Source organism: Bidens hawaiensis, unplaced genomic scaffold, assembly GCF_021521415.1.
Source record: "Bidens hawaiensis isolate Kalapana, Puna unplaced genomic scaffold, B.hawaiensis_p1.1 tig00007048_1, whole genome shotgun sequence".
NCBI lineage: Eukaryota > Viridiplantae > Streptophyta > Magnoliopsida > Asterales > Asteraceae > Bidens > Bidens hawaiensis.
The window spans coordinates 226,202-298,290 of NW_027491484.1; the positions used below are offsets into that span (position 1 = coordinate 226,202).

At 37.3% G+C, this 72,089-nt stretch overlaps 3 protein-coding genes and 3 pseudogenes across 6 annotated transcripts; 1 reads left to right on the plus strand and 5 right to left on the minus strand.

Annotated features, from left to right (window-relative positions):
• The first annotated feature begins 10,836 nt into the window (after positions 1-10,836).
• LOC143634383 (putative methyltransferase TCM_000331) lies at positions 10,837-12,859 on the plus strand (annotated as a pseudogene). The gene is made up of 4 exons (XR_013153844.1): positions 10,837-10,854; positions 11,634-12,032; positions 12,114-12,368; positions 12,448-12,859. The product of XR_013153844.1 is annotated as a putative methyltransferase TCM_000331 (transcript).
• A 3,551-nt stretch (positions 12,860-16,410) lies between these two features.
• Positions 16,411-18,780, minus strand: LOC143634340 (bidirectional sugar transporter SWEET2-like). The gene is made up of 6 exons (XM_077102453.1): positions 18,432-18,780; positions 17,684-17,720; positions 17,393-17,609; positions 17,156-17,314; positions 16,775-16,894; positions 16,411-16,694 (listed from the first exon to the last, which is right to left on the minus strand). The coding sequence occupies exons 1-6, from the start codon at positions 18,496-18,498 to the stop codon at positions 16,581-16,583; spliced, it is 714 nt and encodes a 237-aa protein (XP_076958568.1). The 5' UTR covers positions 18,499-18,780; the 3' UTR covers positions 16,411-16,580.
• A 2,632-nt stretch (positions 18,781-21,412) lies between these two features.
• On the minus strand, positions 21,413-32,463 carry LOC143634365 (alpha,alpha-trehalose-phosphate synthase [UDP-forming] 1-like). Of its 2 annotated transcripts, none has more exons than XM_077102468.1 (17): positions 32,273-32,463; positions 26,090-26,478; positions 24,703-25,091; positions 24,514-24,628; positions 24,338-24,439; positions 24,123-24,273; positions 23,962-24,050; positions 23,822-23,870; positions 23,638-23,738; positions 23,366-23,553; positions 23,123-23,240; positions 22,835-23,014; positions 22,567-22,692; positions 22,391-22,478; positions 22,185-22,315; positions 21,971-22,069; positions 21,413-21,889 (listed from the first exon to the last, which is right to left on the minus strand). In XM_077102468.1, exons 2-17 carry the CDS (start codon positions 26,453-26,455, stop codon positions 21,494-21,496), a joined length of 2,688 nt encoding a protein of 895 aa, XP_076958583.1. In that variant the 5' UTR covers positions 26,456-26,478; positions 32,273-32,463; the 3' UTR covers positions 21,413-21,493. The 2 variants fall into 2 exon arrangements, with proteins under 2 accessions (XP_076958583.1, XP_076958582.1); XM_077102467.1 differs by lacking the exon at positions 32,273-32,463 and adding an exon at positions 27,389-27,551.
• A 10,259-nt stretch (positions 32,464-42,722) lies between these two features.
• LOC143634366 (zinc finger BED domain-containing protein RICESLEEPER 1-like) lies at positions 42,723-46,408 on the minus strand. Its single transcript, XM_077102469.1, has 4 exons — positions 46,254-46,408; positions 43,198-45,177; positions 43,018-43,088; positions 42,723-42,927 (listed from the first exon to the last, which is right to left on the minus strand). Exons 2-3 carry the CDS (start codon positions 45,155-45,157, stop codon positions 43,036-43,038), a joined length of 2,013 nt encoding a protein of 670 aa, XP_076958584.1. The 5' UTR covers positions 45,158-45,177; positions 46,254-46,408; the 3' UTR covers positions 42,723-42,927; positions 43,018-43,035.
• A 6,446-nt stretch (positions 46,409-52,854) lies between these two features.
• Positions 52,855-54,441, minus strand: LOC143634384 (protein ROOT INITIATION DEFECTIVE 3-like; annotated as a pseudogene).
• A 5,857-nt stretch (positions 54,442-60,298) lies between these two features.
• Positions 60,299-62,689, minus strand: LOC143634341 (protein trichome birefringence-like 41; annotated as a pseudogene). The gene is made up of 4 exons (XR_013153835.1): positions 62,434-62,689; positions 62,163-62,338; positions 61,604-61,762; positions 60,299-60,633 (listed from the first exon to the last, which is right to left on the minus strand). The product of XR_013153835.1 is annotated as a protein trichome birefringence-like 41 (transcript).
• Positions 62,690-72,089: the final 9,400 nt, after the last annotated feature.

Sequence of the window (72,089 nt, forward strand, 5' to 3'; positions counted from 1 at the left end):
CTGCAAACTGAGGCAGGCCGATTTCGACAGCCTTATCGCCTCTCAGGGTTTTCTCCCTGAGTATGGCTGCATCCTGCCTGCGTCCGGGCAAACGGCGGCGGACCCGCCTACCGGTTATATATCCCTGTACTGCCATTTTTTCACCCACTGCAACCTTCGTCTCCCGATGACAAGGTTTGTAGGTGCGGTGCTTAGGTTTTATGGGATTCATATATCCCAAGTCCATCCGTTTGGACTCGTGCGCATGACTCATTTTGAGTTCATGTGCAAATCTCAGCGCGAGGAGCCCACCCCTCGGCGCTTTCAGTTTTTTTATAAGCCCAAGATCCAAGATTCTTGGTTCTCCTTCATTCCTCGCAGTCAGAAGGTGAAGTGCTGCACTGTTTCATTCAAGAGCCTTCATGACTGGTCTGAGAGATTTTTCTATATAAGGGCTGGTGTGATCCCCATCCGTATGACCATGCGCGCGATCTCTTCTGCGCCTGCGGATGTGGGTGTCCTCAAGAACCCAACTGGCGCCTGGGTAAATAAGTTGACCGCTGAACCATCCCCCGCCAAGAACATTTGTGAGGAGGCGCTGGTGGGGGTTGGTATGAGCAGGAGGTGGGCGGACAGCGCGACTGAGCCCGTTATCCAAGTTGACGGCTTGTGTAAGTTAATCTAATTGCTTTACTTCTGCGCGAATATAATTCGTTTTGCTGATATCATTTGACTTGTTTTGTGCAGTCACCAAGGAGTATATCCACGCCGCCTATGATGAGCATATGGAGGGTGGCTCCGTCGCGCTGGGCGTTGGGGAGGTTGGCTTCCCCGATCGCTTTGATGACATGTTCATCCCTGTTAATCTGGGATTTCTCTTTTTTGCGATTTGCCTGTTTTGCCTTTTTACTAATGCTTATGCCTTTATAATACCAAATTTGGCTAACATTTCCGTTGCACGTATTGTAGATGCGCTCGAAAACTACGAGCTGGAGCTCGCGGAAGAGGAGGAGGAGGAGGAGGCGCCCCAACTAAAGCGTAAGGCTAAGGGGAAAATTGGCACAGGGGCCAGTAAGAAACAGAAGAAAGATGATGCCCCTGTTGTTCAGGATCCTCCTACTCAGGCGAAGGGACCTGAGAAAACCCAGGTGTTCACCACCAAGTTTTCCTTGTCTTCCCTGCCTCAAAAAGTGGGAAGACCTCCTGTCCACCTGAGGTATGGTGCCACTACCTCCTCCCTTCGCGCGGCGGAAAAGGGAAGCGGCGTTGCGCCTGCCGTTTCCTCTCCGACAGGTATACTTTGCTTATCCTTTATGGTTCTATGTGCGCGATTCTGATAGAATTACTAATGATTCCTTGCTCTCTTAAATGTTTGTAGAGCCGGCGACCTTGGTGGATCAACCTCAGGCGCAACAAGGTGCCGAGCCTGCGCCGGAGGTCGCTTCGAAGTCCCCCGTTTTACCCTCAAAAAAGGGGAGAATGGACTTCATGGCGATGTTTGCCTCGCGAACGGAGTTGCGCCAAGGTATGTATTGCCCTTTTATTTTCTGATTTTTTTCTTTTAGATCAAGTCATGAACCATTTCTTTTTGTTGATTTTTCATAGAGGTCATTGCTGGCGTACAAGCTGCTGGCGGCACTCCTGGCGCCGGTGCCAGCGCCGCTGGTTCTGCTCCTGCTCCTGCAAGCGCTGAATCTCCCCTCATCGGGATTACTAAGGAGCAGGAGGCCGTTTTACGCGCCGATCTGGCGGCGCCGAGACCTCCCTCACCTCCTCCTGCGCACAGCCCTCCTCGCGAGACTGACTTTGGTTCTAGGTCGCAGGAGAAGAGGCCTGTTTCAGAGGAGGATGAGGAGGTTCAAGTTGAAGGCTCCGACAGTGGCCGCGCCAGCCCTGCAGCGCCACGAGGTTTCATGGCGGAGTCTTCTCGTGGGCCTGGCGCTGACTTTTCTGCTTCATCCCCGCAGGTATAGATTCGTTTTTGCTCCGCTGCGCGGACTTCCATCTTAGTGTTTTGATGACTTAGATAATTACTTTGTGTTTGCAGGAAGCCGATCACATTTACCGCCCGAGATGGAATATTACTGAGGACAGCTCATTTCAATCCATGGGTGTGTGTGCGGAATTCTGGGCTCATTCTGTGCCTCCAGCTGAAAGGAGGTTTCAGGAGGGCCGCGCTCGCGATGACTTGCTCAACGATCATCTGTTTGCTGGGTCGGCTTTCTTTGCTGCCTCCCAAGAGCTTCGCTATGATTACGTAAAGGTACGTGATGCTCTTGCGGAAGCCAAGCAAGAGGCTAAAGTGTCTGCTTAGCATCTTTCTGATGCTCGAGAGAGAGCTGAGAAGCTCCAAGCAGAGCTCAGTGAGAACAGAGCAAGTGCTAACACCGCATTCGTGAAGCGCGGTCATGAGCTACAGGCTGCGAGGGAGAAGCTACAGGCGGCCGAGGCGGACGCTGCCAAGTACGCGCGTAGAGTGCGCGACTTGGAGCTGGACGCTGAGGCGCGTGACCAAGCTCTTGTCCAGTCTATAACTGACAAATCATCACTGGAGAGTGAGGTTGCCCGCCTGAAGAAGGAGCTGGCGGCCGCGCAGGCCGAAAAAGATGAAGCCTTGGCGACGGCAGCGTCTAGCCAGGAAGCACTTGACCTTGCGCGAGCGGAAAAAGAAGAAGCCTTGGCGGCAGCAGCTTCTGACAAAGAGGAGCTGAAACAAACTAAGGAAACTGTTGAATTGTTAAACTCTCAGATTCCTTCTCTTGAGACGTCTGTTGCTTCCCTCGCGCAGGATCGCCAATGGCTAGTCTCACAGGGTATGACTCGTTGCGCTTACGCGATGAAATACTCAGACGAGTTTCAGGCCCTTGTGATGGATTGCAACGCTGCCGCGCGCCTGGTGGGTCGAGCTGAAGGGTTCAAGGATGGCTATGAATATGGGATGCTGAAGAAGAACCCATCCGACTACCCTTATCAGAGCGACGTTGCCTGCGCGGACATGGCCGCGATGGGGGAGAAGTATTTGAATACTCCTATTCCCATCCTTGGGCAGGTATTTTATCCTTAATGATATTACCCTGACTTATTTTCCAAGTCTTTTTTGTACTTATATTTTTCCATATGATTTGCAGATATCCGCGCTTGCTGACCAGCCCGACCTCGGCGCGCTAAAGAAATTACTTGACGAGTGCGAAGGGGCTGGTGGCGGCGATGATGGCGCGGGGAATGCTGCTCCTGCTAGCGGCTCTGGCGTGGCCAAAGGATCCGCTCCTGACACTGTTGTGCTAGAAGACTCCATTCAGGATGAACAACTTGACTATGGTCAGTTTGGAGATGACGAGGAGCAGGCTGCGCCAGATGCTGAGGGCGGTGATGAGGATTATGAAGAGGCTGACGTCGACGTGGAGACTTGAGAAGCCCTTCATGTTTTTTATTTTTATTTGTAGTTTGTATCTCATCATCTTGTAAACTTGTAAATTTCAATGCTTTTGAAATGAAATTTTGTTTTTCCCTTCTTTGCATCTTGCGCATTCCCTGTTCATCTTTTTATATCGCATGTTTGCTTGTTGAAAATAAGATATGCTTGCACGTTGAAATAAGAACAAGGTTGTAAGGAAATTATTATACTTAATCCTTGTCATATTGTAAGTGATTTTGCCATATCTTGATTATGTTGACACGTGCCTTGCCTTTTTCATTATTCCTCTTTTGCGCGACGTTATCGTGCATTCATTATATGGAATTATGAGTTTTTTAGCCTTTACGTGTCAGTATGTGTTACTCAGATATCCATTACAATTTTATGCGCGACCCCGACCTGAGACCTTAACAACTATGTTTTGGCATTTGCTTTGCCTTAGTTGTGTTTAGGTATTTTTATGGTCAGGCTGCGCAGCATGTAGGATGGATGTTGTGAGTGATTTGAGCTAAGGCTCACATTATTGGGCTAAGGCCCTGAGCTAAGGCTCATATTATTGGGCTAAGGCCCTGACGTTTTAGAGTTAAGACTCATTAACGCGTTTGAGCTTGAAGCTCGCGCATGTATGTTTTACTTCGTTTTATTTCGTTTTGATGTCAATACAATGTTGTCATATTGCTCAAAATTAATAAAGGGAAGTGTGAAACATGTATGCAAAAGGTAATAGAATCCACATTAAGAGAAGATAGCGCGTATCATTATTCATAATGGCTTAGAAAGCCTTGATTACAAACTTGACAATTTTTACAAGAAACATTTTCTAAGCTGTGCCGCGTTCCATGTGCGCGGGATCTTCTTTCCATTCAAATCTTTTAAGGCGTATGCGCCTTTTCCCAATTCTTCCAAGACTTGATAAGGTCCCTCCCAATTGGGGGACATTTTTCCCGGGGGTATCGCGCGGCTAGCTTCATTGTTTCGAAGGACAAAATCATTTTTCTTGAAGTGGCATTCTTTCACGCGCTGATTGTAATATTTTTCCAGTTTTTTCTTGTACTTGGCTTCACTGATGATAGCCACCTCTCTGCGCCCTTCAAGTAAGTTGAGATCCAACCTTCTTTCGCGCTCGTTATCAATCTTGTTCATCATGAGCACTCTATGGGATGGGCATCCAATTTCCGCTGGAATCATTTCCTCCGTTCCATAGGTTAGGCTGAACGGGGATTCGCCATTGCTGGTTTTGCTTAATGTCCTGTGTGCCCACAGGACATTAGGTAGCTCTTCGACCCAAGAATGGGATTCTCCCTCCAACCTTTTCTTCAGCCCATTTAACAAGCTCTGGTTCGCGCGTTCCACTTGTCCATTCCCCTGAGGGTGATAAACTGAAGTGAAAATTTGGTTGATGCGCAATTCCTTGAGCCAGCTGGATATCTTCTTGTCAGTGAATTGCTTGCCATTATCGCTCACAATTTCCATGGGCAAGCCAAAACGGCATATGATGTGGCTCCAGATAAACTGCTTCATCACTTCGGCTGTGATTTTTGCTAGTGGCTTGGCTTCAACCCATTTTGTGAAATAGTCTACTGCCACTACTAAAAATTTTACTCGCCCTTGCGCTTGCGGAAGGGGACCCACAATGTCGATTGCCCATTTGTGGAAAGGCCATGCGGAGGTCACTGGAATCAAGTTGTTCTTTGGCCGCATGGTGTTTGGCGCATAGCTCTGACATGCTTTGCATTTTTTGATCTCTTTTAGAGCGTCCAAGTACATGCCTGGCCAATAGTAACATGCGCTCATTGCCTTGGCAACCACCATGCGTGGGCCAGCATGTATTGCACAGATTCCTTCGTGTATCTCTCTGATCACATAGCTTGCTTCCTCAGCATCTAGGCATTTCATGAGCGGCCCAAGATAAGAGCGTCGATATAATGTGCCATCAAGCAGTTCATAGTTCTGCGATTTGTGCCTTATCTTCCTCGCCAGTGCGCGATTGTCCGGTACCTTTCCCTCCTTCAAGAATTCCATTATTGGAGTTATCCATGATGAAGGGGTTGTATGAGTTACAAGGACAGACTTCGCTACCACCGACGGGTTGCTCATTACTTCTACCCTGACATCTTTGCCAAAGTGGTCGAAGCTGGTTGATGCCATCTTGCTCAGCGCGTCAGCAGATTTGTTTTCACTGCGCGGAATATGAATGATTCTGAAGCAGTCAAACTGCTCGATGAGCTTTTTCGCCTGCTCTAGATATAGAGGCATGGTGTTCTCCTTGGCATCATAAAGGTCATTGACCTGTGCTGCTACCAAGTATGAATCAACATGGGCCTCTAGCTTTTTAACTCCGAATTTTCGCGCGATGCGCAGGCCAGCCAGCAGGGCTTCATACTCAGCCTCATTGTTGGTGCTCTTGAAGTCCAACCTGATGGCGTAAGTATATTCATGATTCTCTGGGTCCACCAGTTTAAGGCCTGCGCCGAACCCTTCGTTGTTTGAAGCTCCGTCAGTGAACAATCTCCAAACATTTTCTTCATCATTGGCTCGCGGAGGGTCTACCTCGCGCTGAGCCTCTTCAATCTTTCCTTCTGGAATTTCCGCGATGAAATCTGCTAAAACTTGCCCCTTTATTGCTGGACGGGGCTTATAGGCGATGGTGTGTTCACCTAATTCCAGGGCCCATTTTGTCAGCCTTCCTGAGAGCGCGGGACGCCGCAAGACTTGCTGGATGTTGTAACCAGTCAGAACTTCAATGGGATGACCATTGAAATATCTATGTAGCTTGCGCGACGCGTGTGTTAGCGACAAAACTAACTTTTCCATGATGGAGTAGCGCGTCTCAGGATCTGTCAGCACCCGACTCACATAGTATATTGGCGTTTGGATTCCCTTGCGATCCACCAACAATACTGCGCCGATGGCGCGCTCTCCTGCTGATAGGTACAATGTCAAAGTTTCACCAGGAAGTGGAGCTGTGAGCGCGGGCAGATTTATCAAACATTCTTTAATCTCACTGAAAGCTTGCTCGGCCTCAGGAGTCCATTTGAATTGGCTTTTCTTTAAGCAATTCCTCAATGTGTTGACAAATGGAGTAGATTTGCTTGCATGGTTCGCTAGGAACCTGTTGATTGAAACCAATCTACCATTCAGCTTCTGGACTTCTTTCATGGTGGATGGCGAGGGCATGTCAAGGATGGCCTCCACCTTCTCAGGGTTCACCTTGAAACCATCCTTGGTGACCATTACACCTAGGAATTTTCCCTCTTGTACGCCGAAAGTGCATTTGCTCGGATTGAGCTTCATGTTAACTTCCTTTAGGCGCCCAAGGGTTTCTTCGATGTCTTTGAGCATTTGTCTTTCCTCCCTGCTTTTGATCACCAAATCATCCACATAGACTTCTAGGTTTCTTCCAATTTGCTCGCTGAAAACGGCATCCATAAGTCTTTGGTAGGTGGCGCCCGCATTCTTCAAACCAAAGGGCATTTTTGTGTAACAAAAAACACCCTTGTCGGTTCTGAAGGCGGTCTTGTCCTCATCTTGTGGTGCCATTTGAATCTGGTGATAGCCTTTGTAGGCATCCAGGAAACATTTTAGCTTGAATGGCGCCACGGAGTCCACCTTTGCGTCGATGTTTGGGAGGGGGTAACAATCTTTTGGGCACGCTTTGTTGAGGTCCTTGAAGTCAATGCACATCCTCCACGACCCGTTACTTTTCTTTACCATCACAGGATTGGCTACCCACGTCTGGTATCGTATCGGGCGGATGATGTTTGCGCGCAGTAAATCCTCAACCTGCTCATTCATGGCCCTCGCTTTCTCATCCCCCATGACTCTCTTCTTTTGAGCAATTGGCTCTACAGACTTGAACGTGTTGAGAGAATGTTGTGCCAGGTCTCGCAGAACCCCAGTCATATCAGAGTGTTGCCACGCGAAGACCGACATATATGCTGTGAGCAATCTTTTCATTCTCAACCTCGTGTCGTCTGATATCGTTGCGCCAATTGTGATTTTCTGCTCCGGGAATTTTGGGTTGAGAATCCATTCCTCTGGCGCGTTGTCTGCCATTGGAAGTTTCATTCTCCCTTCCCGCAGAGTATTTGTCACTGCACACAAATGATCTCGGTATACAAAAGTTACACCTGTTGGTGTTGGGAACCCCAATGCGCCGTGCGCTGGCGACGGTATGGCGTTAAATTGGGCAATCGTTCCTCTACCCAAGATCATATTGTGGCAAGAAGTGGTGGGCAGGACCAAGAAGTTGACAACTTCGGCTCGCTTGTGCTTCTCATCCCCCATAGTTAGCTCAAATTGTATTTGACCTAGGGGATGAATGATTTCATTTGAAACACCAGAGATTGGTGCATTCACAATTTCAAGCCTCGCTTGGTCTGCCGGATCCAGTTTTCTGAAACATTGCTCATACATGATGTCTGATTCGCTGCCACTGTCCACCAGGACTTTTGACACTTCGTAATGAGCAATGTGTGTAGTGATAACAAGAGGACTGCTGATAGAAGGGCCTCCCCTGATTCTTGGGAAAATTACTTGTTGCTCGCGCCAATCTCCTTGGATTTGCGCGCTTCTCTTTCTTGATGTTTGCCCTTGCCTTCCCCCCTCGGCTACACAGATTCTTTTGTACTTTTTGCTGGCAGAGGCTCCTTCTGGTTGTTCACTTTCTGGTCTTTGGTTTTTCACCAGGTGAGCCAGCTTGCCTGATTTCACATCTTTTTCAATTGCATCCTTCAAGTGATGGCATGCATCAGTGTTGTGTCCTGTGGACTTGTGAAACTCACAGTACTTGCCACTGTTTGATGGTCCCTTGTAGTGTAGTGGCTTGGGGGTTTTGAACTGGACATTCTCAGTGCTCAACACTTGCGAAGGTGTTTTAGTGAGGGGAGTCCATATTCTTGGCAGAGGTCTGCTAGGATCTCTGCCGCCTTCCCTCTTATCACCTTCCCCGCGATTACGAATGTCTTTTTGGGGCTGAGGTGAGCTTGGTTGCGCCTGTTTTTCTGCGGGAGAAAAACTGGTTGGTTGCAACCTGGACCATACAGTGGTCTGTTTGCCCCTTCTTTCGTTGCTGCGCGGTGTCTCAGCTTGATGCCCTCTTTCTCTTGCCCTATCTTGGGCAATTTGTTTTTCATTTCTCGCGAATACTCGCGATGCTTCCATTAGCTTGGCCCAAGTGGTGGGCATGCCATCTCTGCTTACGAGAGCTCGGCGGAGTTGATCACTGCGCGCGCCTTGTATGAAGGCCACGCGCAATAGTTGCTCAGTGATACCTCCGATTGCCAGAGACTCCTGATTGAAACGAGTTATGTAGTCTTCGATCGTTTCATCATTCCTGCGCACGCAGTGCATGATGTCATCAGGGTCGCGCGTGTGTCGTCGCTGTTGTACGAAGTGAGCTTGGAACTTTTCAAAAAGTTCCTCGAACCCATCGATTTGCCCAGTAGGCAAGCTCTCGAACCAGACACGAGCCGCGTCCGTTAGGCATCGAGCAAACATGTGACACCATGTTGGCATCGTCCAGCTTTCTAGGTTTCCCGTGTTGTAAAAACCTTGCAAGAAATCGTCTGGATCTGTTGTGCCGTCATATTTGCCCAAACCACTTGGCATCTTGGTTTTATGCTGAATGGGGGCCTTCGCGATGCGCTCAGTGAATTTTGAATGTTTCACTAAGATGGCTGGCCTGTATGGTTTGGTTACGTCCACTTGCCCTCTCACTGGTGGGCTGTACGGTGCGTGCAGATCCAGGTCGGCTCTGGCTCCAGGCGCCATGTTCACTTGCGCGCGGGGCTGTGAGCCTCCTGCATGAGTATCTCGCGTCCTCCTGACGCTGTGTACTTCTTCATCACTAAACTCAGCATGTTCAGTGTGAACAGAGTGATCCTCTTCCGGCGCGCGCCCCCTTCTTGTTCCATGAACAGTTTGCTTATCAAACGCTTGCCTTTGTGTTAAGTCGGCTAGCTTTTTCTGTTTGACCATCTCATTGTACTTGTCCATTAGACGTCGTTGCTCGTTTATGAGCCATTCTTTAGGGTCATTTGTTTCATCTTCTGGACCCATTGGTCCTTTTTGTTTCGCGCCGGCGAGATTTTGTAACGTGAGATCGTCTGGAGGAGTTTCAGTCTGGCCATGAGGAGTTGTGATGAAAGGACGGTTACTGGTGGTGCGCGTAGAATCACGCGGCACCCTCAGAAACTGCTGTCCCTCATTAACATCCTCATGTTCAATATCCTCCTGAACTTGATCGTCGTTACGAACACCAGAAACCATGGTGAAATTTTTTTTTTTTTTTATAGATCTGATGAGATCTTGTTGCCGTTGTAACAGTGGATGGCGCCAATGAAGAAACGTGGATCGACTCACTGGTAGACGATCTACTTTCCTCGGGTGTGATTATGCTATTTCACCGATGGTTCTCTGGGATCTGGGTTCTTCCACCTACAAAATGAACAGCACCGTAAACTTACCCCTCAGAAAGGGACAGAGGGGTCCTCTTTGGGGTAACCCTCCGGTGTGAGAATAAGTGTTTGTAGGAGAAGATAATAATATGAGAGTAAGGAAATCTGGAGAGTATTGCTTAATATTAGCTGAATACTGTGTGATTGAGTGTGTTACTGGATGTAATTGGATCCCCCTTCCTTGTGGAGTTGATGTGGTATTTATAGTGCTAGGGTTTCCACTGATTGGGCTCAGCCTTGTTGGCCTCCTCCAATTGATTTGCGCCACGTGTCCTTGGGGACACCTGGTGCTTTTTCATTGGTTATAATCACGTGGTAGCACATGGGTTATGCTGAGTTGTCCACCTTTCATTTGGCAGCTGTCAACATCAGCATATTCTTATTCCTTAAAAATATACCTTCTGGAAGGTTGTCTGACGTGCACAATCAAGGTTGCCCTAATCCTGATTTGGATAAGGACGAGGTTGATTATGTGAATGTGTGATACGCGCCTATCCTGAGGATGCGCGAGGTCTTCTCTTTATTCTCACGCGCAGATGTGATATGCACAAGCATGTGATATGCGCCACGCGCGGATGCGATATGCGTGAGCATATGTGATGCCTGAGCATATGTGATATGCGTGAGCATGTGATGCATGAGCATATGTGATATGCGTGAGCATATGTTATATGCGCCATGCGCATAGGTTTTGGCTTTGTGCCTTCATAATGTCTTGATTTCAAGACTCTTGTCTATATCTTGTGGGTTGACCCGCCTCGCTCGGTGTTGAGGCGGGTACATACCTCTTCAATAACATTATGACGTAGCATTGTGACATGTAACGATGGATATATTACGTATTTATATACGTGTAAAATATAATCCACTAGGTATCTCTATATTTTATCTTCATTTACTTCATTCATATCCGTTCAAAATGATGAGAGTTATCCACCAGACATTTTGTTCTTAATTGTAACAAGGTTTTGTACGCGCGCAAGCATGATTGCGTGTTTAAAGGTAGTTGACATACACTAATCGCAAAAAACATACCTAGATCTGATTGAGTCTTTGTCTCCCTACACCACATGTGAGCTGAAAAATAACATATCTATAACCATTTACCAATATAACACAATTTGTAATGTCATATTTAGGTGCACAATAGATATAAGTACACAACTTGTATGTACAAAAGTTAAAATGCAGCATCCCCAGCTTCATGCATAATAAGAAAGCTTGGTCATGCCATCAACTCCACCAGGAGGAATTTCCACATATATGAATAAATCTGTGTCATAACTTTCAAGCATCAAAAAGAAGAAATATAATTGAAAAAATGCGTCCAGAGCACGGAAGTTATTGTAACTTATTTGTGATATGATATATATATATATGGATATAATATAAGAGAGAAATATATATGTTGGTAGGTAGATAAGTATGTACCCGGTTTCTAGTTTGAAAGGGAGAGGACCAGGATAACGGGGTAAGGATTTAACGATGGTTTGAGAGGATACAAGGATGGTGGAAGAAGCCAAAACAAGGATAAAGAGGACACAAATGTTTTGTTTCTGCATCTTTGTAATGTTTTTATTATTCTTTTTTTCTTTTTGGTGAGTGGAAATGTATGGCTGGTTTGTTTTATAGGGAAGAAAAATGAGATCCATGAGGGGGTTAGGTATGGCTTAGGCCAAACTTTAAAATAATAATACTGGCTGCTGTGTTTTCCAAGGTCAAAAATGAAATGTTTATACCAAAGTAAAACGTGTTAGTTTTAAGTTGTATATTGTTTATAGCGACCCGAGTCCTATAAGTTTTTAAAGCCTTTAATCAAGAGTATAGCTAATGATAATGTCTTCAAAGATTGTATCACCGTTGCGGATTTAGGATGCTCGTCTAGCCCAAATCCGTTGTTGGTTGCGTCTAATATTATTACTACAGTGCATGAGGTATGTCAAGAAAATAACCGTAAAACACCACAGTTTCAAGTGTTTTTAAATGACCTCTATGGAAATGATTTCAATACTATTTTCAAGTTATTACCCGACTTTTATGACAAGCTTAAGAAGGATAAAGGGGAAAGTTTTGGCCCTTGTTTTGTTTCGGCCGTTCCAGGTTCCTTCTATGACAGACTTTTTCCGGACCAAAGTTTGCACCTTGTCCACTCCTCTACTAGTAATCATTGGCTTTCTAAGGTACGCATAATATGATTAATATCCAACTCCATTTATAGTTCTCATATGTGATATATATCAATAAAACTAAAATTGTGATAGATACCTCAAGGACTAGAAAATAATGTATCAAATGTATACATGGCGAAAACAAGTCCTCCAAATGTATACCAAGCATATGGAAAACAATTTCATACTGATTTCACAATATTTTTACAAATGCGCTCGGAGGAAGTAGTACATGGTGGAAGCATGATATTAACATTTCCTGGTCGAAGGATCGTTGATCCAACTTCGGAGGATGGTAGCACACTCTTCGAGCTACTTGGACAATCACTCGTAGACATGCTCAAAGAGGTATATATATGTTGTCAAAAAATCTAGTTATTCCACTTTGCTTACGTGACTAACCAATTAAGTTTAACCGATACTACAGGGTTTGGTTCGAGGATCAGATATTAACTCATTCAATTTACCATTTTATTTTCCATGTGAGGATGAAGTTAGGAACATTATTGAATATGAGGGATCGTTTTCCCTTGAAAACATGAATGTTTTTAAACTCAACTGGGATCCACATGACACGGATTACGCTAACACGAATGATTCATACGAGCTCAGCAAAATCCATGGGAAAAACACATCAAAAGTACTTAGGGGTGGCTCTTGAACCATTGCTGGTTTCACATTTTGGATCTTCGATTATTGACGTGCTATTTAAGAAGTTTGAGAAGCATGTGGCCGATTATCTAGCGAAAAAGAAAACAAGATACTCTTTTCTAACCATTTCATTAATGGTTCATGTGTTGAAAATAACTCTATTGGTAATTTTAAGTTTCATGCATTGATATATGCGTTCTTGTCATTGCACAAACAATATATATACCAAGGGTTGAAGGTTTGGCTATTTTGGTTAATCTAGACTTGCATGCACCACCAATATCTTGTTTAGTGGATTTAGCACCTACATATATCTTTTTGGTAATCAATACTGATTACACACGTTTGATTTCTTGACTACATATATGTAATAAATTAACATAATATATTATTTTAAAATTTCATAAAAATTAGTCATAAGTTTGAATAAAATATAAATGAAATTAATGTGTTAAATGTGATAATCAAGTAAAGTAATTATATATAGTAAAATAATTATGTAATTACATCATCAAATAATTACTCTATGATATAATTATCACTACTAGAAAACAAGTCATTTTTCCACAAAACTTTCCTACGACAAGTAGCTTCAACAGATTTCCAACAAAAAAATAAGCTTCAACTTTGCTACAACATAATCTAACAAACATTATGTTAAGTCAAAATAGTTTTTGTAGGAAAGTTATAGGAAGTTCACAACCACATGTTTTTGTAGCAATTTTGTTAGAAAAGTTGTTGGAAAACGGTTGAAAACGATTTTCAATCATGTGTTTTTCCAACATAACTTTTTGTTGGAAAATTATTAGAAACTGGATTTTTCAACAAATTTCCTACGAATTCAGTTGTAGAAAAACATCTTTTTTTCTAGTAGTGTACATAATTACTCTACTTGTATATATAATATAACAATTTGATCAGTTGATAATGGTTCTTAAACAAACGAATTTTAGAAAACCAAGCACATGCAATTAATATTATAAAAATAGCATGTACTTTAGACTATCTGTTGTGGGCCGGGCATCCGCATTACACCTCACCCAATACCAGGCGTTATCCCCTTAGCGCCCATCTAACACAAAGAAGAGGTGGGGTCCACTACCTTCCGACAATCACATGCATGCACGCACATACATTCGTTTATTTTTCCTTTTATTTACTTTTTAGTTAAACATAACGCGCTCTTAAACAGTAGATTAATTTAAGCTCATTACCTACGTTACAGTATGTGGTAAAACATTACGCACTTTTTAATTAAACCGGAATACATATCCTTATAAGCCTTGATAACAAGTAATGACAAAATCAAACATATGAAAGAGAATTATTTTCTCTTAGACCTTATTAAATGATCCACCGTAGCATCAGACACCCTCGTGACAACCTAATTAAATTCTCAACGGCTAATTTAATGAAAGAGACTGAACACCAACTTCAAGCCCAAACCAGGCCCAAAGTTGTCGGTCACACTCACAAGTCACAACCTCTACAAACATTATTAACATATAACAAACAACGTCTATTATTCCCATAATAATACTTTCATCAATGGAAGCACTTTGGAACCTAGAAGATAAATGGAGCCTTACAACCCAAGAAGCCATCATCTTTTGTGCCGGGACTGCCATTCTCGTTGTCGTGTTTATCGCACTTTGTGTCACCATGACATTTAGGAAGAGACATGCAAAAAATGTTGTCGCTGAGCCCGTGGCGGCAAAAGGGTCACATGGTCAATGGTTAAGGGTGAAGAAGGGTTTAACCGGTTCGGTTAGGTGGAGTAAAGCTAATAAGTGGGGTGAGAGTTTGAGTGCGAGTCGAAAAGAGCAGCCCATGCCGTTGCTTGCTAGAGGTGGCGGTGAGGTGGGGTGGCCGAGCCATAATGCGGGTTCCCCCGTGTGGCAGCGGCCCATATTGATGGGTGAGAAGTGTGAGTTTCTGCGGTTTAGTGGGCTTATTCTTTATGATGAAAGAGGAAAGCTGCTAGATCAAGGCAACTCCGCTGATGTCCAGGTATGTATTGGTTTATAAATATATACATTTTAACCAGTGACGGACCCTGAAAAATATTTCAATGGGAATTATCAGGAGGCTTAACCAATCTTTTATAGGGGTGATCAGAATGTTTTGCGAAAAAATAATACTAAATTTTTTTTTATGCTGCACCCCCCCCCCCCCCCCCAATTATACAAATTAAATTCAAATTATTAATTTTTAAATTTCGGATTTGTAAGTTTTGAATTGACAAGACCCGAAAATCTGAATTATACACTTTGAATTACGAATCTAGTATACAGTTTGAATTAACCTGAATCGAGTTAGGAATTTAAGTTTTTTAATTCAGGTTATTCGAACGACCCTGAATCTGAAATTTCAATAAGTTTTTCTGGTTCCATTTTATATCCAAATCCAATTTAATTTCATAAAAATCAAATTTGGGTTCATTTTGGAAAACCTCAATAATTAATGTGTCAAGTGTATTTATACCTATCAAAACATTATAACTAACATGTTCCCCTTTTAGCTAACATTTTTATTTGATCAAATATTTTTATTTGTACATTATATGTACAAAACATTTGAACTTGTACTTTTTTGTGTGATTGCAGGAACAACCCAATGCAAGAGCTACTTTGAGAGATCTTCTGTAGTTAATTATCAATTTTCGTTCTTGTTATGTGTATCAATATATGAGTGTAATTAATTATTACATCTTTTACTTTGAAATTTAGTAATACTTCATGCAGCAAGACCAAGAACTCGAAAACGATTTTTTTTGGCAATTTCATTTGTACTATTATGAGCCGAGCCTCTAGTGAGCTATTTAAGAATGGCCGTTTAAAAACTCGAATCAAATAGAGAGCTTAAACGAGTCTTAGCTCAAATTGGAGCTAGTTTAACAAATGAGCTCGAACGTGAGCTTCAAATACATAGTTTAAGTAGCCTAAACGAGCCTATCGTTAATAAAAATAGGCTTATTGAATATAATAATTCCAACAAAATGTCATTGGCCAGTAACAATCTCAAATGAGTTCATTCCCACTTGTGATCCCAGATTTTAGAAAATATACCCTTATTGGACATCCGTTAAAATAAACTTAACGGCGTTAAGTATTTTTTTCAATTCCAAACTGATGTTTTAGGACTTGTGATCTGAAGAAAGGTACGAGCGATTGATGTAAACTTGGCTCAAAACGGTGATCTAAGGCTTAATATTGTGCTAATTGGACGTTCAAACAGCTAAATTCACTATCTCATTGTTTGGATAACCGTTTCGAGCTAAGTTTTACATCAATCAGCTCGTATACTCCTTCCGATCAAAAGCCCTAAAACAACAGTCTCTGAAATTCGGAAAAAGGGTAGATATTCTAAAATTTGAGACCATCAGTGGGAATAAATTCAGTTGAGATTATTATTGGCCAATGATATTTAGTTGGGATTATTAAAATCCAATAGACCACAAAAATATAATAAATTTATAATTTTGTATGTTATGTCATACATAGCAAGTATATCATACATAATCATGAAAATATAACTCATAAATCCGACGAGATGTTAAAAAAGCTGAGCTCGAGCTTAGGCTAGTTGGGACTCTGCTCAGCTCGTTTACACCCCTAACCACTTATCAATGCATCAAAAATCAATACTTATAAATTCACAAATTTGGCATACATGGCAACATGTAAAACATACACATAACATATATTACACACACTTCATATTCATCTTCACAAACAAATGCGCAATTGGACTACAAAACTCATATTGACACAAATATGATGATCAACAATTCAACACCCATTCTTTAATAATAATCAAAGATCAAACTCAACAACCAATCAAGTGCACACAAGAAAATACCGATGCGGGTTTGATTAATTACCTGTAAAGACTAGAACTTGAAGCTCTTCATGCCAACGATCCTATTAACGGTTCTTTCGTTCCTTGTTTTAATTTATCATTGTAGTAGAAATACAAGCCCAATTGTCCAATTCCTAGAATGGTTCCTATACCATTTGGAACCTAAAATCCAAAACATAAAAATATAAATAGTAAATAAAAGTTTTAAAAACTTAAAACTTTGCTTGATAAAAGAAGCTTACATAAATGAATGGATCAATATTGAATATTCCATATAACAAAAATGATGTGCTCATCAAGAAAGTAGATAGTGAGAGGTAAAATGGCATGAATTCAACACTCTTGGTATGGATCACTAGATTCTGAAATTAAAAAATATACATATATATTTAAAGTTATTAAATATCTATATATGGGTGAGCTTCTGAAAACTGCTTATTTGTTTACTTGCTTTTTGAAAAGCAAAATCAGTTTGGAAAAGCTGCATTTTGAAGCTTTTCAACGCACGTCAATTTCTGTTTACCAAACAGCTTTTGCTTTTTAAAAATCAAATAAGCAGTTTTCAAAAGCTTACCCAAACGGCAAACACCCCCTAACACGGGGTCCACATGCGAAGAACATACCATTACAGACAGTGGGGAAGCAAACATTGATATCAAGGTAGCACAGCTTAAATACCCTATAAGTAAATGCCTAATTTTAAAATCCGTAACGAGCAAACTCGCAAATGCAATAATAGCAAATAACCCGAAAATCGCCAACAGTAATGCGGACATCTTGAACTGTGAATATGAACATATGGAATATTTAGATAATTTGAATAATGTTTTGATATGTTTATGTAAATATAGGATTCTAACCTTTTTGTGTTTATCAGCATGTGTTATAAAGATTAAAATGTAGGATAACTGGAAGACCGCACCGATGGAATTAACTGTTGTAACCAACAAGTTATCGTATGATATTAACGGGCAGCCGTACCAGGCGCATATTAAGCAGTTCAAGAGGGAGTAAATGTATGGGATTCCTGAGAATTGTTCTGTTGATTGGTTTCTGATGATTCTTTTAAAAGTTGGTCTGAAATGGAAATATATATATTGTTAAAAGTTAGTTTTTTTAATTAAAGTATTTAGGAAATTGCTAAAACTTACATTGGTGACACAAAGAGCCCAAAAGCAAATATGTTACCTGCAAAAGTTGATAACAATTTGCATAATTAGACATATGGAACACAACAGATTTAGGTGAATATTAAGCAGTGTTAAATGTAAACTAATTACACAATGAGCCTAAAAGACTAAAATGAACCTAAATATGAACGATACACTTTGAATCGTTGATCTCTTTCAATCCTTTTTGTTCTTCTTGTTAAGGCTGTAAGCGAACCAAACGTTCAACAAACTATCCGGTGGGAAGTTTGTTTATGTTCGTTCACTTAATAAATGAATGAACATGAACAAAGAATTTCGTTAGATGAACAAAATGAACAAATGCGAACAGAGTTCATGTTCATTCAATCGTGTTCTGGGACGTTCGATAACATGAATATGAACGTCTCAAGAAAAACACCAATACAGACTTGGCAACTGGACCAATCCGTTGACTTTGACCATTCTCAGCCAAGCAAATCAAATAAAACATTGTTTTTTTTTCATTTGTGTTCGTGAACCGTTCACAGACAAGTTTATTTTCTTAATTTCTTAATGAATAAACACGGACAAGAAATTCCATTCGGTTAGATGTTAGTGAACCGAACCGTTCTCTTGTCCGATAAAAGCTTAATGAATTAACAAACATGAACAAGACTTGTTCCGTTTGGTTTGTTTACAGCCCTACAAGTAATATCTCGATACTTGCATTTCATCAAACACAAAGATAAGGGAATCAAGAATTACGAACCAGCTATCCCGGCAGCCTGCTTGTAAGCATCAAACGTTTGCGGTGAAACTAAACCAGCCATTTGCATATAGATTCAAACTGTTCTTCCTCAACTCCTAAATATCTTCTTTCATAAACATTAACCGCGTATATTCACCCGATGATCTTCGTGTATTTAGTCTTTTTTTGCTGAATGCTACAAATGGCAAGCCAAATCAAAGATGAACTTTAAGAACTATAGTATGAGTATATCCCATGGCCTAGTAATTGCGCATGCCCCTAGTCAAATGAATACCATGTGTTGTTAACCATATTAACGGTAATAGACTTCAACTTTTGGTTAACTTTAAATCAGTCCTTGTACTTTAAGTACTCGGCATTCTTGCCACTCAAATTATTCGTCCCGGCTGGTAGTATATATATGTAATGTATATTACGGTTTTTTGACTGACCTTGAGATTTACTTATATAATATCAGTCTATGCATGTTGCATAATAATTAAAATAAATTAGGGTCGAATTCAATTTAGTACTTCAGTTCTTATTTCTAAATGGTTATTATTATCTCAAAGAACCTGATTGTGAGTTTTAGTTTTGGTCGTTGTTACGACAAGTTATGTTATTTTTGTGGTCCTATCAAAACCGGAAATTCAGACATTGAATTTAATTAATTTTTATCAGGTTATTCGAGTTTGATTATCCAATATTAAAAAAATTGAAAAATATGTTTTCGAATACGATTCGAAAAATGGATTCTAATATGTTTATACGAATAACCCGAACAAGCTAATATATTACAAAAATATATTAAAAATAAATTGAAGTTAATAAAAGCATATATATTATTTGAACCGACCCGGGTTTCGGAAACCACACTTTTTAATTCGATTCGATCCAAATTTCAAGTTTTTTCGGTTCAAATAATGACACAATATCATCTTCTCTTGCCACTACTATATATGTTATATTTCATTTGAATAGTAACAATATTGAAAAAGAAGTTAGAACAAATTGTAATATTTTCAAGTTATACACTTCTAGGAATGTAATACCAACCTTTCAAAGTTAGTTGTTAAGAAATATTAGAATGGATAATAATATAGATTTTTCACAACCAGAATAATTGTTGGTGTTAGGTGAACATTTTTATTAAAACTTGTTTTTATTATGTGGTGGATTCGGTGGTGTAAGCCGACAACAGGATATTGTCATTTGGGTCCGATTATGATGGTAAAAACTTGGACCCACGAATAATTTTGTGTAACAAAGAGCCAAACTTTAGAGCATTCATTTTATTTTTTGTGTAGCGTTTTTATAATGTAGGTAATAGTTTACAGTGTTTTGGGTAAATGAGAAAGAAAAAATAAGTATATTTCAAAAATAATAATAATTTTGTACATTTAAAAAAAAATATTTTTTTAAAGTGGTTGTGAGAAAATAGATAACAATAAAATAAATAACAATATAATAAATGTATAAAAAATTATTATTTAATTCAACATGAGACAAAAGAAATTTTAGTGATTTTTAATGTAATTTTATTTTTATAGATAGAAGAATGAATGAGAATGCTCTTATTTCTGAAAAGGAAAAAACAAATTTTCCAGTTGCACGAATCAGTTCGTAAACATTAGCTAGTCCATCATCATCAACAAGGATTCTATAATCCTCAATCTAAGGTTGTCATCATTGAGGTCGAAAGCATTTCTATGAGTGTCGGAGCAAATGTGGTATATAGCCGATGACATCCCAAAACCAAACGTATATTAGAAAATATGAACTACTAAGACAACGTCTCTAATGGGGTGTGCGGGTTTTTCAAGAAATGGGGATGAAGTTTAGGCGAGGTGGAGACGAGAGTGGGTGAAGAATCCATAACTATTGGCTTAAGTGCACATATTTGAGGAGAGGGCAAATGTTGTATGACCGTGGGTATTAAATATTTAAATGAATAAAGAGAAAGAGGATAAAAAGAGTAAGGGGTGATTGTTTATATCTGCACGAAACCATTAAGATGGGGACATCTAATTCGATCAAAATTCAAAACGTTTGGTTCCAAAGGATAAAAAACATCTTACTGAGGCAAAATTGGTTCAGAATCAGTCAGCTTCTATTTGATGTTGAATGGGAAAGTGAGTTAATCAAATTTGAATCGGGCAGATCCGATTGAAAGAAACATGTGGCAAAAAAAAATATATAATTCTCATCTCTCGTTGGAGATGGCCTAAGTTCTTTATCCAATCGTTTGACCCATTTACAAAATTTATATTACAAAGTTTACTAGCTTGTTTCACTTTAAAAACTTTGATCTAACCATTCATTGTGTTGGAATCAAAATTAGTTAAACAAGTTCATTAAAACCCCATGTTTTGTCATTTAAATAAATGTTGACAAAACATTACATTTTTCAAAATGTTGTAACTAATGGCTTATTACATGTTTGGTGGGATTCTTTGATACCAATCATAATGGGTCAATAGGTCATGGTTCAACTTCTTTCATGCGAGACTCTTGTTCTCACTAAATATACTACTCGCCCACGCTAAAGACCGATAATGATAATAGATGAAGACTTGAGAGCTTAAACATGTCTCGTGTTTGTCATTAAATCAGGGGCTATTGAAAGATCGGTCAAAAACGTGACAAACGGGTCATGTAACCACTTATTAAACATGTTCATGTTGCATTTTAGTGTTGTATTAACAATAGTAGACATGCATCGGATTTAGAATAAAAAATTCAGGGCTATCCCCCAAAAAAAAAAAATTGGACCTGGAGTATCATAATATTTGCTTAGTAGTACCCGGATACATAAAGTGAACAGAAAAAAATTTGCCGTGATTTTGTACTACACCGTAAAAGTTCAGAGTATCCTGAGCATCCCCTCAAACCCCCTAGGTCCGCCCCTGGTCACATACCACAGGATGTGAAAATAAAACCGAAACTAAAACTAACCGAAAAAGTCGGAAAAACCAACCAATTGGATTTTTTAACATATTACTTATCCCAAATCCAAATCTAAATCTACATAGCATGATCATATAAACCTATTTATTACACAAATCTATTCCTCTATTACATTTTCATGATGCTGTCGAAAGATCAGTTAAAAACGAGACAACCTCCTCAACCGATAGGAGTAAATACCGAGCGCTAGTGCGTAAGCGTCCAACCGCACACGAAAAATAATTATCTCCTTTTAGATCAAGTACATTCCACGTTATTTTATCCGGGGATGACGATGATCTTCTCCCACCATTCCCAACACCGTTACTGTTACCGTTACAGTTACCATTACCGTTACCATTTCTTTTATTGTCAGTGTGGCGTTGGTGAGATTGTTTTTGAGGCGTCTTTGACCCGCATTTTCCAGACCTTCTGTCTGCATGTGGCTTTGTTGCGTCACTTAACCTTGGTCTCGTGATGCCAATGTTGTCCACTGGAAGCTCTGGCTCAAAAAATGTGTATAAATCTTCGTCCTGAAAAAATGATAATATTATTATAAGAGGAAGATATATATCTAAAATGATATGATACTAAAATGATATTATTGTGCATACCTTCCCAAGTGAATGACCGATGCATAAGACATAATCTATTGGTGCCGAAATCGATTTACTATGAACAATCTCTCCTAATATGCGAACAATCGTCACACCCTGATTTCACCAAAAAAAATAAAAATAAATAAATAAATAAATAAATAATAATAATAATAGTTAATTATCAACGAACTAGCGCTGACGTGGCAACCACAAAAAATGAAATAAACACCTTTGTAACACCAACGGCTCGAACCTCAACAGACCGGCTTCCTTGTACAACATCGACTGATGCATTAGATATCGGGCCAGTCCAAAGGTGCTGCAACATGTCTCGGGCTTGCAGCCTCCCAAACTCCACATCTGCAGTCACACAAACATATATAATCACTCACACGTATGCACACAAACAATGGTCATATATACATACATACATACCTGCATACTTGTAGTTCCAAACGAGTGATGTCTCACGAAGCTCGAAATGTGAACGAGGCGTACGCTCGGTGAAATACTCAAAAACATGCTGTGGAAAGTTTATAAAAATAAAAGTAAAGAAACCGCAAAGGACAAACATTAAATCTTTTAAGAGGAGAATAATATGTGATGTTTACCTTTACGCTATCGACCCACTCCATATTCGAATGTTCAGGCATCGTCGTCATCCAGTCACCGTTTGTCGAACGTAAAAACATTCCGTTTTCAGCCGCCAACCACATGTTTTCGTACTCTCCAAAGTTCTGAGAAAACCAATATTCAAGAGAAGTGGATCGTTACAACTCGTTTTAACGATGGCCCCACATAAAAGTACCGGTTTTGACACGAACCCATTTTGGCCCGTTACCTAATCAACCCGTTTTGCCACCAAGAAAGATGACATACCTCGTCCAATACAGTTCGGTTACTTCCACTTAGGATAACAATGGTTGTTTTCGGATCACTACAAAGCTTTTTCAAAGGTTCTTTCAAATCAGGGTGTAATTTAAGATCCATTTCTCTTATTTGATCACCGCCACGTCTATCAGGCGTATCAACTGGTTCGGTCAATGTAGCATTGAATCCCTGTCGTTGAAAAACGATTATTCGATATGCCAAAGGTTTTACTTGAATTAAATATTAAACTAGTGTCATGATATAATACTACTAAATTGTTTCGTTTCGTTTACTTGCCAGTATAAGAAGTCTGTTACTTGACTGCATATAACGTTCGATAGCCTCTTCAACCGGAAGAGGTGGTGGAGCTTGTCTAATCCTTTGTTGCGCTTCAACTACTGTATCGTTCAGTTCACTACACGAAGTTCAAAAACGTTAAAACGTTATTTGTTTTTAAATTCAATTTTTTAAAACTAAATTTACTTTTTATTGTTTCTAGAATCTCTGTTAAAAATGTATAAATAAATAGGTTAAAAATACCTTACAAAAGTTTCGGCCCATTCTTGAGCGGTGTGAGTCGTGACATGTGAAAAGTTATGCAAATGCCGTTTTTCTCGTTCTTCAGGTGACATATTCAAAGCTTGGCCTATGGAAGCTGCAACTTCGGTTATATTCCACGGGTTAACAAGAATGGCCCCTGCACCTAGCGACTGCGCAGCACCCGCAAACTACAAGTGTAAAAAGCCTTAGATTAATTTATATTCTGAATATTTTTTTAAATTATAGATTAATGACAACGAATAAGTATTTACTTCACTTAAAATGAGCACTCCTCTTTTATCGTCTTGGCATGCAACAAACTCGTAACTAACAAGATTCATTCCGTCTCGTAAAGATGTGACCAGTGCTATATCTGGCAACACAAGCACAAAATATTATAAGTTTGGACATTAATATATACATTTTAAATATTATAAGTTACAAATAAATAAGTACCGGTGACAGCATATAGTGCGCATAAAGCATAAAAATCAAGAGAGCGATCCTGCAAATATCACAAAACCAATTTTTTTATTTTTATTCATTATTTATAAAACCGTGTTTTCTAATCATTAACTAAAACATGAAAATCTAACCAGATGGTGAATCGGGACAGTAGTCAATGACCCAAATCGACCATTAATCCGCCCCACAATTTCATGGACTTGACTTGTGAGTTTTTGATCTGCAAAGTGAATAACATACATTAGCATGGATTCATGTTTAAACTAAAATATAAAATACTGTGAACACATACATTCAGGAACATCGGTTCTTGTTGGTACTGCAATCTGTAACAAAACAACTTTATCGCGCCAATACGGATTTTCTTCTAGAAACTTCTCGAACGCTAGTATCTTTTGCGGTATCCCTTTAATCATATCAAGCCGATCAACGCCTAACATCACCTATCACAAGAAAGATAAAAAGTCAAAAGAGGTTCGACATCAAAAGTCAAAAAGTCAACACTACCTTTCTCCCAGAAAACCGTTCCTTTAATTCTATAATATGTTTTTTTACGTCAGGAGTTTCGAGAGCACGAATAAAACGGTCTGAATCTATACCGATTGGGAACTGTGTAAACATAAAAAAAACATCAGAAATAATCAAGTCAACGGTTGACTTGACAAAAGTCAACATTGCCTTACTGCAGCCACACGAGTCAACCTTCCATGATCCTCTACTCCTTCCGGTGTACCCTCGAGCCCCATTATACGAGTACACGCACTCACAAAGTGTCTTGCATAATCATAAGTATGAAACCTATATAACAAAAGTCAACATTAATATATATGACCGAATTTAAGTCAACGAAAATGAGAAAATGACAAACTTACCCCACCAAATCAGCAGCAAGAACCGCACGTAAAATCTCGGAACGAGAAGGTAACGTTCTATGGATTTCAGAAGACGGAAATGGTGTATGGAGAAACCAGCCGACTTTCATGTTGGCGTTACGTTCTTTAAGACATTTTGGAAGAAACATAAGATGGTAATCATGGCACCAAACAACATCACCTTCTTGATAATGTTCGTTTACTACGTCTGCAAACATTTGATTCGCTTTTTTGTACGCTGCAAACTGAGACTGGAAGCTTCGGGTCGTTGCCAAACGGTCTTCTTGTGGAAGACCAATATAATGGAAAAGAGGCCATAATATGTTGTTGCAGTAACCGTTGTAATATTGATGTACAATGTCTTCGTCAAGAAACACGGGTATGCACCTCTGCATCACGATATACAAACAGGTCAAATGGGTTGAGTTGACCAAAGTATGTTTTAACGCATACAACCTCTTAAATAGCTTCATTTAAAGATTTAATCTAACACTAAAATATCATCATTTTTATAATGGAAAAGCTACAAAACTGCCGCCGACGAGTTTGATTTAAACAACCTTGACTTTTTTTTCTTTTACAAAAGTATCATTTGACCATTCGTGATTTTAGTTAAGAAATTGTTTCAGCCAACCAGAAGCTTCCACATGACACGCTCTGTTGCGTCAACGAAAGAAAATTTTGACATGATGCGGCAGATTTCTATCTGGCACAAGAGAAGGATATGCTACGCCAGGTGGAAATCTGTTGTGCCAAACATGAAATCCGACACACCAAGATTAAAATATGATGCACCAATGGACACTTGTCATCTAAACTTTATAAACTCTATAAACTTCACAATCCTTAATAATCTAAACTTTATAAAGATTAAATAATCCTGTTTTTTTTAAATTATTTATTTACAAAAGTATCACTAGACTTTTCTTGTTTTTAGTTAAGAAATTGTTTCACGCTACCAGAAGCTTCCACATGGCACACCCTGTTGCGTCAACGAAACAAATTTTGAAAAGACGCGACATATTTCCATCTGGCGTAAGAGAAGAATCCGCTACGCCAGATGGAAATCTGTTGCGCCAAACTTGAAATTTGATACGCCAAGGTTAAAATCTGACGCGCCAATGGACACTTGTCAAACACCGGTTGATTAAAATTTATTAACAGGCAAAGGTATTTTGACAAACTTATCGGTCAAAATTCCTCCTTTTTATAATCATATTAAACACATTCACTACTTATAAAATATAAAAAAGATAGTTGAAAAAATGTTAGGGGGTCCGGTCAACCCAACTTGAAAGTTGACATATTTAACCCAAACGGCCAAACCCATTTTAACCCGTTTCCCATCTCACATTACCATTTAAACTTTACAAAACCCCAAATTTACCTTCTCAGCAAGCGCTTTCGTCAACGCCCGTTGCCCAGGCTCATCGGGCACATTCACACCGGCCCACCCGATCCACTTGGCCTCAACTTCCTTCACACCTAACAAAGCACTAACAAGCCCACCACCACTAACTTCAAGTGACCAACTTTCCTCACCTCTTCTAACCGCAGACACCGGTAGTCGGTTAGCAACAACCAACAACCGTTGCGTAAACAACCCGCCATCCGGCCTCTCCCAACCCTCGCGTGCAGCCGATGCTCCTTCCAAAAACTGTTCCACATAACTATTCTTTCTCAACTCTCTTTCTCTTAACTGTCTTTGAATTCGATTCGCTGATGAATTGCCATTGTAATGATTTGCAGGCATAACTATTTATGCAAATATGCAATCTACAAAATTATTTTTTTAAATCATTAAATTTGTTATAAGTTATAATAAGATGAACAAATGAGATTCACATAAATGATGTAACTATCATCGTACAAGTACATGGGGTCTACAATTTGGACAAGTTTACTTCTTTTGGTCCCAGATTTATAAAACCCACGTTTCTACTTTAGTTAAACCTCGTTATCGTACCGACAATTAGGGTACATATGTTTGCATAGGGTGTAAAGCGTAAATGAGCCGAGCCAAGCCTGAGCCTGAGCTGGTTTAAACTCCAACTCATCTCGTTGGCTCGTGAATTATTTATTAGTTATTTAATTTTTTAGTTATATATTTTTGTAATTATTTACATTTTTTTGTTTTGAACGGCAAATTTTATTAAAAAAATATTGGGAAACTAGCAAAAACCCGAAGACACAAACAACCAACGAAATAAAAACGAGACAGACTAAACACCATAATAAATTCCTACAAAACTAAAAAAGGAATGCCCGAAAAAACCATCAAAGCTAAGTGAAATATATTTGTAATTATTACAATTATAATTTTTATATTGATACAATATATATTAGTTAATTACTTTCATTATATTTTTATATATAATTATAAAAGTTGTTATATAAATATATTAAATAAAAGTTCTATATATAGTAAAACTTGTTTAGGCTCGAGAGTTGGCTCAAGATCAATATGTAAATCTCGGGCTAAAGCTCATTTATTAAATGAGCCTTAATAAAAACCCGAGCCCGTTTAAGCTCGGATCAATTCGAGTTTTTAACGAGCCGATCTCGAGTGACTGACTAGCAATAAAAAAATCCAAACAAAGATGTTGACGTATTAAGAAATTGATGAAATTGAGAAACTAAGAAAACCCTATTAAAAAGATTGTTAAAATATTAAATACTGACTCACCAAAACTGAGTTTGAATGTGAAGATGGTTGCCGGAAATTTAGCCGGAGAATATGGTGGCCGGAGGGTTAGATGGTGGAGGAATGAAAGGAGACAAAGTAGACACACTTGTAAGCTTTATAGGGTGTGAATTTGGGTGTGTCCTACAGCCATGCAGATGAAACAAACCTAGGGGGGGTTATCACTGATCACACACCCCACCCAATTAAATGGTGTCACATCACCAATCCTAAATCCATCACATGTAATGGTTTTTTACTAGGGTGGTGGTGTGGTATGTGGTGTGTGATGGATATGATGAAATAATACACCCAACGGCTCCATTTCTTGGTTTTCACCACATCACACGCGTGATGGCCATCACGCAAATCTCATCACTCAAGCTTGACAAGGCACTGACAGCAGTGGCAAAAGCCCATCACGCGTGATGGAGCACCCTTCACGCGGTGCCCGATACTTGTGATGATGAAGTTTCAGTTTATTTATTTGACTAAAAAGTTACATTTAATGATTGCTTATGTCATAAGTGGTTGAATTGAAGGTTTGTTGAAATTGAGAGTTTCTTGAGAATTGTAATTCTTATATTATTTTTTTTATTATTATTATTATTTTTTTTTGTGAACGATATTTGAAACTACTTCTAATAGTATTTCTGATACGGGATGTCAATCATCTATATTAATTTTTAACTAGAAACATCATTAAAAAGGAAATCCATTATTATGGAAAAGCTCATTAAATCGTATTTCAAACCTAAGAGTTTAAAGATTTCAAGTCTCAACCGTCTACTCCATACTATTAGACCTGAGGAGTGAAGGCCAACAGTTTTTTTAGGTTATTCTAAAATGCAGATGAAAATGGAATTATCCCATACAACATATATACATTTTTTTGTAAAGTGTTATATATTTTTAATGGCAAAATTATGATGATACTATATATTATAAATATATAAGAAAATAGAAAAATATGTTAATAAAAGCTACTCCTACCCTTTTTTGGTGTAATTAGTAAATTCGTTGGTGTAAATACTAGGATTTCTTTTTTTAAAAGCCACTATTTTTAGAGTTTTTTTTTTCTTTTTTTTCTTTTTTTTTTGGGGGGTTTGTTGTTGAAAAGTTATTGCTACAACAGTTGGTTTAAAATAGTTACTATTGCTAGAATAGTTTGAATCTAAAAATAGGAGGCACTTACTAGCTCCTTGCTATTTTTGTGTTTTAGATAATTTCTTCCTGCTATTTGAAATAACTAAAATTAGTAGGTTTAAAAATATTTGTCAAACAAATTGTTGAATAGTTATTACTAAAAATCCCCAAGAATATTCTGGTGGTAATATGTGTCATATCTATAAAATATATATGTGGTTACTAGGTTTAAATCCTATAAAATACAGGTTTATATATGGTTAACAGGAGTAGATTAGGAGTTAAAAACTTTTATTAATTACTAGAAAATATTTATTATAATATTCAGCTTTGTCATTATATTATTAACTAAACGCTATTAATTATTATAACAATGTCTTAATTGCAAAAATAACATTTATATTCTCTTTAATTTAGTTAATAGTATATATCTCAAAAAAGGTGTATTTGTTTCATTTTTTATTTAACAACTAACGAATAAAGTCTGGCTACCCGAGGTAACCCAATGACAAAAGGCGACTCCAAATATACGTCCGTGATTACATAAAGCACTTGGTAATCTAAGCTTATAATCTCCTATTATGAGAAAAACTTGTCCCCCAAAGGCCAACCACGATAAACCCGATTGAGATAGGATTCACACTTGAGACCTTAAGTATTTGTTTCTAGACGCAGATTTTGAATAGTAACTTGTCATTTTTGTTGTCACATTAATCAATAATAATTATAATTTTGTTTTTTTAACAGTAAATATTCTTACTTTTACTCAACACCAATATTACATGCATTTACCTATGTTTAAACAAGTGGGTTAGCCCAACATTAACAATAATAGTTATTGTAAGTACTTTATATTATATTGTTATTAAACTCTAATAATTATGAAAGGTCTTACAAGAAAATAATAATAAACCTTTTTGGTCAAACTTATAGTAACTCAAGAGAACAAACCAATGGTGTTAGGAAAATAAAAAACTTTTAAACACTTTGAATTTAGAATGAGAAGATCTTGGGTTTAAATCAAATGATAAAAACTAAACTGAAATTCGTGGTTTAGAAAAAATAAACTTTAGAAAACATTATGATTATAGATTGCATCTTCTTGCTCTTTACAGATATAGGCAACATTAAAAATTGAAAATCTAATGAAATTAATTTTTTTTAACAACAAATAATATTACATGTAAATCTATTTTTCAGGGTGATGTCTAAGCTTACATTGTCGTTTCTTTCACTAGTAATTGGATCCTTGAACTGAATGAGTTTTATCTCACTGTGATGTCATGCCTTCTGGCAAGTGTTCACGGGCGTTGGCCTTAGGTGAGAGCTTTTCCCGAAACGAAAGACGAATGTATCCTGATACGGTAATTTAGCCAGTACCCAATTTGGAGGATTAATTGGTCGTTCAAAAAAAATGTATTAATGGTTTCAATAGACAATTTTACCCTTTAAAAGGTTAATATTACTTACACTGTGTTCCTAATCTCAATGACAGATGAAAAAGAAAAGAAATGAATGGAAATGATGTGTTCTCAAAATTTCATAGTTTCATTAATGAAAAGAAAAAGGTAGAAACAAAGAATAAAGTCTGTGAAAAACTTTCTTTTCAAAATATAAAGAATTGAGAAAGAAATGAAAAGAACAGGAAAAAGGAGATGAAAGGGAAAAGAAAGAAAAAGAAAACTTTTTTTCTTTTCTTTTCTCTCGTTAAGTAAACTTGGAAACAACTCAACGTGAATGCATTAAATATTGGATAATATGAATAAAAACTTGTAAAACACTTAAAATTTAAAAAAAAATAACTTGAACTTTCTAAATGTATTATATTATATTATATTATATTATATTATATAAGTATATAGATATGATATTCTTACCTTTACTTTCAACATGAGAGGTCTAATGTTATGACATTGAGAGAATATGTGTTTTTTAGTGTTAAACTTTTATTTTATTAACTTATACTCTCTTCGTTCCATTAAAAGTATCATAGTTTGAAAAATATAAAGTTCAAGGTACATTGAATAATTTATTTATTTTTTATTACCAAATGACAATAATACACTTGGAAATTGGATCCATCAATATTATTTATTAATTTTAGTTGTTTGTGTTTAAAGGTAAACTTGAAAATTTGTTAATAAATATTAAATGTGAACATTTATAATAAAACAAACATAAAAGAAAATATAAACACTTTTAATAGAACGGAGAGAGTACTTTATAAGCCTAAAGAATAAACTTAAAAATATGCTTAATTCACTTAATAACATATAGATGACTTGGAATTCTCTAATTCTTATTATTTACCTCTGATTTTGTCATGTATTACTTTGTTGTTTGGTTGATATTTAGGCACATCAGTTAAGCATGCCAATCATTTCTCTTTTACTTTATGTTAAGAAAGTATTAAACATGTTTGATTATTGTGTTGAAAAGTACTAGTAACAAAGAACATAATGTATGCTTTCAAACCGCTAATTCGGTTTCACATGTTTAGGTTGTAAGTGCTTTATAGACGAAGGAAACGTGATATATAACGTTCACGTTATAGTTAACAACCAACCCAATCATTATTTTAAAAATTATCCTATAAGTTATTAAGTTTTTTTTAATAATATAATCAACACATGTATAATGTTGAATATCTACTATATTATGATATACATATTTTTATCTTTTATTATTTTGATTGTAGAGAAAATATCTAGTAAGTTATGATGAAAAATATTGTGAGAATCAAAGAGACAGGAAGAATGGTTGCAAGTGGGGTACTTAGACAGGGGCAGGTCGGAAGTAACATGATGGGTGGTCTATAGAATTTGCCATCAAATTGAAAATAAATAATAACTATCATGTACTTATATAAATATAAATGCTTATAACATGGTTAATTACTTACAAATCTAATAAGCTCAAACAGTTAAACTACAAGCTTTGACAATGAAATGAGAACAATAAAAGGGTTGAAAGATTATCACATTAAATAAGAAATTAACTTTAGATTTAAATTTGCATGTAGTTTTTAAATTTTTGCAGTGATGAATTATGTTTTTATATATGTAACTTAATTTATTACCATGATTATATTTTGGGAATGAACTAAGCTTGAATTGCTACCGATAAAGAGAGATATATACCAAAAAGAAAATGATAATAATAAATATTATGACCGAAGAGTGCAACTGTGAGTGTTTATCCTTATATATTCATCAAATGTAATTATCATTGTATAATAAATCTTATTGTTCTTTTTATCAAAGATTGTATAACCAGATTTTTATTTAAAATACTATCTTGCCCATTTATGAGTATTTAAGATTATTTTGAGTGCATGGGTTATTTTCTAGAGTTTTTCAAAAGTCTAATGGAGTCAGGTTTGTTTATTCAAATTAATACAACTCTTTAGGATTCACGAAGTGAATGTATCAAGTAATTTTACGTGTAAAAGTCAAAAGTTTGGCATAAATATTAGAGTTGTATAAGCTTACCATAAAATTATCCGTACAAAAAAGTTATATAATAACAAAGTTAAATGATTTGAACCGAAATGTTCTAATCAAATTTAATCTTTCATGTCTACAACCTTTATATTTGAAAAACGATGTAACGAAATCATGACGTCATCCATTTTCGAGTGATTTCTTAAGGAAATATGGTATTTGGAGTCAGCGTTATGACAATGAATTTAGAGTTGATAGATTTCAACAATAATCCACAATTAAGTCATGAAAAACTAACCTTAATTGATCACACGACGAAACTCCACCACCACGCACCTCCACCGTTGATTATGTTCCACAACCTGGAAATGGAATGAAAGTTTGAGATGAGGAGAACAAGTGTGATCTTTGTCACAACGGTAAAGGAGGCATAAAAGCAAAAGAAATAAAGTTTTGTTTAAAGCTGTTTTTGGTGCCGAACATTTGGATGTGACGATGGTTTTTATTTTATTCTTGTAGTGTCTACACATATAACTTTAAAAAATTGTTTTATTTGCTAGAGAAAATATATTTTACACATGTGTACATTAAATAAGTTTTTAATGGTAATGATTTTTTTCTCTTTTTAACAGCAAAATTTTCTACATGTACCTTGCATATACAAGGATTTATCTGCAACTTAAGTTAATATCTTTTATTTCATTTTTGTTTCTATCATATCTATAGTTTATTTTTTATGGTTTATCTTTTCCGTTAAGTTTATCATTTATTTGTTTTTTCTGCCAAATTAGATTTTAATAATCTCAACGTAATGCAGTTGACCGATAATAATCTAAACTTAAAAAATAGTTAGTCATTGGTCTCAACTTTCACACCATTTGTTTTCAATGTACATCCGTTAACAAAAACTTAACGTCGTTAAGTTTTTTTCAAATTTCAAATTGATATTTTAGAGCTTTTGATTGGAATGAGGAAACGAGCTGATTGATGTAAAATTTACCTCAAAATGGCAGTCCAAACGACTAAAGGATGCTTCATATCCGGTGTTTAAACTTTTAATTAACAAAAATCAAGTTGTTTGAAGCACCATTTCGACTTAAGTTTTACATCAATCGAATCGTATTCTTATTCCGATCAAAAGTCCTAAAACATCAATTTGAAATTTGGAAAAAAACTTAACGTCGTAACTTAACGTCGTTAAGTTATTTTAAACAGAGGTCCAATGAAAACAAATAGTGTGAAAGTTGTGACCGGTGACATTTATTTTATAAGTTGTGATTATTATCGCTCAACTTCATTAAATTGGATTAAAATCCAATTTGCCTTGTTTTTTTTTGGTTTTTGAACCCTTTAAATATAACGTATGGAATGGAATAGATGTTTTGAGTTTGATTATTATTAATTATGAACTTCTAATTTCCATCAATAATCTTTGAGGTTAATCAATCGAGTTTGAGTCATTTGATCACTTCTATTTTCGCATTAGTAAGACTTGATATTTTATTTATAATATGATTAAGGATAGCTTAACTAAATCTTACGGTTTTTTTCTCATTCTAATAATAGATATTTTTTTTAAACACATAAATTGCACCATTTTATATTTTATCCTCCACACATATCCAACACGAAGTTCACGTGGTTATATGAATCTTATATTTAATGCATAATATTACGTATCAAAATATTAAAATTATCTAGTCAAGTAACATAAACGAGTTTTTCTTTTTAATATATATGGTCTAGGGTTATCAGCTAAAAAAGGAAGCCCCCGTAAACTTCCTTACAGACCCCTCGAAAGGGAGATCCACTCTACAACCGGCAGATTTGCTCGTCTTTGGTTGGGCCGGGGGAAAACACGCTTGTGTTGACCTCACAGGGGTATCTCCCTTAGTTGGTTTGAGGGATAATGAGTTTGTAGCTGGGCAAGCAATGAAAATGGCTGAAACGAAGAAGGTGGAGAAACATGTTAAAGCCTGCGAAGAGAACCAACATGTTTTTGTCCCTCTGGCTTTTGATACATTTGGCTCCTTGGCACCGGAAGCTATCTGTTTCCTAACTAGGGTCCAACAGGTTGTGCATAGCAATGTGTCGACTCCAAAGGGGCAGGGGTATGTCTTTAGCAGGTTAGGGTTTGCAATTCAGAAATGGGTGGCGGCCAGCTTGTTGCCCGCCTACCTGCTATATTGATGTAATATCTATGTTTCTATAATATATATATATATATATATATATATATATATATATATATATATATATATATATATATATATGGCATATTTACTTGTATATGAAATTTATCTTTACTAATGTTGTTTAGTTACAAATAAAAATTTAGGGCTAATTTGTGGTTGAGGTGACATATTCAAATATTTTATTTTTATTTTAACTTTTTTAGTAAAAATGAAGGGAGTGATACGTTTAATAAAAATAAAGGGGAGAAGAGTACGTTTAGTAGCACCCTAATGTATATGACTGTTAAAAAAAGTAAAAAAAATGCTAGTTTAACAAAAATAAAGGGGAGAAGAGTACGTTTAGTAGCACCCTAATTAATATGACTGTTAAAAAAAGTAAAAAAAATGCTAGATCTGTAAAAGAAATTAATTAGTTTCCTTTTTAGTTGGCTCTAGCATGGTAGAGATGCCTTTGTTTTAATATATCCCCTGCCATACCAAAAAAGAATAAAACAAATATAAAATTTTTACTTTTTATATGTTTTATAGCATCAAATTTGCTTTTGAATTTGAGAAGAACTAAATCTAACTTGAAAAATAAAATAATCAAATAAATGTTTGTTTGCTTTATAAATTAAAGGAAACAAAAGTTTGTTCAGCTAGAATATTCTTATTAGAAACCAGTGGGCCTCCAAGTCCAAGGCATGCTCTTTGATTTAATATTATGATTTTTAATTTAACAAAACTCTGGTCATAAACTGATATAGTAACAATAAAATAGTATATAAAAACACTTCAATTTATTATATAAATTTGGTCAGACTTTGGGTCACTTTCTATGTTCGATTTTTTTTTTGAACGAAATATTTGGATCATTCACGGAGGAGTATCATCGTGTCACCAACAGAACCACGCGATCAATTCAGAAGGCAATAATGCCTAACCACCAATTCAGAAGGAAACCCAATAAATCTTGGAAAAAACCCCTTGTGGGATTCGAACCCAGGACATCACTAAGTCTTATCAGAATTATAATAATCTCATGCAACAAATTCAATTCCTCCTGCTTCGATTTTCTATAAACCCTACGTCTTAAGTGAAGTAGCTTTTTTTATGTCTCCACTTGTGGATTAAATGTGAACCTTTTATCATTTTTCAGTTTCTTTGTGTAAATAGTTAGCCTTCTCCCTGTCTCTAGGTGAACTGGTGAATGACTTGTGTGATGCAACTTTCTTTACATGAGTCTAAATGACCATTTTATTTTAATTATGCTATGATCACTTTAGCACATTTGTTATATTTGTATATGACAACTTCTATGGAAACAAATGAATTTTTAGTGGTCACTTTATGTGTACTAACGTCTGAGATGGGTTCATATGCTATTCTTTCATGCAACCACTCTTGTTTATGCTGCAGATTTTTGAATTAGATGGGTGTGTGTGTTATATGACTTGGGGCTAACTTTGAACATTTAGCAAAAATTGTAAAATCTGCAAAAACTCATTAATGGGTAACTTCATTTGGTAAATTTGGCTGATCTTTGTCATCTTGATTTGGTATAAAGTTTTCTTGACTTTAAGTGCCACCACTGGTAATGCCTCATTTAATTATTTTGCTTTGGATATGTATAAATCTAGGGGCTCATCTCTTCCACACGTGACAGTGGAACGGTACTATCTTTACTTGATTATGATTAAAACTTTGAATTATATTTTCTGAACCTTTCGTAATTAGATTAAATCATGATCATTTGTGGTTTTTAGGCTCTTCGGGTTGCTGTATTTAATGAAGGAAATGCTGCTGACGAGGCTAGAGATGCAAGAGCCGATTTGGTAGGTGGTGAAGGCCTTATTGAAGAAATGGTAACAAATCAGTCTCAAGGTATATTTTTAATCTCATATTAAAATTAGAAGATTTTTATGCTCTTTTTAGTTTAGATTAGAGTTTGGGGTCATTTGTTCTACTTTTACTTGGCCGAACAAACTTTTTTGGTGATGTCAAGAAGGTTTTAATGAACCGCATTAAGATTAGTTAGCTCTTATGTTAGTTGATAATGCTCATAATAGTATCAATAAATACCACTTTCAAGATACATCATAGTATCAATAAATACCACTTTCAAGATACATCATGACAAGTCAACTTATTCTTTCAATCAAATCATATAAAGTTTGGTTAGTCCATTAATTCATTTGACCATTACCTTTTGTCGTGGTTTGGTTGTATTCAGAGTTCTTGGAATACAAGAAAACCAAAGTTGCCTTATAACTGTAAGTTAAACCTCGTTTTATAGTCACATAAAATAGCTTCAATGATCTTGGTTTAAAAAGCGAGAAGAGCACAAAAGCGGCTGGTTTAAAACCAAAGCGTGAATTGCAACATAAAATAAGCTTTATGTATGATGCATAAAAACACTTGGTATATAAAAGGTGCGCGGCCAACTCGTGCTATTTTCCAGTTCGCCTCGTGCATTGCTTTTTTTCTTAGATAGGGTGTGCCTTATCTAGGTGCTCAAAAGCGATGGGCATTGCGCCTTACTGGGATACCTGCATTATTATTAAATAAAAATTTATGTGATATGTTTTACTTTATAATATGTTAGTGTCATATTTATGTTCGAATTATTTAATCAATTATTTAATATGTGATTCGTTTGATTCGGATGTGAATTTTTAGGTATCATTTAATTAACTATGTGAATGTCCTATCTTATAGTACAAGAAGATCAGTTAGTGTTATTTAGGATCCCAAATTCATATGGTTTGTTGTTTCGGAATAGGCCTATCTTATGCATATCTAAAATGATTTAACAGTCACTGTCTCTGCTACAACGCTCCGTAATGTCAATCCTTCAAGTTTATTTATAATTAATAAGTTTTAAACCATACTGATTTTCATTTCTAAAACCCTTTACTCCAATTTAAAATCGCTAATGTATCTTTGTTTAGTTTTAAAATGTTAATGGTAATAATGATGGTATTTTAAACTTTAGTATTCATATGTACCTCTACTTTTAATTACTTTAGACATTCATTGTATGTAGACAAAAGTCGTGTCGCACCGTACAAGTAATGTGGGCACCATAAAATACCAAAACGCTATCGACCGAGTTTTCGTTGCCTCCCCGCCGCAACACGCGGGCTCTACTACTGGTTAACATTTATTATCAAATAATATGAAACTTTTGGTTTCTTTAATAAAAAAACTTTTGAAAAGCAAAAACCACTATAATAAAATTACTTCATTTTTATATAATTATATATACTTACACGCATAATGTAACACTTAAAATTAAGATCCTAACACTTTTTATCTGGTTTAATATTCATTAAAAAAATCATTAAACCAAAACTTGAACCGAATCAAAACTATTTAAAATGAAATGAATTACATTCTCGGTTTTGGGAAAATCAATTAGGTTATAAGAAGCCGAATCTAAATATTGTGCTACCGAATTTTCTATTTGTACAACCCATTATAAAGCCGAGGAAACCCATCTTGTTGCAACTATGATTTTCGAGTTAAAACCGAAATCGAGCTGAATTTCGGCTCGGTTTTCACAATTTTGAATGCGGTTAGGTTTGGTTATCTGTTTGATCAAAAAAATGATTGAAACCGAGGAACTTGAATGGATAGACTCTAGTAAAATTTGTTAAATACAAATCTTTTCAATTCTCCATATATAAACGTACTTGTGTGATATTCAATTCTTCATGTTTACATTACTATCAACTATTAAGGGGGTGTTTGGGATTGCTTATTTTGTGAGAGAACAAGTTAATAAGTCAGTATATTCTGAATTATTAACTATTGACAAAAAGTTATAAGTAAATAAGGAATCCTGTACACCCCTTAATAAACGAAGTTTTCTTAATTATTTATATACACTAATAAAAATGTGATGATTCCACAAAATAATTCCTTATCAACAAAATAATTCCTTATCGACACCCAGTTATTTTACTATGGTCTATGGGGTACTATGGTCTATTGATAATATAACCTTAAACACATAAGATCGAAATGGATGCATGGGTTGATCTGAATCTTGATGTTTGGTGTCTGGGAGCTTACATCAAATGCTTAAGTATTGTTTGTCTCTTTTATAAAATATCTTTTATTGTAGTCGATAGGTGTGACCATACAAAGAGAAAACTGCAAGTTGTAAACTATATGGCATTTGGCACATACAATGTGAGTGCCATAATGCCATGGATTAATCAGGGGAGTGACCCCAACTCCCGATCAATGAGGCAATGAGAGATGCAAGCACTTCTAGCACATACCTTTACATAATCGTTGAGGCACTCCTAAATTATATGCATATTTGACTAGGAAACCTCCGTCATGTCAGACTTATCTGGGAAGTGGCCACAGCCGAGAACAGTGGGGCACCGTGAAGTGAAATCACCTCTAGCATATGCATAATTGACCAGGAAACCTTAACATAATATAATTTGTTTTTGTATTTTTCTCTTGTAATCTTTATTTATCCATTATAATTATCTTTACTTAGAGAATGTTAGCTTTAAACAATCGTATATGCATTAAATAAGTCTTACAACCAATCAAAGCGAGTTATTATTTAATTGTGATTGTGACTATATGAGTGTTTCTATGTTCTTTAGTTTGAGTTAAACATTGATCTTGATTAATCAAGGAGTTAACCCTCCTTAGCAGTTGGACTCTGTACAATAGACATAGGGTTATGGTTAAGACATTGAATCTTGAGGTATTGAATTCAAAACCTGACTCAAGTGGAGGTTTCACCATAGTGGTGACTGGTGAGTTTTCTCCTTAATGGTGTTCCTGATGAGTTTAACATGAAGTGTCGAAATCAGTATAGACCGTTGACATCACGTCTCAGGAAGACTCACTCAAATATTGGGGTGGTTTCAAATGTTGTTTAAAAAAATAATTAAAAAAAACTTTATTCAAACTAATTAATTTAAAATTCAAAAATCTTACATTTGAATGTTTTATAACATTGGTCGTGGCTTACTTTCTATACTCTATTATTATTATGCCTTTGGCCTTTGGTTGAAAGTGTCTTTCAATATTGGCCACGTGAGTGTCAGGAATTACAATCTTTGGTACATCGCACTATTATTTTCGTCCTCTTTTATTAAACTATAGTCATTGAAAAGAAACTTTAGTATTTTCCCTAAAATATAACTTTTGAAAAGCAACAATCCCATGATAAACAACTCATATCTGCATATTCTATTAATATATTAACCATAAAAAGGGTGTATAATTGAGAACGTACGTGAACAATGATGGAACTTAAACATTCAAATCAGGGAACCGGAAATATTAGAAATTAAAATTATAGTTCTTAAACATAAATTATTCAAAATAAATGGGTTATATTTATACTTTTAACCGAAAAACACAGGCTAGGCCGTCATCCCCTCCTCGCCCCTTAGATGTTATGCCCATGTTTGTGAAGAAAAATAAGTCATAGCAATTTCAGTTAAGTTATTGCACATAACTCATTAACGTCTACAATCACTTGTTTATGACCTAAAATGACTTATTGTGACCCAAAATAACTGTTCACAAAAAATGGTTAATTAGATAAAGTATTTCATCAAACATAACTCTATAGTCAGAATATATAACTTTGTTGTTACATGATATGACTTAATATAACTCGTTAACACGTAATGAAATTGGTAATGTTTCATACGATATCTTATCATATATCACCAAACATGTCTATGTTACTATTGAGGTGTGTTATCGATGGGTTAGGGCGAAATTTAATCAAACTTAGTTAGTCATAGTAAATCATGATTAATTAAACATAATATATTTGTATCAAATGGTAGTCCATTTTGGCAAGCCTTACTAACAAATGGTGAACCAGAGTCAAAACATGGAAATACATGACCCATAAGACAACTTGATGTGGGCTCAAGTATTGAAGACCGGGTTATTATGTATTTGGAGGCCCAAGATCACGCTATAAAAGGTGGCCCACGAAAACGAGCATAACTTGGCCCACAAAGCTCCGTTTCAGGCCTATTACCAGTAAAATCGAAGCTAGACACCCTGTCCGAAGCCCAAAAACGTATTCTAAATAAAGTTTTGGGCCTTTTTATGTTTTTTCAGCACTTTTTATGTTTTTATTTTTGGGTTTGTGTTCGGCCCATAGACCTTTTTGGGCCATTTTGTATTAGACTCTTTATTTATATGCTGCTTATGTAATATGAATGGACAGACTTGAATTTTAATAATTATCAATTTTCTTTTCATTTTCCCTAAACCTTTGGGTGGGATTTGGGAGTTTTGAAGCTCATCACGGGTATTCTCTGAATCAACGTGATTCGATCTTCATTCTTGTTATACCGCTGCATCACAACTTATGGGTTGTTATAGCTTAAAGTCATCCGTTCTTACATGTGTGATAAAATACGATATTTTAGATCAACCACAACATACTAGTTATAAATAGTAAATGTAGCTCAATAAGGTTAATCTAGGTTAATAAAAGTTAAACAAACAGTCAACATATCCAATGTAAGTCGAATAACGTCATGCTTGGTATATCATCATCGAATGAGGTGATCGTGATCAAACATGGACATGCATGGGCCAATTGTGACTTATAATAACATGTTACGAATTATAATGACTCCTTATAATTCAATATAACATGTCTGATAGATTATGACACATTCGGCCAAGCATATTAAATATAGGCCGGTGTTTGTCAAATGATGGTCAATTTAGGTCAGATAGGTCAACAAACAATCAAACATAGTTCTTAGTTGGTTACGCATTATTTATCACTTTCTCTCTTATATCGGAGTTTCTATACTCTTCAAGCCTTAGTTCAACATTAACATATGCCCATTGCGTCAACAACCTCCTAAAGCCCTTCATCGAAACGTGACAACTACCTAACAAACTCGACAAAAGTGACATAAATCTCTCGGGTCCTCGACAAATAAAATCCAATATCACTAAATGAAAAATATCATATCTTTTGATGGTATTGATCACAGAAGTGGGGTTGATGACTCTTTTGTTCCGAATCTTTGCAACATATCTTTTTATATTCGTCAACTTTGTATGTCCTTCCAAAATTCATGACTATCACTTTTAGTAGTAAAACCAAATTTCGTGTTTATTTTTGAACTCTAAATTGTTCCTTTGTTGTAGTGAATATGACTCAAAACTATTGTGTTTGTTTCTCAAACACATTAAATCGTAAAATAAATAAATATAAAAAGACTTTATTAACGCAATACAATACATATACATAAACTAGATATTCCAATACAAAATGATAATATAGAAAACATAACAGTTAGATCCAAGTTTCGAACCGTCACTCATACTGTTAAACTCGTAAAGTGAATCATTAAACTAGTCGATTTGATTTGGTTGAATGGTTTATGAACTCCTTTAATTATCGTTTAGGTAACTAGTGTATTTTCTTTGGTAAAGAACATCTTATCGATTGCTAGTCGAGTATTGGCATAGCTGTTGGTTTATAAAAATGTAAAGATTTCAAACATACCTCTTTTTTCTCTTATCATTCTAATTTTTATATAGTTTTAATGTTATATCAAACGAAAGATATTAAGAATATAATAATCTCATACATATTATCAATATTATCAATGACTTTAAATCCTAACCCCATAGGCCCATACCCGTTGGATTTTGGGTATACCCATCCCATATTGGGCTCAGGCTTTTCTACCATCCCTAATTATCATCACAAAAATGATAAGAAAAAAATATATGCTTAAAAATACGTTTTATTTGATATTAAAGTAAAACTATAAAATTTTGAATGATAAAAAAATATGCTTGAATTTTAACAATAATCCAATACCTGAATACACGTTCCATATGTTTCGGGTTACAAAATTCGAGTCAGGTTCGGTTAATTTTTCATCGCTAATCACAAGCAACACCCAAGCAACAAGGCTCTTAATTTGTCATCACAAGTAAAGACTTAAAAGATCATTACTTTGCAGACCAAATCAACAAAACAATTTGCTAAAAAATTGAGGACTTGATAATTGATATATTGCAAGCCAACAAATGGATCAACTGAGTTACATCATGAACCGAGTTCAAAACCAATTATAAGCCCTCATTAGAGTAAACAAATCCCCATGTGTGATGGATATTTTCTATGTTTGTTTCCTCATGTCACATGCTTTTATTAAACTAAAAATTCGGGCATGTTTTGGATTGTGCTTGAAAACAACTTATTGATTTATTGGTTTTTCCAAATGTCAAGAAGTTAGTGTATTTGGCAATCACAAAAATCCTTTTTGTTTTAGCTTATTGAAAATATTATAAAGTTGGTTTCTAAAAGTCGTAAATCCTGACTTTTTAGAATGATTTTTGACTTTTTGACTACCCATCCTTTACCCTAACACTCCAACAAAAGCTAATCCAAACACGTATTAGAAAACAACTTATTGACTTATTTGTTTTTTCCTTCACAAAAGTTAATCCAAACACTTTTTTAAAGCTCATTTTAAAAAAAAAGTCACAAGTCAATAAGCATTTTTACATTTTTTATGTTTTGTCTAACTGTATGTAATCAATACACTTAACTGCATAAAATCAAACCCATCATGGCCAATTCTCAAATTAGAAGTTTTACATAATAAAAATCTTAGTTGAAAACCAAGAAACAAAGTTTTATGCAGTAGCTCTAATTACCATTTTACCCTTACTTCTGCAATGAAGACTCATCCAAGAAGCATATCAAGCAAACTATACCTTATCAAATCCTATCAACCTTGCATCATAACAAATCATATAAACAACAAAATTAGCAAAAAAAATATTAAAAATACAATTTAAAACCAAGTTCAGAAACACATCATACCTATATAGGCAAGGGCAATTATGTCAATTCAACAGCAAGGGGAACCACAGAGAGGCTCGAGCCATTCGTATCTGATACAAACCCGAAAAACGTGTCAGTTTGAAGATAAACAAATTATTTAACTAAAATTAACAAACTGGGCCGGGTCAAAACTCAAAACCGACCCGTTGAACATTTTACCTTCAGGCTCTATCCGCAACCAATCTTGCCCGCAAAACAAAGCTTGACGGATATCCGAGTCAACGGATCTCAAACGATTATCAACCACTCTGCCACCTGTACTAAACGCCAGGTCAGCGGTAATATTGGACACGCGAACACCCAAAATATCACGCGCCATCACGGACAGAATCGGGTACCTCGGCGTATGCACTTTCCACCAATTCAAAATACTAAAATCATAATTTCTGGGAAACACGGACTCGTCTAAATACTTTTCGAGATCCGAACCCGAACTTTGTTGGTTTGAAGTGTCATTAAGAAACTTATCAAAACCTCTCAACCGATCCCGTGTGGCGTTACTTGTGCTGCCAGCCTGGCCCGCCATGTCATCACCTGAACCTAGCTGTACAGAATACTCATTAAAGAGGTCACGTATACCCTCAGAAACCTCACATATACGCTCCGAAGCTTCGGTATCGTATATTTGTTTATAATAATATTCCACCAGCTTCATTTTAAATCTCGGGTCCAAAATTGCGGCAATTGCTAACGCTAACCCGCTTTTCTCCCAATATTCATCAAATTTGACTTTCATTTTCGTTGCAAGAGAACTTATAAACGCATCCGGATTCTTGCAGTAGTCGATTAGTTGAATATGAACATCGCATAATTCTGCGAAAAACACGTTTGAAGTCGAGTGTTTGCTTTGTGACTGTGAAAAGACGTTTATAACCTCAATAAGAAGTTTTACAAAAGATGTAACGGTCCCTACCCGTTCCCATTCTTCATCCGATAAGCACGTTGTGTAGATCGGTTCGTGTTCTTGAAGTAAAATAAACACGTTTTTGTATTCTAGAACACTTTCAAGCATAAGATATGTAGAATTCCATTGCATTTGGTTATCAAGAAATAAACGTTTTTCGGTATTAATCCCGGACTGTTGAGCAAACTCGTCGAATTTATCATGAGTTGTTAATGAAAGTTTAGCGAACCGAACACTTTCTCGAAGCTTTTCGGTCACGCTCTTAATCGATTCCAATGAATCTTGAACAAGGGTTTTCATTAAATGTGAAGCGCATCGTATATCGAATAACTCACTGTTTTTCAAAACGGGTCGGTTTTCCACAAGCCAGTTTTTGACTCTCGATGCTAAATTGTCGTACCCGAAACAATCATCGAGAGTCAACGAGAATAGCTTTTGGTCAACATCCCAATCGATTAAACACTTTATAAGCAAGTCAGATAACGCGTCTTCGTTTTGAGATAAATCCAAAGTAAAAAAATTCAATATTTTCCTCTGAACTTTCCAGTTTTCGTCGATGTAGTTTGCGGTCAAACTTAAAAAGTCAACGTTATCAGCTGAAGACCAAAAACCAACAGCAAGACTAATTCTGCAATGTAGGTTTTTTATAACATCAAACACTTTTTGTCTTTCTTTTGCGTATATGGTCAAACAGTCGGACTCGATTACACTCGTGGTCAAAAAGTCAAACATCGGTTGAAGATTCTTGACAAAGACTTTGAACCCGACATGTTCAACCATAGATGGTGGATATTCATGTAACATGATCATACGGGCCAAGTCAAGCCGACTCCTTTCTTGGTCAAACTTAATACTTACAAAGTTGACTGGTTCATCAATCTTTGACTCGTCAAACTTCTGGTAAGATATTGGAACAGGAGTTTCGTTATTTCTTTGAACGTCATCATACCCGACACTCGCAATCGTGACGGGCTCGTCTTTTCTTTTTCGTTTTGCAAGTATTTGAGACACATCAAAATTTGATCTTTTTAAACATCTCATTAAATGATTTCGTAAATGAGTCGTCCCACTGTTGCTTGATCCACTCAGCCTCTTTTGACAATGAACACATACTGCATAACACGCTTCCGGTTTTCTAACCCGTTCAAAGTGATTCCACACCACTGATGTCAATCTTTTCGGTTTTTTGGCGGGAATTTCAGCTTGCAATTCCATCACATAAAGTTTACAGAAACCTACTTGAGCATCAAAACTGTTAGAATTCACATAACTAAAGAAAGGACACTAATTCATCCGTTTTTAAATTGAATTACAGTTCAAATTAACAAGGTATTATATTAATATGTAGTTGCAGTCAAATAATAATAATAATAATACGTATGAATCATGGTTGCCGAAGTTGCTAGGCGCTGCTAGGTCGGTCAACAGAGTACTCGGACATGGTAAATTAAAAAAAAATATTTTGGGAAAACTACATATGCCAAATATTATAAGTTTACATATATTTATAACATAATACGTGAATATTAATATAAATCTAAAGGCTACATGTAACCAATATTCATTATTTATCATTGCATGCATAGTAATCATTTACCCTCTTCTTCCAAGTTATCTCATCGAAAATAGGAAAAATCGATGAAAATACGTGAAAAACAGCAAAAATCGGTGAATAAAAAGTGAGAACCAGAGAAAATCAGTGTAAAAAAATGAAGCTCGGTGAAAAACAGCTAAAAGTAGTATAGCACAACGAAAATCAGTGATAACATTGAAAATCGGTGAAAAGTACGTAAAAAAACAGCGAAAATCGGTGAAAGATACATGAAAAAACCATGAAAATTGATGATAAAAACGTGAAAACATGAAAATCGGTGATAACAGCGATAAGTTTAGAAAAACAGCGAAAATGCGACTTGACCGAGTTGGACCGACTAGCTCCTATTTTGAGTCACTACTCCGAGTTTGACCGATGGCCGAGTTGAAGACACTCGCCTCGGCACCCTACCGCCTACAAGTACCCGACCGCCTAGACCGATTTTTACAACACTGATATAATATATTAACATGTATCCAATTTTCAAAATTGAAAACTCAATTTGTGTATATACTTGTATGAAAAAATTGGTACTTTTGAAATTAAACGGCAATTCTGTACGATCGAGTTGCATAAGTAAATGTATAGTATATGAAATTAACATATCAATTACAGTATCAGCATAATAATAATAATAATAAAGAAATTAAAGATGTAAATTGTAATAAACAATGTGGAATGTGGAAATAATAATAATAAAGAGTGATTAATTGGAACCTTATTTGCAGCGGGTGGTTTGATTTGTATGTCAGAATCCGATTGGAAGATCCGAGAAGATTATTTAAAGAATTAGGGTTCCGAATTGGGTCAGGATTTGGGTTGGGTTTGGTTATTAGGGTTTGTTTGCCGAATCATTTGGGGGTGGGTTTATGCTTGCCGGATCCTATTGCGTTTTATTTTTATTATTATAATTTTTTTTATTTTGTTTGAATGTTTAACGAATCAGACTTTTATCGGGATACATACGTCTTTTGATCCGGAGAAAGCCCTCCTCTCATCTAAGGTCAACACACGTGAACATTTGTCCGAAGACACGATAGTGCGATGAGATAAAATTGTTCGGTTCAAGGATCCAACTAGTGAATGTCGCATACTCGCCTAGTCTCTCATCTTCACCTTGGTGTCGCTGAAACTAAATGTTGGGCGTATGAGTTGAAATTGAGTCAAATGGAACAACAAGTAGGGGTGTTCATAGTCGGATCCGGACTTTTCGGACAGTGTATTTTACTATCAGAATATGAAATTTCGGATATCCGATCGGACTGTGAATCAGATATTCGATAAAATAATAATTATAGAAAAAAAATTAAAGAACTACTTTTTAAAATATTTTGAATATCCAAAAACTTATCAAAGTATCCGAAATATATTGAAAATTTTTTCAAATATTTAGGATATGGATTCGGATTTTTTTGAACACCCGTAACAACATGTCTCTTCCAAACCACTCCACATATCTTATTCCTAACTCCTTATTTCCTTTCTTTTTTCTTTCATTTATTTATTTATTTGTTTGTTCTTTTACTTGTTTATCTAAATCATGTTTTAGGATTTATTTTCATTGTCAATGAGCTTGTGGTGGAGTGGTAAGGGAGATACTTGGTGTTTCATATGACCCATGTTTAAATTCTGCCCCCGTCATTTAGTTTATGTGGCACCAGGTGATGATAAGAGACTAGACGAATATGTGGTGTGCACTAGTGGGATAATAGAACTGAACGAGGTTTTATCTTACCACATTGTCGTACATCTGGGCGAGTGTTCACGGACGTTGGCTTGAGGTGAGGGTTTTTCCCGGATTGAAAGGCGTGTGCATGTATTTAACAAGTAGCCCATTTTAAGGATTCGTTGGCTGTTTAAAGAAAATGTAAATTATTTTTAGGATTTTATGTATCAATGAAATTGAGCGAAGGATGGATGTTAATTGTTGAGCAACGAGTGTTATATGCATATAGTGAATATGTGTGATTAGTTAGTTACTCTGATGGCCTTTTATACACATGTGTAGTGTTTGATACTTGTTGGAATGTTATGTGTTTGCACAAGAAAATTATGTGTTCTTGAATTGATATTTTCAATTGTGTGAGGTTAAAAAACTTGAAGCATGAAAGTGACAAAAATAGTATGCATTGTAACGTATATTGCGCTTATAGAAAACGATGGATTTACCATAACTAGTTAGTCAGGTGGTGACGGTAATGATGAGGAGGCTCCATCAAATTAGGTATGAGGAGCCACAAAGAAATTTGAACAATACCTAAAAAGGTTCCATGATCTACATGATTAGTAAGATCATCAACTTCGACATGATTTGTTAATTTATGTGTTGTTTGATTATGTTATTGTCATATTACGTAATTAATCAATGCATTTTATAAATTTATATACACATATTTTCTGATCACTTAATTAAATATACCAATATGACAATATGAAGATACGAAGATGGTTGAAATATTTTTTTGAAATATTATAAAAAGGGAGAAGACATGGAACTATTTTGTTGAAATATTTTTTTTATTTATTTTTCAGCTAAAAAAGTAATCACATTGAATTCAAGATGTGAGGTGGACCAAGACCCGAGAGGCCCAAGAAAGAAATTAATCACATTGGGCTTAGATTGAAACAATGACCCAGACAAAAAGGCAATACAAATTACAAAGCCACGAAGGCATAAACTTCAGAATTTTGTTTTTATTTTGTCTATATATTTATAAATCACTAGATTTTAGCCCACGTGTTACGTTGGTTAGTTTTAGCCTTTTCATTTTTTATATTATTATGAAATATATATTTTTGTTGTATGATGTGTTTAGATGTTAGTTGAAGTTAAACTTTAATTTTTTTGTTTTATTTACGTTTATATGGACTTGTTAGGGTTGTTTGGTGATGCGGACGTATATGTATTATTTAATGAATGAACTCAAGTGAGCTCTCATATGCATCTATATATAATGTAGCTCAACTATAACACCCTGGGTGAATCCCACATCGGCCGTTGACATGAGAGATTTTTGGTTCGTAAGTAAATAATCTGCCACATAAATCTCAACGCATTTTGGGTTTAATTCTAGTGGATGAGAGCAAAACTCCACAGTTAAGCATGCTCATGTGGGAGTAGTAGCAATATGGGTGACCACTTGGTAAGTCTTCACCTTCGCAACCAAAAACAAATTTGTGAGCTCTTCGTGGGCAAAGCAGATAATATTGGTGGTACGATGGGCCATATTGTACAAAACCAGTCCTGGTTTATTCAGGATGGTAGGGCAAACCTCATCAAGGATGGCGAGTCCCCGAGGATGTTGAGAGGTACATCTTAGGTGAATCCCGCATCCTGGATTGGATGGTGAGGCAAACCTCATCGAAGACGATAAATCTAACGGGGTGTTTGTAAGACCTTAGGCAAATCCCACATTGGGTGTATATATGAGAGATTAGTGGTTTATAATTAAATGTCTCACTATAGTCTTCTTTTACTCGTTGAGGTTTCCATTTGTTGGTTTGGGCCTTCATTTGCTCGTTTGAAAAATGTCACTTCGGATATCAATAAACGGGGCTAGTAGTGACTGATGGAAATTTTTTATACTAAACAAGGCTATCAAGGACTCGTGGGATGAACAAAATGGCGATTCCCACATTTCGGTCTTTTTTTCACTCATTGTGGTTTTCATGTGTTCGTTTGGGCCGTCATTTGTTGTTTGAAAAGCGTCGCTTGTGTTTTCAATAAGCGGGTCTAGCAATGACTGTTAGGCTTTTGTTTTCACTAAACTAGAATATCTGAGACTCGTGGGATGATTATGGTGGTGAGACAATGGCACAACTTGAACAACTGATTTGGGGGGGGGGGGGGTAATTTATAATTAAAAGCTACAATTTTTACACATTATATTGGATGTATATGAAGAAATAAACGTAATACTTATTAGAACTTAAAAACAAATTTATGCAAATCACCTCTACAAAAATATGTTATGGGCCTACATTTAGAAGTTGAATACACATAAATTAAAAATAACTTTCTTTTTAATTCCCAAGTCTCAATGCAAACTTCATCTTCTTCCCTAATCACTCTCTTTCTATTTCACCTTCAAAATTATGAAACTTGCAACTCTCATATAATTATTTCCTCATAAAATACATAAGCTATAGACTTCTAAGGATAAAAATAGGGGGGCCACGACCCCTCCCGGTCCACAATAAGGTCTGCCCATGGGTGGAGACTCTTTCATTCTAGTCGTGGTTTCCATTTGTTTGTTTGGGTTTCATTTTGTTCGTTTGAAAAGCGTTTTTTTTAATACTGATAAGGGCTAGCAACGATTGGTGGTTTTTTTTTTCACAGATGCAGTCAATGACTTGAGGGATGTTAAAAAGGTGATTCTCTCATTCTAGTATTCTTTTACACGTTGTGGTTTCCATTTGTTCGTTTAAAAAGTGTCACTTCTATTATATATAAACGGGGCTAGCAGCGAATGACGGACTCTTGTTTTCATTTAACGGGGCTAGAAGGGACTCATGGTATGATTAAAAAGTCGTTTCTCTATATTTTTGGGCTCATTTACTCGTTGTTTCCAATTTTTTGTTTGGCCTATATTTGTTCGTTAGAAAAGTGTCGTTTCTGAAAAAAAATAAATGGGGCTGGCAGTGACTTAAGAGCTTTCATTTTCACCGAACGAGGATATCAGAGACTCCTTGAATGATAAGAAGGGGGTGCAATATTCTAGACTTCTTATACTAGTTGTGGTTTCCATTTGTTCGTTTGAAAAGTGAGGCTTCTGTTGTCAATAAGTGCGGCTAGTAGCGACTATTGGACTTTTGTTTTCACTCGACGAGGTCTTCAAGGCCTCAAAGGATGATTAAAAAGGTGATTCTCTCATTCTAGTTTTCTTTTACTCGTCGTGGTTTCAATTTGTTCTTTTGGTCATCCATTTGTTCGGTTGATAAGTGTCATTTTTATTATTAATAAATGGGGCAAGCAGCGACTGATGGTCTTTTTTTTCACTAAATGGGACTCATGGGTGATTAAAAAGGTGATTTCCACATTCTAGACTTCTTTTACTCGTTTTGGTTTCTATTTGTTTGTTTTGGCCGCCATTTGTTCTTTTGAAAGGGTCAGTTATGTTTTCAATAAACGCGGCTAGTAGCGACTGTTTGGCATTTTTTTTCATTAAACGTAGATATCAGAAACTCATGGGATGATTAAAAATGTGATTCCCACATTCTAGTATTCTTTTACTCATTGTGGTTTTCATTTGTTCGTATGAAAAGTGTCGCTTCAGTTTCCATTAAACAAGTACTAGTTGGATGATTAAGGAAGTGGGTCCCTCATTCTAGTCTTCGCTTAGTTGTTGTAGTTTTCATTTGTTCGTTTGAAAGTGTCGTTTCTGTTTTCATGGAATGAGGCTAGCAGTGACCGTGGGCCTTTTTTTTTCACTGAACGTGGATATCAAGGACCCGTGGGATGATAAACGAGGAAAGTTTACCATTCTATTCTTATTTTACTTGTGGTTTCCATTCGTTCGTTTGGGTTTCATTTGCTCGTTTAAAAAATGTCACTTCTGTTTTCACTGAACGGAGCTAGCAGCGAGAGGTCGGTTTTTATATTCACTGAACAAGGCTATCAAGGACTCGTTAGATGACTAAAATGGTTATTCCCACATTATAGTCTTCTTCGACATGGTTTTCATTTGTTTGTTTGGACCTCTATTCGTTCATTTGAAAAGTGCCGCTTCTGTTTTCAACAAATGGGGCTAGTAGCGGCTGCTGGGATTTTACTTTCACTGAAAGGGGATGTCAGAGACTCGTGGGATGATTAAGATGGGGAGTCCAATATTCTAGTTTTTGTTGTGCTTTCCGTTTGTTCGTTTGAGTTTCCATTTGTTCGTTTGAAAAGTGTTGCTCCTGTTTTCGCTGAATGAGGCTAGCAGCGTCTTACGAACTTTTGTTTTCTCTGAACTGGGATATTAGAGAGTCGTGGATAATTAAGGAGGTGAGTCCCTCATTATAGTCTTCTTTTACTCTTTGTGGTTTTCATTTGTTCGTTCGGTTTCCATTTGTTCATTTGAAAAGTGCCGCTTATGTTTTCATTGAATGGGGCTAGCAGTGACCGGTGGGCTTTGTTTTCACTAAACGGGGCTATTAGGGGCTCTTGGGGTGATTAAGGAGGGATTCAATTATTATGGTATTCTTTTACTTGTGGTTTCCATTTGTTTGTTTAGGCTTCATTTTTACGTTTAAAAAGTGTCACTTCCATTATCAATAAGCTAGGCTAGCAACGACTGGTGAGCTTTTGTTTTTGCAGAACGAAGCTATCAGGGACTCGTAAAATTATTAAAAAGGTGATTCCCACATTCTAGTTTTTTTACTCGTTGCGGTTTCAATTTGCTCTTTTGGGCCTCCATTTGATCATTTGAATAGTGTCGCTTATGTTTTCAATAATTGAGGCTAGCAACGATTGTTGGCTTTTGTTTTCACTAAACGGAGATATTAGAGACTCGTGGGATGATTAAAGAGGCGAGTCCCTTATTGTAATCTTCTTTTACTCTTTGTGGTTTCCATTTGTTCGTTTGAGCTTTCATTTGTTTTTTACCTATAAAATGTCACGGACCTTACCACCTATCTCCGTCTATCGTACATTCAGTGTCCATCTCCTTTACGAATCGTCCATGTACATGGGCCTTGGTCTTGGTAGTCAGTGACCTATCTTCCATGTTTGTCTTTCCACCACCTCAGTGTAATTGGGATTGACAAACCATATTTGGATACTCTTCTTGAGCATAAGTAGGCTCTGCGGCACACCATTATCTTTGAAATAGTCACTCTCCACACAAAATAATGTCTCATGTTCAATTGATCACTACACCAAACATGTGTTCAACTAAAGCTTTTAATCTTAATAGTTTGTCATTTATCGTATTTAATCTTAATAGTTTGTCATTTATCGTAGGTTCTACGATAAATGATATCCAACAATGACACTTTAATGAGAATTTTGGGCTTACAATGGCAACAAAAATCATAACCATTTGAACAATGTCTCATCTAAGGATATACATTAGCATTTTCCAATTGTATTACAATATATAATTACTGGAGGTTGCAAGATAGACGGACCAAAAACGTTGAGACATTTTTTAGTGTGGACTTGGTCAGGATATATTAGACTGGTATATATTTTCATTTATGTTTGTTTTATATTTAAGTATGTTTGATTCCAAAATATCATTATTACAATAACAATATAAATCATTAAATAAAAACTTTTGTAAATTTTTAACGTTCAAAAAGATTGTTTAGGTAACCACTTCTTTAGGTTTGGTTGTTATTTTATGGTTTCTAATTTAGAAATTGCATCAGCTTCTTCAAGCATGAGATTAAGCAATTTTTCATTAATCTCAATTGCCAATTCAAGGTCGTTAATCGCCCTTCCTCGTTCTTCCGCCACCGCTCTCACCGCCTCTTCCATTTCCACCACCTTGTTCACCACCTTCTCCACATGTGCCCCACTGCAATAACCACCAATCTCCCCATTTCCACCACCGCTCTCACAATTGCACGGTCGTGCACCCCTCCCCACACGGCCGTATCTCCACCCCGTGCAACCTCTTTTCTTGTCTCTACTTTAAGCTTCCTTTTATATATCATCCCATCTGTCCCACCCGTATACAACTCAGTCTCAGACGGGTCCAACACCATGGACCCTATCTCACCTGGAAACATCACTGTTTCCAGGTGGGCCCCAGTCACGACACTCCACACTTTGCATGTCCTGTTCAATGAGCTGGATATAATAATCCCATCAGATCTCCCTGACCCGGTGGCTAATCCAGTCACGGGCAATTCATGTCCGACGAATCTTTTAAACTTGTAACCTTTTGATTTCGTATCGATAGAACAATCGAGAAGCAAGAGTGTTGGGGTAACCGCGATTGTTCCATCCTCACTACTAGAAATAATCAACGATCCATCACAATTGGTAATGATACAAGATATAGGTTTCCGATGAGCAGAATAGGACCGAATTAGGTTACCAGAAGGTAGCATTACCGAGTGTATTCGACCGGAAACTCCACCTGAAAATATGTATGATCCATCTGCAGTAGCAGCTAGTGGAGCTACTGGTTCTGGCATAGGAATATTCTGTGTGAACGACGATGACCACCAATAATAAAGATGAATAGAACCAGCACCTGTCTCTGGTGAGACATGTGAACTTGCGAATTGATTGTCTCCGATTATGGTAATGCCGTTACGAGGGCATTGACTGCCATTGTATCGAGCTAAGACGGTTGCAGTGTATGGATCATAGACGGTGATCGGGCCGTTAGGGGTGGCTTTTAGGATTGTTTCCGGTAATGGTGGTGGTGATGACATTGAAGTAAGTCATGGGATGGTTAGGGTAACAAAATGTAATAAATATGCATTTGAAAACGACATTATTGTAACAAAGGTTTGAGTGTTTTTAGCTTTTGTTGTTTTGAGTTCCCACTTTTTGGGACATAGATCAAGAAAAGGTGGAAGGTTGTAAATGTTTCATTGTATGATTCATGTGAATCCTTTGATATGTTCCTGCTAAACAAACACTAACACACAATCCTGTTTCATCGTATGACACACCGAAAATGGTCAAAAGTGGTCACGTGACATATTGTGCGTGCCATAATGTTTATACGTGTTGTATGAGTGGTGTGCGTTCACATCTTACAGCTCATATAGCGAGTTATACCGACACAACAATAACTGATGTGACTACACACGATCTATATGACTAGTTTTCTCCGATAGGAAACTTTAGATGGTTTACCTATAGTAACACAAAATCCACACATAGTATGACATATATAGTCAAACATGGTCGTGACGCGTGTGACATATTATACATGCTATAATGTTTATACAGGTTGTATGGGTGGTGTTTGTTTAAATCGTACAGATGATATAACGAGTCATATAGATACAACAATGACTTATGTCTACACACAATCTCTATGACTATTTTTCACCGGTAGGATACCCTTTGATCCTTAAGAACTTAAGATGTAGGACAAAGAATAATAAAAGTATAAATTTCATTTCTTTAAATCAAGAATTGAAAATGTGTGAACTTTTTGCCATTTATTTCCATGGCAACGGTTTCTATATTTAAATTACAATGATAACCCCCCCATCTCAACAACTTCTCACTACTAGTATAGTGATATATCACTTATTATCTTCTATATTTTTTTTAAAAATTGACTTTCATTAAAAACAAACACAACCAACGACTATCATCAATACGGAGAAAGACGCCGAAAGCAAAAAACCAAAAACAACAATCACGTTACATCAAATAAACACCATCTTTTCCAATCCACTACCCCTATCTTAGATCTATTTTTGTACCAAAGAAAACCCAAAGATTTTGTATCCGCAACCATTTCTACCACCTTAGTGTTCTTGCCCGAAAAAATCTTTTCATTCCTAGCCCGCCAAATCCTCCAACAAGTAATGATGACAATGTCATGAATAATCAATCTCTTGTTCCCCGTCGCACCACTAACCTTATGCACTTCCACCAAATCATTGACATGGAAAACAAAAGATCTAGGGATGTTGCACCATGAACCAATCGCATTCCAAACGGCCATAGAAATGAAACACCCGGTTAACAAGTGCTCGAGCGATTCCTCATTACTCTCACATAAAGCGCAACTATGATCATCACAATGCAAATGACGTCTAGCTAAAGCCTCCTTGGTTGGAAGACGATCCAGAACGGCCCTCCACATAAAAATATTACATTTTTTCGGGACCCAATCGCTCCATTGAAAACCGAAACTCCCAGCATCCACAACGGACCGCACCATCCATCTTTTAATCGACGAAACCTCGAACTCTTTGCAGCTACCAACCGCCCAAGACCATGAATCTTCACGGTCAACCATCACCACCCCTTGAAGGAGATCTTCCAACTCTTGCTTCTCGATCACCTCCTGTTGGGAGCAAGGAGCTCTAAGCCAATCCCACACAATGCGACGAGAGGATCCAGTGACCACCAACCGATCTGCTAACAAGACATTTTTATGTTTTTCTACCGCATATAAGGACGGATACTTGTCCATAATCGGCGCCGAACCCAACCACAAATCCATCCAAAACCGAACTTGGCGACCATTCCCAACTGTGGCCCGAATCACTCTATTAAAACCCACACCATCAACCTTAAATTTGTTCCAAAACATAACACAATTCTTCCAAACCCCGGGAACCCCATTATTAACCGGAGCAAGCCCCCAACAGCGCGAGGACCCGTGAATAGACAACACTACTCTTCTCCACATCGCGTGATGATCGTTTAGAAATCTCCCAAGCCATTTAGTAATCAGCGCTTTATTATCAACCTCTAAACGAGCGATACCTAAACCCCCTTCTTTTATAGGTTTGGTGACTACCTCCCAAGCCACCCATGACATCTTCCTCACTTCATCTGAACCACCCCATAAGAACCTTCTCATCAAAGCTTCTAAATCATTGATAACCTTCTTGGGTGCCTTAAAAAGCGAAAAATAATAAGTGGGAAGACTATCCAGCACCGATTTAATAAGGGTTAACCGACCGGCAATAGATAACGAATTAACTTTCCATTTAGAAAGCCTCTTCTTGAACTTGGACACAACCGGTTCCCAATTAACCACCCTATTCATGTTAGCGACAACCATAATCCCTAGATAAGAAAACGGGATTCTACCCGGCTTACAACCCATGAAACCAGCTTGGATATCGATCTCACCATCTTCTACACCTACTCCAAATAACACTGATTTATGGAGATTAATCTTTAGCCCCGAACACAAGTAAAATATGCGAAGAATACGTTTCAAGTTATCAAAATTAAAAGAAGACCACTCTCCCATAATCATAGCATCATCAGCATAAAAAAGATGGGATAAAGTAGCACCTTCATTAGGAAGAGTAATACCATGAAACGCACCTATATCACAGGCTTGTTTCAACATACCTGAAAAAGCCTCCATCAGAATAATAAAAAGAAAAGGCGATAGCGGGTCACCTTGACGAATGCCTTTATGACACCCAAATTCGAATGTAGGAGATCCATTAACAAGAACAGATGATCTGGTCGCCAACAAAATACCACTAATCCAATCACACCAGACCGAAGGAAAACCCATATGAGAAAGAACCGACAACAAGAACTCCCAATTCACATTATCATAGGCTTTATCGAAGTCAATCTTGAACATAAAAATTCTTCTCTCCCTCTTCTTAGCCCAAGCAATAACCTCATTAGCCACCAAAGGGCTATCAAGAATATATCTCCCGGATAAGAAAGCCGACTGATGCTCTGAGACAATCTTATTCATAACCGTTTTGAGTCGATTCACTAACACCTTCGACACAGTCTTTAAAATACAACCAATGAGACTTATCGGTCTAAAATCCCCCAAAGATGACGGATTGTTTACCTTAGGAATTAAGGTGATAAAAGACGATCCAACCCCCGAGCAAAAACTTTTAACACTATGAAAATGATCAAGAATATCCGCAAAATCCTTCTCGAACAACTCCCAAAAAAACCGAATGAACCTAAAATTAAAACCATCCGGCCCAGGAGCTTTGTCACTACCGCATTCAAAAACCGCCTTCTTGATCTCATGCACGGAAAAATCACTGATCAAAAAATCCGCCTCCACCGAAGACAAGACCGAAAACCCATATCCAATCAACCGAGGCCGATGTGTAATAGATTCTTTAAACTTACCAGCAAAGAAACGCAAAACTTCCTTTTTAATGAGAACCGGGTTTGTTTCCCACGCCCCATTCACTTCCAAACCCGGAAAATAATTTGAAGCTTTACGTTTATTAATAAAACCGTGAAAAAATCGAGAATTTTCATCTCCATGAATCGCCCAATTACACCGAGCCTTTTGCTTCAAATCCCGGTAATAATGATTATCCAACTCGCCTAGCCGTCTTTTAATTTCGCTTAAAGACCATGTCTCTTCTTCCAACAAATCCCGAACCTCCATGGTTTGGTCCAAATCACGCAACTCTTGCTCCAATAAAACCCTTTCTCCTTTTCTTTGGCTTTACAATCGATCGCCCATCTAGAGATAGCATCACGCAAAGCTTTAAATTTATACAACAATCTCGCGTCCGGAGAACCATGAAACGAGCCATCAACAAGCGTCTTCTTAACCAACGTCCCAAAATCCTCTCTACCAAGCCATGAATTGAAAAACCTAAACGGTTTGGGACCATAGTTCTTGGAAGAACCAATTTTCAAAACCAACGGACTATGATCCGGCTTATTCCTTTCGAGAGAAATATACTCCGCACACGGCCATTCCATAAAGAAATCCCAATTAACGAAGATTCTGTCAATACGGCTTAATTTATTTCCTCAACAAAAGTAAAACGCCTCCCTTTCAAGGAGTACTCGTGAAGATTCGAATCATCAATGAAATCGTTAAACTCATTGGCCTCACCCACATTAAACAAAGAATTCCGCCTATCCTCGGCACACCGAACCGAGTTAAAATCTCCTACCACAATCCACCTCCCATTACCCTCCCCGATCAAATCACGAATTTCCCTCCAAAATGCTCGTTTAGTAACTAGATTTTGAGGAGAATAAACATTGAGAATATGAAACAAGCTACTCTTTCCTTTCACAGTGCCCGAAACTAGAAGCCAATTATTATTCTTGACCACCCTTTCCATACGAAAGACTTGGGAATCCCAGATCGATAATAACCCACCCGACCTTCCAGACGAAGGAACCCAATCAAATGAATACTCACCATAACCCCAAAACCGTCTCACATCCACAGAATCCAAGGAAACAAATTGCGACTCTTGTAAAACAATAAAACTAACCTCATGATGGACTCGAAGACCTCGAATCCAATCGGCTTTGCTAGAACTCCCTAACCCACGAATGTTCAGAGAAAAAACATTCATTGAACACCTTCTTGATAGCCTTCGGAAACAAGAACCTCTTTAACATTAGAAACAAAATCTTGCAAATTCTTAACACCTAACGCCTTACTCAACTCAATGGTCTTCTCCAACTCCACCTCAATCGGACCTTGGTGTTGCACCGGATCAATACCTCTACCAATCATCGAGGGCTCCGCAGTCTCTCCCTCGATGTCTCGAACCACCTCCGTATTAGTAGACAACCCTTTGTTAAGATCCGGTGTTAAGAACACTCCTTCAACACCTGTCTTGATACCCCTAGTAACATCCGAAGGCACGTGCATAATACCGATAAACCTATCAAGATCAAACATATCTTTATCCTCCCTTGGTCTCTTCTTAGGACGCTCCCTAGAACCACTACCCCTACTCCGATTAGAAAATAAAGACTTCCGTCTGAACTTCTTATGTCCCTTGCCTTTCAACACAGAAACATTTGTACTATCAACGTTACCATTCTCGACCGCCTCCTCATTAGAATGATCATAAGAGTTCGAAAACTCACCGACCATCACGTTAGAATTATCGTTCACACAACCATCCAACCCATTAACAACATGTTCCCTGACAGAAACTTCATTAGCTTGAGAACATTCGCCCTCTTCACGATGCACATTATGAAACTCATCCTGCACAATATTATCATCACACTTATCCTCCTCCGGTAAAACGGAACCATCATCCTATTCATACTCTACTACACATTCCGGTATCCATTCCCCAACATCTTCATCCACCCACACTTATAAAAATTTTTCCCCTCCAATTAATGTCCACCCGATCCACAATCCGTTTGCACTCTTTACTCAACACACAGATGAGAGTATACGATAAGTTGTTCTCTTCACCTGATAAGGAATCCGATTGAACCACCTTGCCAAATCTGCTTCCAATCAAATCGAATACCTCGTCTGACACCAACTGAGCCGGAACCCCATGAACTTGGAGCCAGGCGATCCGACCCTCCTCCACACTAGTTCTATTAGACCAAGGTTCTAAAAACTCAAACCAGTCTGACCATTTGTCTTTGTCATTCAGGAAGGCATCCCTATCCCCACTAACGTAGAATACCAACACCACTGAAAGCCCTCCCAGATACTTAATATCTAATGATCTCCAACCATGCTTCCGAACCAACTTTTTCAAAGAAGTTAACGTGTGAAGATTCACCACCCTCCCCGTAAGAGCACATCCCTTCCAATGAGAAAACCGTTCCACCGAATCATCCACCTTAATCTCATCTACTTTGTTCCGATTTAACAAAGAATCAACAAAGGAACGCCCATTACCAACTGATGCATAAAGAACCCCATTCCTATCGGATCCTTCGGAACTAGGGTTTGCTTGACCACTAGGTTTTGCATGGCTTTTAACAGGAACCGAAGCCGTCTTCCTCCTATTACCAGAATCGGGTCTATCTAGTTTCTCACCATCCACAAACCGAGCAATCGCAATAAGCAACTTATACGAACCGATCCATACATCTGATAACTCATCTCCCAACCGTTTGACATCTTTCACCTCGGAAAACGATACGAAAGCAAACCTCTTGCCCCATTTATCCAGCTTCCTAGCTATATAGGAACCTTCGTAACGACCAAAGCTACCCATAACATCTTTTAAGTCTTGCGAATAACACTTTGGGGAAAGATTTGAGACAAAAAACTTCGATAAAACCTTGTTATTACCTTGAGCCTGATGATCATTCCGTTTCCCTTTCCGATTACGTGGTTGTTCCCATTCTTCTGAATCCATGCCGCCGTCTTTTATTCTGAATGCACTTATTATCTTCTATATAAATTCAATAATTGAATAATTATGAATTTTGTATTCCTAAAACATAAGGTTGTATAGCAAGACATTCCATGTATCCGGAACTCCAGCAAGACACCAATGGCTGCAATCCAAGGCCCCTAACCCGTAAGCCGAGGGGTGACCATCTTTCCGGAGCTGCGAAAGGTTGGTTATGTCTAACAACGTAACCGGTTTCTTAATGGTTTTGAGTGACTTTTTGAGAGTAGCCAATGCGGGAAGCGAGGCCCCGGGATAGGTGGAGGTTAAAAGGGGAACTTTTTGACCGGAGCAAGACTTTGCCTTCGGTTCTCCCCAGTCAGTGCCACTGTAATTTCAAAAATTTAAGGTTTAGATTTTTGTATAATTATGTTGATTGCTAAAGTAATAGATTACAAACATTCTATTTGACCAAAATATTTTGACATGATAACTTTATATTATATCTTTATACTATATCGAAATATGAAATTCTTTTACATTTAATTAAAAGGCAAACAGGCAATAATTTTTAATCAAAATGTTTTAGGAAAAGTAATCAAGATTCAAGTATACAATAACACATGTTCATTTTTCTAGCCTTTTGACCAAAACCCTTTTTTTTTCGTTTGAGCAACAAAGAGTTGACCAAAACATTATAGGAAAAGTATTTAACTGAATATCAGAAAAAAATGAAGTTAATAAAGCAAATATAAGTTTAAAAATATTTATATACTCCATTCTAATATATTTATAAACTTAAGCTAATTGTAAAAAAATTATATTTTCTAAAAATATTTAAAAAGTTTAAAATGTTTGAACATTAAAATTTAAGAAGTTTTAAAAAACATAAAGTTATTTTTCTAAAAATATATATAAAATTAAATTTACATAAAACTTTGTAATCTTTAAAAATAAACAAAACTTAGCTAGGCGGATGTGTTAAAAGACTGGAGTACTGGACTTAAAAAGTATAACAATTTAATACTTTATGAACGCTTCAAGTTTTTTGATAAAATAAAAAGTTTATTACTCCTTAAATTTATTGCCATGTAAGCTCAATGGTTTGACTATTTTAAAATTTTACCACGTGAGCACAAGAAAATTCAGTCAATGGTCAATTTGTTAAAAAAGAAGTTAAGATAATTCGTTTTAACTTTTTGGTTAACTTGATGATTCTCTCTTTTGATTTTTACCAAACATAAATTTATTTATTAAATTAAAATACAAATAAATGTAAAGTGTAGCTACGTGTGACGTTGTTGTCAATAATATTGCATGTAATAGGACATATATATCGTTTGAAAAATCAAACTTACTTGTAATAAGAAGGCGATATTCCTTGAAAAAACACTTTTGTTTTATTCTTCACAACGTTAGCATCAACCCATCAACCCCATGTAACAATGGCCTTTCCAAAAGCAACTACACGATCCATATCCTTGTATATACAACCCCCGTCTTGTATATAATCAAATCTGCATTCAAGATAATTTCTTTTTCACAAATCATCAATAAAAAGTTACTTTTTACTGAGATTTATAATTAAAGAAGTGTAATTTTTTTAAAAGTTTGGGAGAGTATCTTTTTATTTTATTTATCTTTTTTATTTTATTTATGTTTCGAATCATGATTCCGACCGGATTTTACCAGAATATTAAAAACCTGTTGTGCCTTCGAGCGGGGTGAGCCAACTGGGTTTTACCGGGATCGTCAAGCCAAACTCAGATACCAGCGTGGATCCCGATCATGTCAACATAGTTTGCCTGAGTGGGGTGGCGGGACGCGGCGTGTTCGCGCAGTAAGATAACTTAACTAGTGAAAGTCACCGTTCTGAAAAAAATAAAAATAAAAATAAAAATAAAAATGTCCACTTACGGTTGACTAGCTCCTCTACGGTTCCACCAATGCCACGTGTTAAACACAAGGTAATCAATATCCAACCAATACTTGCCAGCTGTCACAGTGTCCAAATTCAACACTCTCCCAAACCTTCTCTTTACTATATCCACTAGGTACAAGTTGTGATGGCATGTCACTTTCAATTTATAATCCTACAATTATCACACACTTAATAAATAAAAATAAAAGAAAATATATTTAAGTATGCACACAAAATTAAAATAAAATTCATAGTTAAAAGGTATACCGTAAAGGTGTAAGTGGTCATATCTTGAATCAATGAGATATTGACTGCGTAATTTGCGGTTGGCACCGACGAATGAATCATGCATAACATCGATAACCACTGGTTTCGGCTAAGCGAGTCTCCTACAAACATAATCGTTTTCCCTCTTAGTTTTTCTAAGATGTTTTGACCATCAAATCTATTACAAAAAGAAAATGCATAAATATGGTTAATAAATAATAACATATTTATTAATTGTTTGTGGAATATTCTCAAATTGTTTTAAAAACAAAAGCATCAATTTGATAGTTGTAAAATATGTGTGGTGTTAGTTGTAAAATGAACACCTCACATGCATGATCACATGAGGTTCATTCATAAGTCACATCTAATTTTGGTTTTAAAGGGTGATAATTATAACTTTATAAGGCTGAGGGGTGTGGGGGGCGCGAGAGGGGGCGCTAGTGGGGGCGCCAGCCAATAATATTGTGACGTGTGGCAGAGAGAGAAACTTGATAAGATGGGTGTTGGTTGTGGTGCTCGCGCCCCGGGACATGGTGTGGAGGGGCGCGAGAGGGGGCACGAGCGGTTTTTTTTTTATTTTTTTATAAATGTATTAAAAAAACGTATTATTAAAAAAACAAGAAATTATTTAAAAAACACACATTTTTTTGAAAATTCATAATAAAAAAAACATACTAAAAATTAAACAAACAATAATATTTAATAATAAAACTAATCTAATACAAGATCATCTGGTCGCCTCGCCCACAAATGTTCAACCAACTCATGTCGAAGATCCCCGTGTATCTCACGGCTCTTGATACTTGCTATGTTATGAAGTTTTTGTTGATCACTGATTGTTGATCACATTATTTTTAAAAAAAAAATTGGGTTGTTTTTGGATTTTTTTTGGGTATTATATAGGAGTTTGGGATATTATATATGAGTTTGGAGATTGAAGTTGTGTTTGATATGGTAAAAATGGGTTGATTTAGGGGTATTATATAGGATTTTGTAAAGGTTTTTTTAAAAAAGTTTGAAAGAAATGGGTAATATATAGGAAGTGTTGTATAAAGAAATAGGTAAGTTTGGTTTTTTTTTGAAGTTGTGTTAAGTGTTGTATAAAATGGGTAATATATAGGAGTAAAATTTTTTTTTTTTTTATTAAATAAAGAGCCAACGGCTCATTTTAAGACTCCAACGTCTCTTTCACAATTCCCCAAGTCCCTTTACGCCATACAGCTCCCGCGAACCCCCTTGCGCCTGCTTTGTTTTTCGTGCTCGCGCCCCTCTCGCGCCTCGGTGGTGTGGTGCTCGCGCCCGGCTGGGCTCACGCGCCCTTTCTCGCGCTCCACACCCCTCAGCCTAAGTGTGTGTTGTATAATGTCAAATATGGAATAATGGACATATTTTCATATTGATTGAGATAGTGATGGTTGGTACCATCTTATCTTTATGATAACACTTTAAGATAAAAGTTAAGCCAACGTATGAGTTGATAATGATAACCGATTAGACCACTTAACCTATATATGTATTTTTGTTAAAAGTCTCTTTGATTTATGATTAAACTAAAATATTATTTCATATTGTTAAAAGTCCAAAAGGCAGAAAGTGAGTAACCTCTTTATATCACAACTCCATCATTTATTCACCCAAAAAAACACAACTCAATCTTACATTTATATTATTTTAAGCATCAATATCTTTCCAAAACAAAAGATATCACACGGATTCGGATATGATGTGACCATTTTCCCCTCATACTTTAGTTCTTTTTCTTTTTATTTAATATGGTTTATACATAAGTTTATATACATGAAAAATTATGTAAAAAAAAGAGTTATTTACATATAAATATATATTTTTAATAACTTTTTAAATGCAAAACAAATAGTTATCCGGTTTTCACTTCTTACGCTTAGGGATGACAATGAGTCAGGTTTATGTATTCCCAAATCCAGACCCGGTTATGAAAGTCCATCTCAAACCCGTCTCAAACTCGTCGGGTTTTAATCGGGTAATTACCCGTCGGGTTTAGGGTTTTCCCATCGGGCTTCTTATCGGGTTTTGATAAAATACCCGTCGGGTATACTCGACTCAAAACCCGCTGGGTTTCTATCGAGTTTTGACAAAATATAACTAATCGATTACAAAGATGGTTACCATAAAGATAAAATGTCTCAAATAATTGATATAAATAAGTTTCGACAAATAATGTATTTGGAATATATATATATATATATATATAATAAGCTATATCGGGTACATCGGGTATATAATCGGGTAAATGAGTTTATGTTATCAGGCAATCGGGTATATTAGAAATCCCAAACCCGTGAAAAATTTCAAAACAAATCCCAAACCCTAATGGGTCGGGTATTACCCGTCCCACTTATGTCGGGTTTCGTGTTTTCGCATCGGGTTCGGTTTCGTTGTCATCCCATTTACGCTTCCCTAATGAACCCACCCTAATAAAATGTAACATTCAGTATACTATACCACACAAGTTTATAAGAAAAAAAAAGACAATAAATGAAATAGTAAATGATTTTCAATAAATTTAACTTTGTAATCAAATTTCTAGATATAACCGTATTTTCTGAATTTTAATTGGAAAAATAATAAATACGTTTATTTATTATTGGTTGCATTTAAAATTACCTTAAAAGTTACAAAATCTTACTCATTATTATTTCTCTCAATTCTGATTTATCCTAATGTTTAAGAAAATTGTACCATTAGTGTATAAATTTATCCATAAAAATTGATATTAATCTTCACAAAAAAGTATACGAGTAAAAAAAGTAAATTTATATATTTATGTTTTAATTGATATTAATCTTTTTTTCTGGAGGGAAAGAGCATAACATAAGAAAAGTGCAGAGAACCGAGGAAGACATCCTCCGTGACAACTCACATCGTTTAACGTGCCATGCTTTTTTTAGCTCACATGAATACGTTTTGTCGGATTTATAAATCTTTCCAAGTCAATTTTAAAATATAATTAAAATAAAAATAAGTAATAATGTAGGACACCAGGATGACCTTTCTATAGATATATACTTTAATATTTGTTTTAACAATCATAAAGTCTAAATATTTTATGAGATGTAGAGTGTAATTACTATAATGACCTTTTGAGATTCATGTCCTCAATTTCATGTTCCCAAACCCAATCATTTTTTTTCCTTTATATATATTCTTCAAAGAATGTCGGTGGCAATTTATTATAAAAGAAAAAAAGTAATATTTGTTTGCATCTTGAAGAAGATTGAATCAATGTAAAATAATACAATTACCCTTAAAACATTTACTATGAAAATAAATAAATATGTTTAATTGAACATTTTTCTAATTCTATCATTTATTTCTTAATTCTTAGCAACAAATATACTCTCATAAGTCCATTTTATGAGACTTGAACTCATAGTTCACCATTATGATAGGAATAAACACCTAATGCCATTATCGATATAACATCCGATGTAAACTTTGTTAGGAGTAGATGAAGAGGCGGTAAAAAAGCTACGTGGGTAGGTAAATGATTTATGATCTTTTTTTATCTACTTGAGATTGGTGTGTTAAAAGGTTGAATCGATGCGAGTTTAAACGAGTTCGAGCCAAAGGTCGGGTCTTTATTGTAACACCCCGACCAAAGGCGGATTATACATCGGGGCGCCACATATTGTTTCATTACTCGTGACACTATTTGGGTGTCAATATTTAATAAATACATTCATTCGCGCACGCGCAAGGTATACACAAGATAACATAAATCATCATAAATCAATATAACATAATATTCGAACAACAATAACTTGTCTTGATACATTTTAATCTAGGTCCAAAATAAAGAAAACTTCCTACGTGTCCACAAGCTCCAAAACAGCTACTGCAAACCTGAACATGTGTTAAAATAAACGTCAAACACTTGCGTGTTGGTGAGAAATCAAGTTTAATACAATACATAGATAACAATAAATCTGCGCGCAACATGTGTATGTCTGGTTTTCAACAAGGGTGTAATCAGATCGGGATCAAGTCTAAGATTCATAGCTCATAGTCAATCTGTGATCCCAATTGAGCATAAAACAAGAAAACTGTGCAAGTGTAAACAAAAGAGAAATCATAAACGATTGTTCTCCCGTGTTCATCTAATGGTACCATGAAAACTGCGGAATAGACCGACAAGACGGTTAATGATCCACACATACAAATAAACAGCCAAGTCTACGTCCTCAACACATGGGATACTGCGCGACTAAAGTTCATAACCAAGTTTAAGACTCTAAGTTTGTATGAACACATGAACATCCCAAAACATTAAAAATAAAAAGGGATTAGGTACGAGATTACTCACTTGATAAATGATGTGAAGATAGGTAAAGCAAGAACCAAACAAGCAAAGTTAACCTATAATTAAAGATTATTGTTTTAATGATTTGATTTAAGTCTTGATTATAAGTTAGCATAATTAATAAGTAAATTATTATATATAATATATATATATATTACCGGAAAAGCAGGGCAGAACAGGGAGGAAGACGGAGGCAGAGAGGGAGGCGGCAGAGAGAGCAAGGAGGAGGTTAAATTAAGTGTTTGTGTGTGATGTGTTAAGAAAATAACATTATTATTTATAAGGAAACCCTAGGGAACACAATCCCTAGAAAAGGGGAAAAGATCTCCAAAAAGCAAAAGATTCCAAAAGCAAAAGATATCAAAAAGCATAAGAAAACAAAAGCAAAAGATATGGAAAGATATGGCAGCTGCAGGGGACAAGGGAAAAGCTGACAGGTAACAGTAAAAGCATGGGCGGCTCAGATAAAGGTACTGGTCAAGCATGGAAAAGCAGATCTCAAAAGATAATGTCAGTCACTTTTTCTGTTAACCAATGGGGTTGGTGCGCATGCTGCGCCGAAAGTAACTTTTCAGACATAAGATAGGTCAGGTCAACAGCACAGAAGATAAGACATCACAAAAGCAAACGGCTAGATAAAACAGAAGAAAAGATAAGTCTAGCGCGAGAAAGCTAAGGCGCGCCGCGGGAAGAATCACATTTCTTAGCGCGCTGCGGGAGGAACTACAATTCCTAGCGCGTCGCGGGAAGAACTATAATTCTTCGCGCGTCGTGGGATGAACTACGATTCTTAGCGCGCTGCGAGAAGAACTACAAATCCTTAGCGCGTCGCGGGAAGAACTACCGTTCTTAGCGCGCTGCGAGAAGAATTACAATTCTTAGCGCGCGGCGAGAAGAGTTACAATTCTTAGCGCGCGGCGAGAAGAGTTCGTCTCGCGTATCGCTGGAACAGCTGGTCTTCACGCATGCTTCCTTGTAAGGAGTCTGGCGCGTGGAGCTGCGCAGACAACCTTAGGCGGGAAGAAACAAAGGACAAGCAAAGAGAAGAGAGGGGTTCAAGGCGTAAGGGCGGAACGACGACAAGGGAGAGAAAGAGGCGGGACGGCAACAAGAGGGAAAAGAAGGCGGAAAGAGAGAAGAAGAGGGACGGGACGGCGGAAAGGAAGAGAGAGAAAGAGGCGGGAAGGAATATATATTATTATTATTAAAAGTAAAATATAAGTATAAATAAATATTAAATCATAAAAGAAAGAGATCGGATCGGAGAAACGGGTACCTGGGTCGGGTCGGATCGGGGCAGATGTCACAGTCTCCCCTACTTTAAGAAATTTCGTCCCGAAATTTATCTCGAAGTAGGTTGCGCAGAGAACAGGTGCGGGTACTTGATCTTCATTTGATCTTCCCTTTCCCATGTAAACTCGGCTCCGCGCTCGGACTCCCAGCGAACTTTCACGATAGGGATACGACTGCGCTTGGTTTGCTTAACCTCGCGATCCATAATCTCAACAGGCTTCTCAACGAAATGCATGGATTCATCAACTTGAACTTCATCAAGTGGAATGTGAAGGTTCTCGTCGGCTAAACACTTCTTGAGATTGGATACATGGAACGTTGGATGCACATTACTGAGCGCAGGGCGGCAGGTCAAGTCTGTAGGCAACTTTTCCCACACGCGCGAGAATCTTGAATGGCCCAACATATCGAGGAGCAAGCTTACCTTTCTTCCCAAAGCGGACAACACCTTTCCAAGGCGACACTTTGAGGAGAACAAGATCACCAACTTGAAATTCGAGAGGCTTTCGCCTGCGATCTGCGTAACTCTTCTGTCGGCTTCTGGCAGTTAGCAGATGTTCACGGATCTTGGCGATTTTATCGGTTGTCTCTTGAACAAGTTCGGGTCCTGTGATTTGAGTTTCACCCACTTCGCTCCAACAAATCGGGGAGCGGCACTTACGACCGTAAAGTGCTTCAAATGGGGCCATACCAATACTGGAATGATAGCTGTTATTATAAGAGAACTCGATCAAAGGCAGGTGCGAATCCCAATTACCTCCAAAATCAAGAACACAAGATCGGAGCATATCCTCAAGAGTTTGAATAGTTCGCTCAGACTGTCCGTCAGTCTGAGGATGATATGCAGTACTCATGTCCAAGCGAGTTCCTAGCGCAGATTGGAGAGATTTCCAAAAGCGAGATATAAAACGGCCATCGCGATCGGATATGATGCTCAAAGGAGTACCATGGCGGCAGACAATTTCCTTGACGTAAAGCTGCGCGAGTTGCTCAACACGGTAGTTTTCACGAATGGGCAGAAAGTGAGCAGACTTAGTCAACGATCCACTATTACCCAAATGCTATCATGTTTGCTTGCTGTCAAAGGTAACTTGGTAATAAAGTCGTCGCTACACATTCCCATTTCCACGTAGGAATTTCTGGTTGTTCGAGCAAACCAGATGGGCGTTGGTGTTCAGCTTTTACTTTAGAACAAGTCAGGCATCTAGCTACGAACACAGCAATATCCTTCTTCATACCGGGCCACCAATAAGTAATGCGCAAATCCTTGTACATTTTATCGGCGCCAGGATGAATAGAATACCGAGATTTATGCGCCTCACTTAGGATATCAGCGCGAAGATTCTCATCAAAGGGAATCCAGATGCGATTAAGATAGCAGAGAATTCCACTCAGATTAGGGACAAAGTGCGCTTCCGCGCCACACGCTAACTCGGCGCGAAGGTTACCATTACTGATGGATGCGCGCTGCGCGTCACGAATACGCGATTCAAGGTTGCTTTGAATCGGCGCGAAGTGAAGCTGCGTGCGCGGCAAGATACAGTTAAGCTGGCAGGGTTTTCGGCTGAGCGCATCGGCTACCACATTAGCCTTACCAGGATGATACCGGATCTCACAATCGTAATCGCTGATGAGTTCGTTCCATCGGCGTTGCCTCATGTTAAGTTCCTTTTGATCAAAGATATGCTGAAGGCTTTTATGGTCAGTGTAGAGGATACACTTAGTACCATAAAGGTAGTGTCTCCAGATCTTCAAGGCGAAAACAACTGCACCAAGTTCGAGGTCGTGAGTTGTATAATTCTTTTCATGAACCTTGAGTTGCCTTGATGCGTAAGCGATAACCTTGCCTCGTTGCATAAGAACACAACCGAGACCTTGGTTGGATGCATCGCAATACACGACAAAATCATCATTACCCTCAGGTAACGCAAGGACAGGAGCTTCACACAACAAACGCTTGAGCGTCAGAAAGGCTTCTTCTTGCTTCGAGCCCCAAATATACGGTTTACCTTTGTGCGTCAGAGCTGTTAAAGGCAAAGCGATCTTCGAGAAGTTCGAAATGAAGCGCCGGTAATAACCAGCTAAGCCCAGAAAGGAACGGATCTCGGTAGGAGTGGATGGCGTAATCCAGTTCTTGATTGCTTCAATTTTGGATGGGTCGACATGAATACCCATCTTGTTCACAACATGGCCAAGAAACTGTACTTCATCAGACCAAAATTCACACTTGGAGAGCTTGGCAAAGAGCTGCTCGGCTCTAAGCTTTTGCAACACCAACCGAAGATGTTGCTCATGCTCGGCCTTGGTCTTAGAATAAATCAGAACGTCATCGATAAACACAATCACGAATTTATCCAAGAAAGGCCTACACACCCGATTCATTAGATCCATGAAAACGGCGGGTGCGTTGGTTAAACCGAAGGACATGACCAAGAATTCAAAATGGCCATAACGAGTTCAAAAAGCAGTCTTCGGAACATCTTCATCGCGGATGCGCAACTGGTGATAGCCAGAGCGGAGATCAATCTTGGAAAAACAAGAGGCACCTTGGAGTTGATCAAAGAGGTCGTCAATACGCGGTAAGGGATACCGGTTCTTAATGGTGAGTTTGTTCAACTCGCGGTAATCAATACACATGCGAAACGATCCATCTTTCTTTTTAACGAACAACACCGGAGCACCCCAGGGCGAAGAGCTAGGGCGAATGAATCCTTTAGCGGTCAACTCTTGAAGTTGACTTGCTAATTCTTGCATTTCAGCGGGTGCAAGACGATAAGGAGATTTAGCTACGGGGGAAGCACCAGGGACAAGATCAATACGGAACTCGACTTCACGAGCGGGAGGGATACCAGGGAGATCATCAGGAAAAACTTCAGGGAAATCACGCACAACAGGGATATCGCGAAGCTTCTTTTCTTCAGCAGGTTTGACCACATGGGCTAAGAATGCAATACACCTTTTCCGCATGAGCCTTCGGGCTTCGACGCAAGACATAAGTTTAAGACCACTGGAGGGTTTCTCGCCATAGATGTGAAGATCACCATTTTCTCGAGTTATGCGAATCATCTTCTTGGCGCAAATAACTTCAGCGCGATTATTCGAGAGCCAGTCCATACCAATGATAACATCAAAGCTTCCAAGAGGCATGGGGATGAGGTCGATCAGAAAATCGTTTTCGTTAAGGTTAAGCGTACAATCTTTAATCACTGAGTTTATTAAAATAGTTTCACCATTAGCCAATTCAACTGAAAAATCTTCTTTTAAGTTATCGCGCGGTTGCGCAAGCTTCTGCTCAAAGGCGCGAGAGATAAAACTTCGATCGGCGCCAGTATCAAAAAGTACAGAAGCATAAAATCCGTTAAGCAAAAATGTACCATTAACTACGTCATTATTCGCTTGCGCTTGGTGCGCGGTTATGTTAAAAGCTCGTCCGCGCGTCACTTGGTTCGAAATCTGGTTCACCGGATTCGCTTGTGTGATTTGCACTTGTAGTCTCGGGCACGCGTTCCGGAAATGACTGGGATCACCGCAGTTAAAGCACGATCTGGGTCGTGGGTTTTGGTAGGTTGGTTGTGGGTTCTGCGGGTAGACTGGTGGTGTTGGCGCAATTGGATTGGCGGGAAGAACTCTACAGTTTTCCGCCATGTGACCAGCGCGGCCACATCGGTGACAAAGTCGACACGGGGTTTGGGTTGGGTGGTGAAATCTACAGGTTGAGCAAAAGGGTTGGTTTCCTGTGTAAGGTTTCTTAGTTGGCGGGGCAGGGAGTACCGGATTGGTTAAGGCATAGTTATGGACTACAGGAGGTGTTGGGTAGGTTGACAGTGGGTTAGGCGCGTAAACTGGAGGTTGATAGGTGGGTTGCTGGAAAAGGGGCGGGTTAGTAAGCGCATAGGCTTTGCGCCTGCGCTTGAGGTTGTTACGGTTTGAGGGTTCTGGTTTGGTTTCTGTTGGTTCAGGGGCAGTTTTGGTGGGTTTAGTCTTCTCAGCTCCCCGCAGGAACAGGGTTCCTGCTTTGACA

Bases quoted from the DNA above. Each gene is read 5' to 3' on its own strand.
- LOC143634340 (XM_077102453.1), bottom strand. From the start codon at position 18,498: ATGCAAATGGCTGGTTTAGTTTCACCGCAAACGTTTGATGCTTACAAG. The intron at 17,721-18,431 runs GTTCGTAATTCT...CAACTTTTGCAG, and splicing joins GCAGGCTGCCGGGATAGCTG to GTAACATATTTGCTTTTGGG. The intron at 17,610-17,683 runs GTAAGTTTTAGC...TTTCCATTTCAG, and splicing joins GGGCTCTTTGTGTCACCAAT to ACCAACTTTTAAAAGAATCA.
- LOC143634365 (XM_077102468.1), bottom strand. From the start codon at position 26,455: ATGCCTGCAAATCATTACAATGGCAATTCATCAGCGAATCGAATTCAA. The intron at 25,092-26,089 runs GTAAATTTGGGG...ATCGTGATGCAG, and splicing joins CGAAAGCGCTTGCTGAGAAG to AGGTGCATACCCGTGTTTCT. The intron at 24,440-24,513 runs GTAAGGCAATGT...ATGTTTACACAG, and splicing joins GGTTGACTCGTGTGGCTGCA to TTCCCAATCGGTATAGATTC.
- LOC143634366 (XM_077102469.1), bottom strand. From the start codon at position 45,157: ATGGAATTGCAAGCTGAAATTCCCGCCAAAAAACCGAAAAGATTGACA. The intron at 43,089-43,197 runs GTAAAATGTTCA...GGTTTGTATCAG, and splicing joins GTTGCGGATAGAGCCTGAAG to ATACGAATGGCTCGAGCCTC.